The following is a 72,089-nucleotide window of genomic DNA, read 5'->3' on the forward strand; positions in this document are numbered from 1 at the left end:
GTACTTTTTCAGAAAATGTATATTAGCTACATATATTTAGAGATAACATATTTAGATATATATATTTGAATGGTAGTAGAAATGGGATTTAGGAGATTCTTCTTCAGCTTCCTAATCTGGAGAAGCAGGATAACAAAGGTTACCCTGTTTATCACAGCATTAAGCAGGGAACCCATATCATGCCACCCTGCAGATGATTTAGACATAAAAATAGCTTGTTTTATGTAAGGAATCTTCGCACAGCATTTCACTGTCAGATTATGGTACAGCCACAGCAATATCTTTCTGGATAGTCTAGGGCATAGACCTTGTTCTCCATTCCGTAGATATAGTAAAGATATGACTTTGCAGCATATTGGTAGTGGACTTCAGTCACAGGTATTAGCTCTATGGTCTGTCGCTGAGAAAAGAAAATATAATTGTAATCAGATATAATAGAGTCCTCATGCTGCGGCCTTACCTTCCATAAAAGAACTGCACTCTGCTATCTACTTGAAACTCTATCTCTTGTTTTATTAAAAGAAGTGCATACTTTGTCCGTGCTCAATTAGCAACTCATGAATATTATTGAAGTTGAGCTTTCTGAGATGCTAATGTGGACTCTGGAGTTATGTGCATGCTTTTTTTATAAGAATTTTATTAAGTTTCAAGCAAAGATAAAAGCTACAGAAAAACAAAAAAGTACAAAGAAAAAAAACTAAAAAAGTGTAGAAACACAAGAGAATTTTTTTTTCAAAATTACAAAAAGAGGTGACTTCTGACTTTTAACAGCAAGGATATACAACAATTTTTCATAATCAATCCCTTACTCTATATTAAACCAAAATCACGTTATTTCCATAAATCATTCCTTTGGCACATTGTAAAAATCACTAAATACAGTAGCTCCCTCCCCTTATATTAAGTGTGTGTGTGTGTGTGTGTGTCCTAATCAACTCCCCCCCTCAAAGATAACATTTAATTATTTCCTTCCTACTACTATTCTATACATTCCTGTCTACTATAATAAAGATCAAACTAAAAATACTTAACTTGTCTGTCATTGTACTTGAAAATACAACAATTTTAATAATCTTAATCATATTAAACCCAAAACCAGACATTTATTATTTTTTATTATACCTTAATAAACTTAATCCAAATCATTAAAGATAAATTAAATCAGCCAAACCCTAAAAGCAATCCAGATAAATATTCTTAAACCCTTATCCCACTTCAAAATAAACCAGAGCATGTACATATCCCCACAATGTGCAGAGCTCTTTTCTTAAAAAACTTGAACAGCCCAACTGCCCCCTCAAAAACTCTGACTTCTCTTCAGGAAACCTCCCATACATAATAACCACTTCTTTCCAATGGCATTCCACCAGAAGATCAATTTCACTTTTGGCTTGCAACGTGATCTCTCCTTTTAATTTCCTCAACTTGACTATCTGCTCTTCATCCAGCATTTCAACATCTCACTCTTAGAAGAGACATTTCTGTTGCTGTTAAATTCCTCAGTTTCACCCATGACATCCCCAATCAGATGACACATTTTAGACCTCATGTCTTCCACAATGTCCTGAATGCCTTGCATAAAAACTTGGTAGGAATCAGAAAGAATCTGTTTAAAATTTCAGTGGAAGTCAGAGAAAATCTGTTTAAAATCCTCCATGTCTCAAGCAGTAGATTATGGCGCCCCCAGGAGCTCAACCAGTGAAAGTCGAAGATATGAAGGAATTCCGGATTGTGTTTACACAAGTGAAATTGAGATATGCAGACAGTTCCCCAGGGAAAGTAGAAGCAGAAAACTGAAAGTTCAAAACAGCTGATTCAATGTGTAGGAAAATGCTAATATCTTCAAATTTAGTACAAAAATAATAACAGGGAGACAATTATTTACTCTCAATCTTCATTAATATTTGGATGGAAAACAAAGTCCAAAACTTTAAAAGTATTTTTTTTAAAAAACTTGATCCCAAAAATAACAATAAGCACCAAGAGAACCCACTTCTCCTTGCTGTAGAAAGCCTCTCTTAGGGTACACGTACTTAAAAGAAATATAAATTGTGTGATTTAGAAATGGGGTGGCCAGTCTTACTGTCCCTTTAAGGCTACAGCACAGCTTGGAAACCAGTGATGCCCCAGCCTCCTGGCTAGCTCTTACCAGTCAAACATGAATGCTGTTTGCGATCTTCTGGCTGCAAGCAGCTGTCTGGAGGACAGATGAGGTGATTCCAGGTGTTTTCCTTTTTCTGGAAAAACACTCCTGGGCTTCAGGAAAGACCTGCCTGAGCCCGAAAAAACTGCTGCGTTGTCAGTTCTGCCTGCTGAGTCAATGGGCACTGCTGTTCAGTCCACCATGTCCCCACTGGAAGTCCTAGAGTTCTGTGTATGCTTTAAACTCCTCTTAGCTTATAATAATATAGAATAAAAACAAGGAAATCTACTACATACAACAACTAAAGGCTGAAAATAAAATAGATAATGCTAGTGTTCTCTGTCTCTCTGTGTGTGTGTTTTGCATATATAGAAAATATATAGTAAGAAATAAGCGGATTGTGGAATGTGGAATTTTAATCTGCAGTTAATACAATGGGTATAATTTTGGGGGAGCACTGTACTTTGTATGGCATAAATGTATCAGGGGTCTTTCTATTAAACTGTGCCTATGTTTACTAAATGTGCCATTTGCCAGAGAAAAATTACCTGGAAGACCAAGTGTGGATTTGGGAACTCTGACTTCTAAAACCATCATAGCATGAAAGACTCAATCAAGTTTTTAGTGTTTAGGTGGGGCATATTATAAAATGCATATCATATATTTCAGTTTCCTGGGTTTTTGAAGCATAACACAAAACTGGAAATACTCAATAATTGTCACTTTAAACTGAGATTATTATTGAATGTGTTCCTATATATAAGCATGATGCATTTGACACCCCCTCCCACCCAATCTAATATACCACATAAGAGTGCTGAGTGTGTGACTGACATATAGAATTGGTTGAGTCTCTCAGCAAGTGGACAGCTAATACAATCAGAATGGCTATCCCACAAAATACTGCTTTATTCAGCTGGCTGCTATAGGTTACGGGCGACATCATCTACATGCACACACTTAATCTTTGCAAATATACTTTCATAAGTTCAGCAATAGGACTTGCATCTTTCCACCACAGGACAACAGATTTGTTGGTGTGATTCTTGTGCATGGAATAAATATGTTTTACAGAAGGCACATCTTTTGCAATGTTTTTGTGCCTTTACTACATAATTGTCTTATTCACAGGGATAAAAGAATCAAGAAAGATAAATATTTTCAAATATTTGAACAACTTACTGCCGTTGTTTAAGTGCCTAACCATTTGACTGTATGATATCTCCTAGTCCCACCCTGGTATGCCAGAAGTTCTATGTCAGATGGAAAAATGTAGCTTTCTCCCAAGCTACTGACATCTCTCTTTCTCCACAACGCCAGGCGACCCTGGCGCTGGCAAAGAGCTCCATCATGAGACGTGCCACCAATTTGAGCAGTATTGTCCCATCAGTCCTGGAAAGATATTGGCCAGGTTCAGATGTCACACTTAAGCCAGTATGCTTCTTTTTGGATTAGGCAAACCAAATATTGCTGGGCATCATCATTAGATACCAACAAACTTTGAGGTTCTTTGGCTCTCCCTTGACACCCTGTGGACACCCATTTAATATTCCATGGACTCCATGCAGACCCTAATCCTGCTCCTCAGATCCTGCTACTGACATTCAGCAGAAAAAAAGTGGAAGCTTCTTTGTGTCATTATTTGAGGAGGCTTGTTTGGTTTTTGCAATACTAAAGATAAGAATGGGAAAGGTAGGCTCTTCAAGATAAAATATTCTCTCTCACACACACACACACATACACACAAACCTGGGGGGAGGAGAAGTAGTGGTTGTTGTTTTGTAAAATTAGGGTGTTCAGATCTGATAAATTCAAAATTTCTAAATACTCAGGGAATCCTTTAGGTATTGCTCCAAGGGCTCCAGTCACAATTCGTATAACGGCAGATTTCTTTTTCCATAAGCATTCAACTTCGAACTGCAAGTCCTGGTATTTCATAATTTTTTCGGATTGCTTTTCCTCAATCCTAGCATCACTCAGTATAGCAGCATCAATGAACCAGACTTCCTTCTTTTCAGTGACTGTTATATTAGATATGCCTTGAACAAGTTGCCTGTCTCTTTGGGTTTTAAAGTCCCATAAGATCTTAACTCGCTCATTTTCCAAAACCTTCTCAATTTGATGGTCCCAGTGGTTCTTGTTACATTCAAATCCAAACCTCTGGCAAAGTTTCCAATGAATAATTTTGGCAATTACTCTGCTTAAAGTCAGTTTGTGAAATTTTGCTGCAGCCACTGATCAAAGGGTCAATTGTTTCATCCTTTTCACTACAAAGGCGACATTTAACTGTTGTTTGTTACATGATGAATTTTCACTTTCATGCAGTTAGTCAGCAAAGTTTGTTCTTGAGCTGCTAAAAGAAAGACTTCAGTTTCTTTCTTTAACGCTCCTGATCTTAACCAGCTCCATGTGGGGTTTTTATCAGCTTTTCCTTCTATATCCTTCAAGTATTGACCATGCATTGGCTTGTTCTTCCAATTAACAAATTGGTGTTTGAGTGTTTCTTTTCTATACTCAGCCTTCACCTTTGTGTTTTCAAAAGCTTTCCTTGATTGACTTCCTTCAATAAGGGTTCTTGGCTTTTCTTAATATAGTCATTCAAGTCATGTTTTTCTTCCTCCACATTTTGTTCTACCCATGGGAGTCCTCTGCCCCCTTCAGCTCTTGGCAAATACAGCCAATCAATATAGCTATTCAAGTGTAAAGCATGGTATATTCTTGTTAGTTTTCTTGTTTTCCAATCCAAGTGATCAAGTTTCATCTGGGTCCAGTCAACTATTTCTGCTGTATATCGTATAATGGGGACTGCCCAATTATTGATTACTTTGATGATGTTTCCACCATTTAGCTTTGATTTCAAAATTTTTCAAACTCATTTAATATAGTTGGCAGAAGTGCTTTCTTTAACTTGGTTCTGTAATAAATCAGAAGCTTCCAAAACTCCCAAATATTTGTAGCCTTCTTCTGTTGCTACTGTCTTTATCAGATCTTCATTGTTAAGCTGTACTCCATCATCTTCAACAATTTTGCCTGCCTTTATGGTTGTAGGTGCTCACTTGTTGATGCCAAATTGCATTCCAATATCTTTGCTGAATTATTTTGTGCTTTTTATGCAGTTCAGCCTTCATTTTTCCAAATAGTTTTAAGTTATCCATATAGAGTTAATGCAAATTTTTTACTCCTTTTTTAGCCAATTCATATCCATAGTTTGTACTGTTCAAAATTGTTGTCAATTGGACCATAGGTAGTATAAAAAGTAAAGGTGATAATGAGTCACCTTGGAAAATTCCATGTTTGATTTTGACTCCTCCTAACTCTTCCTCATTAGCCATCAGTTTTGTTTGCCAAAACTTCATTGAACTACTGTATTCATAAATTGCCAAATGTTTCTGCTGATTCCAAAAAAATTGAGACATTTTTCAATTCAGCTATGTGGAACAGAATCAAATGCCTTTTTATAGTCTACCCAAGCCATAAACAAATTGTTCTTTTTAAAAAATTCTTCAAAACCAACTTATCAATTTATTATTATTATTATTATTATTATTATTATTATTATTATTATTAACCACTGCAATCCATTCAGAGACACTCAGAGTTTCATAGATAAACAAACATACTATCTATGGCAAAAATTAAAAATCTATCATTTGCAGAACACATCCCCAAAAATCAACTGGTAGTCAGAAAACATGATGAAAATTCCTTAATCTCTCAACACATAGACAAATGCAACCAGAACTTCAGCCTACAATCCAGCCTAGCTAATAGGCATTCGTATACCACTACCTCAGAACCTATGGCAGATCAATGCCACCCCTTTTCCCTGGCCTGAGGTTGGTGCAAGACAGATTTCAGATAGGATGACATCACTGTCCTTGCCCAGCTGAGTCTCAGTTATATATGGGAGGTCTTCCTGTTCATCCATCAGCATGTCATGAATGGATGAAGTCTTATGACAGATAGACCTAGTGTTGACCAGCAGCACTTTGAAGCAAGAAATACTGACAATCTGATTACCTGGGTCCCAGGAAGGAGTTACCTGGTCAGAAGTGGAGATCACCACCAAACTGAAGATCTCCATTCACCTGGAACCATTCAACCATTAGTCCCCGATATACTCCCCTTGCCCAATACTACTAGGATAGAGTTGCTATGCTGCCTATGCTACATGTTCATATCTCTCCCTTCCAATGACCACAATGCCTTGCACTGCTCCTGCTAGCATTGTCAGGTCCACCTCTCAGCACAGCCTCTCTGACAGGACCAGGACCAGGACCAACAAGCCAGGAGCAAACCTAACTGAACACAGCAAAGCTTGGCTCTCCCATGTAGCTTTAATATTCTGTCCCTGTCTTGTTCACTTTTTTGCTATTCCTCCAATTCCAACCTCTGTTTCCAGACGTAACTCCAGCTTCCACAGCCTTCCAGTCCATCTCTGGCTGGGGGAGGGCAGTGATGTGTCCTTAGTTCCATGACCCATCCACTTTCCCCTCTGGCTGTAAGAAGCACTAATATCCCTCCAAGCCTCATTCGAATACTTCCCTGTATTAGAAGCAGTAATATTATTAGAAATATTTGCACCCTGACTTCATGTTGAGAAAAAAGGTTATGTGATGTTTACAAGAGAGAGTTGCATGGGTCGAGAGAGATGGAGAAATCAACAGTACATATTGTTGTTGGTTCAATTTTCTGCTTGGAAAACATTTTTTTCAGGGTTTTTTCACCTTTATATACATCCCCAAAAGACAGAAAGAACATTTTTTTTAAAAAGGAAGAGTACCTCTCACTTGAAAAGGCTGGTGTCAGAGACACTTTTAAAGCCACTTGCTTTTATTTATCCTATCTCTGACGTGAGCATACCCTTTCCACTAAGTGAAAAACAAGCTCAGTTTTTCTGCAATAGTATTCTCTGTCTCACAACAGAACAAAGTGAAGAAATAAAAGACTCAGCATGCCATAATTCCAAAGATATTCTGCCAGTAACATCAGTGCTAGCTAGCAGACTTCTTCTTCCCCTGGGTCCTACCCCTTTTAAGCAAAACACAGAAAGCATTTCCAAGCTGGGGGGGGGGGGCGGGTGTTCCCTTCCTCTCAGCAGTTTAAGGACTACAAAACCAGATTCTTTGGCTGTGTACCCTGAAGAAAGTTTAGAGAGTTCCACATAGGTTTCTTCCCAAATAAGGGTGAAAGGACTGGAGTTTTTGAAATTCAGATTTTCCTAGAGCCCCCAAATATGTCTATTTGCACTGGCACCAATAGAAGTGTTCAAAAAAGACAAGATGGTAGTGGCAGTAGTACAATGGAAGCTCCAATCCTTTGGTACAATGTCAATGTCATGTGCATATACAAAGGGCTTCAATGGTGCTACCACAACCACCCTCTTGCTTTTATCAACACCCTGCCCTGCCGATGCCAGAGTTACAGAAGTATTAAAGAGAACATTTAGCTATATTCTAGCTATAACCTCAAGATCACCATAAACTGCAGTAAGGAAAACAGAATTGTGGAATTTTGGCATAACCAGCCAAGTCTGGTTATGCATTTGGGCTGTATTAAGAAAAAGAAAGTTGCTTTCCTTTCTATTGACATTCCTACTTCCAATCTGAATTGATTCATATCAGCTAGAACTTAAGATGACCAGAATAAAAATATGAGTACACCTGCTCCTAACAGCATAAGAAAGTAGTAAGAATTGTAGCAGCATTAAAATGTCACATTGTCATGCTGCTATGATCTTTCAGCCCTACTCTTCAGCCTAATGTTAAAGTACAACTTAACACCATCAAGAAAACTACAGGGCCATGGGATAAGAAATCCACATAATCCTCTGGTTCTTGGGGCATTGGATCAGAGCTCTCTAAGGACAACTCTGAGAATTCTGTGGTCTATAGAATAGTCTTTCCATAGGACTGCCACCTACAGGTAATCCTCAATTTACAACAGTTCATTTAACGATGGTCCAAAGTTATGACGGCCTCAGAATGGGTGCTTTATGGCCTGTTAAGCACTTCTGAGCATTGCAAAACATCACACCCCCACACCCCGGTCACATGATTGCATTTCGGGCACTTGACAATCAGCATGCATTTATGACCGGTTGCAGCGGTCATTGGGGAAGCAGGATTCACTTAATAACCACTGTAAAAATAGTCATAAAATCGGGTCTGGTCACATGGTGACTCAACGTAGGACCGCAACAACTTACGATGGAAATTCCAGTCTCAATTGTGATCGTAAGTCAATGACTACCTGTATAGCTGTCATGAGTAAGGATGGCGAGCAGGGGGCTCCCACCCAGACTGTCAAGTGCATGCGTAGCACTGAGGAACTGTTCAGCCATTCAAAGAGACACTGTTCTGATTACCAGGAAACACACTGAGGCGAGGACATGGTCTCTAATATTTATTAGTAGTACTTAACAAGAATCCTAACAAACTGAGAAAGCGTGGGAAAACCCAGCCATATAAACCCCAAAGGTTAAGGCGGTCCCGATCTGTGTCTCTTTGAATGGCTGAACAGTTCCCCAGTGCTACGCATGCGCTTGACAGTCTGGGTGAGAGCCCCCTGCTCGCCATCCTTACTCATGACAGACACAGATCGGGACCGCCTTAACCTTTGGGGTTTATATGGCTGGGTTTTTCCCACGCTTCCTCAGTTTGTTAGGATTCTTGTTAAGTACTACTAATAAATATTAGAGACCAAGTCATTGTCTCAGTGTATTTCCTGGTAATCAGGACAATAGCTTTCCTCACATGGATTTACAGTTGGATCATAAGCAGTATCAGTTTAAATGAGAAAAGTTGCTTGGCATATCTTACATGGGATGATGGAGAGGGGAAAGCCACACAATTTTTTTCTAATCTTTAGGGTATTATTATTATTAAAACAGTGACATACAAAAGAAAAAAAGTCTACACTGAATTAATAATAATAATAATAATAATAAATTTAAAAATTAAATATACAATGGTTAAATGTACTATAAATAACAAAAGGAAAAATCAACAACAAAATGCACCTCAAAGGGTTGCTGTTGTGGGGAAAATAGGAGGAAAAAGAAGTATTAGGTATGTTCACCACCTTGAGTTATTTATAAAAATAATAAAGGCAGAATAGAAAATAAATAAAATAATCCATATAATAAGTATAAATACCTATATGGAATTCATTCAATCATTGACTTTAATCTGGATCATATAACAACTCCTCATTTTTAGAGCACAAAGATTTTTCAAAAGTAGATAAATCAACTCACCTCACAAGGTTTTTGTTGTGGGGAAAGGAGGAGGAGAAAGGAATATTAGTTATGTTCCCCACCTTGAGTTATTTATAAAAATAATAAAGGTGGGATTAAAAAAAATCTAAACGAAATGAACTCATAGCCTTAATCCATTCCTTAAAAGCAGAACTTTCTTTCCAGTCACATAGGGTTATCCTCTTTGCTGCTTCTCAGAGCTTCTCTAATCTTTAGTACCTCCATCAATCCTCTTGAGAAAGGGATGATAAATAGAAAAGGCTGCCAATCTATCTATCACATCCTTTAACCATTATAGTCAGAGAGAGGCTTTGTAGGTTTCTAAACATTTAACAGTAATTGATTATTGCAGCAAATACCTTGATGCTCATTCATGTCTCCTCCTGAGTAAATATGAATACCAGAACTGGGTAAACTGTGGCTAGGGATTACAGCAGCTATTTGTAAATATACTAGGCATTGTTTGTCCTAGTAAATGACTTCTATTCTGAAGCTGAATTACACATAAGGATCCTCTCTTAAGTCTAAGCTACTACAATACAAATAAAAATAAAATCTTCAAGTCCAGATTTATCACTGGTGATGTATTGTTATTTTTTAGAAATCATCCAGAAGTGGTTTGTCTCTGTAATACATACCTACTACATATATAGCTATCACACTATTCCCCCTCAGGGTAAGCAAGTTCATGGCCAGCACAGAAAAAAAGAAAAGAAATGGTAAATCAGAGAAATTAAAAGCATGAGATAAGGAAAAGAAATTCATTCATTATACTTCTACTTATCTTTCTATCCATGCAATCCGCCCAGAGTCCCCCAAAGGGAGGAGATGGGCAGGGACAAATTGGATAAATAAATAAATAAAATAAATAAAATCCATCCTAGCTTCCACCATGTCCATATGCTGTTCTTTAAAATTCTCATCTCCCTCTTTTTTAGGACCTCCACCCAACTATGAGTGCCCCATTTTTCCTCTTACCTATTCATTCTTCCTTCATATATTTGTTTTGCAATTTGATCTTCACTCATTTTCTCCCTATGGCCAAACCACCTCAACAAAGCTCTTTCATACCAGTCACTCACTTGTATATTCAGTCCCCATACATACATAATGCTGGTTTTTCAACTTCCCAGCCCCATCTTTCACCTAGGATCTAAGCCTGCTTAGCTACTGAGCAAGAATAAGGTCAGCCAGGTGCCATCATCTGCTGAGACATGAGAACACAAAGGGTAATTTTCATTTTTAATGTTATTAAAAACTAACAGGCAGTGTAATGTAGGATAACCCAGAGCTAACATGGTGACTCAGTACCACTCACAGTCATTCAGCCCAACTGCCTGTGTTGTTTTTGTGGGTATAAAATGAAAAGAGACCTGTGTGCACACTACATTGGGCTCAGAAGAAGAGATATAAGGGCAATATTAACTAAATAATAAAATATACAAGTCATACCACAGAATAAAATGCAACTGTGTCACCTCTCTGTGACAGAGAAATTAAATTTCTTGAACTGTAATATGTAACTAATTAAGAAATTAAATTACTTGAACTACAATAATGTAACTAATTCTTTAACTGATTAGCTTTCCAAATTAGCTTAATAACAACTTGTTCTAGTTTCATATATATTCACCACATTTCTGGTTTTATTCCAAATTAATTCGGAATCTTCTGATAGGTTGATGAGCCATCATTTCATGTTGCAGAAGATACAGTATCAGTGTCCAGATTCCTGAATTCCTCTTGTCCACATCACTGGGTTCTTACCCAGTGTATGAAGATAATGTACATCAGATTGTACAACTATGATTATACACTAAAGTAATAGGGATGATGACCATATTCTATGCAGTTGTGAGAGGGCTGGACATTTTAAAACACAAAGTATATTTTTAAACAAGTGTTCAATTAAAATATTTGGCAAGAAATATTTGGTTTTAACAGCAAGACTGAGTATGAATCCCTTATGAGGGAGAAAAAGCTCTCTGATCATGTAGTCACTCTGCCATCTGGTGCAGAAATGAAACACTGCAACATGTACAGTTCTCTTGATCTGGTATCCCCTGCCAAGATCCCAGCTCCACCTGATTTTTTATCTCTATCTCTATCTCTATCTCCATCATATCTATCTATCTATCTATCTATCTATCTATCTATCTATCTATCTATCTATCTATCTATCTATCTATCTATCTATCTATCTATCATCACTAGTGCAAAGGATTCATGAAGGATTAATGCCGAGCATTATTTTTATTTCCAGAGATCTCTCTGGTCTTCAGTACAGCTGTGCCTCTTTTTTGATTCAAAGGCAAAATGGTGCTTCAGAGCACTAACATCATTGTACCTGTCTGCAAAGTCTTAAGGTGAGTTTTCATGGAACTATGCTGTCTGTGGAGGACAGCTAAGCAAAAAAAATGAATATTTGGTTGTTTCGTTTAAAAATGTAAGCTCCTGCTCAGAGAAAATATAAACAGAAAGTGTCTGACAGGATGGTGGGCCAGAAGGGACAATGCACAGCATTTTGTACAAGTTCCTCTAACATGTCCTCAGAATTTTAAATGGTCCCATCAGCCCAAAATGGGGGCCTCTCATCTAGGCTCACTTTTACATCACACTAGTCTTTTTCTCTCTACACCACTATGAGTGATCTACTCTGCACAAATCTTTGTAATATTAAAGTATACAATAACTTGGGCTTATTTACAGTCATGGTGGTGGTGGTCTCCAAAGAGACAGAAAGTAGAGAGAAGAGGCTTGTTAGTTCTGCCTTTTTTAAAGGTCCACAGCAGTGTGTTTCTCAAGCTTGGCAACTTTAAGATGTGTGGACTTCAACTCCCAGAATTCCCCAACCAGCCATCTTAAAGTTGCCAAGGTTGAGAAACACTGGTTCACAGCAGACAAAGTCAGTACTTTGGAGATGACAAAGTGATTTATTCCATTTTAAGGTTGTTTTTACTCCTGGAGATCAAATCCCTCATGGTACTCTTTTTGTAAAAGAAGCAGCAACAGAAGGAGGACTGAACCAACAATGCCAGCAACATTTTGTCCATGGCCTAAGAATAGGATCTCTGGCCCTGCCTCAAACAGCTGTGGGATTTCCCCCTCAGTTTCATTTCTCAGTAAACAAAGTCCTAACAATGACAGGGTGGTAACATGCTGGGAATCATTTTGGTGTAATGCCCTCCTATTCTAATTCCAACTTCCCAGTCCTCTGGCAACCCTCGTTCCTTTAATTCTGAAGATCTTGCAGGATGTATTTCGTTAACTGAGCCCCATCACTGTAGGATAAGAATTCAGAAATGTAATTCATTATAGAGTTTTCTTCCCTCCCCCAAATCTACTTTGATAGCACAAAATTGCCTCTAGCCATCCTTCAACATCTCACATTTTCAGAGATATTTTACCATCCCCAAATAGGATTTCTAGTATGTTTTCATCTATATAGGCATTTTACGGATCCTGACGTTTTAGTTCCTATAGTTATCTATAGGAATATAAACAAACACTTTTGAAGTTTTCCCCATTAAGCATCTGATTAATTCACAGCTTACAACAGCTGTGTGAGACAGTAGTGATTTATTCAGCATTACCTAAAAAGGTTTAAACCTGACTTTTATTTCTGTCTTAATGTTCTGTACAATTAATATATATTTTAACTTGAAAACTGTATCAATTTAATTGGTGAATTAATCAACTTCTTGTAATGCCATTTATTACTCAAAGCCATCATATGTTCTGTTTGGTTTAAGCATAATGTATTGTATAAACAAGGCAATTATGGCTTATTCAGTAAATCATTGTTAAAGTCCCCTGTTTTAGTGAGATGTGTGTGCCCAGATTCAGCAAGTTTCCAGCCTCAGTCACTGCATGATGGGCTTTAAGTGTGCACATTGTAAGTATCTTTCATTTGAGCTATTATTGTAATTGATTATTGTTTATTGGTATTACTTTCTATAAACCGACATAGATTCCTTCCAGATTGAAATGGGGGGAAATCCCATAAATAAATTATAAAAATTTGATCTTCTACAGAAGCCAGACTGGGGAGACAATTTTCTCTTGGAAAATTATGCAGATAAAAATGATGTTCCCCATCTGCCAACACTACTTCTTAAATTAGCTACTTACAACTCAAACAAACAAACATTAAGATCTCCCAGTTCACAGCTTGGCTGGTTCTCAGCTCCTGCAACAGGCAATGCTTAGGAATCATGCATTACTTCCTTACAGACACATAGATTAAGTGATTAGCAGATACAGTGAAATATCACTACCAGTTATTTTAATTAGTTGATTATTTAACTGGTTGTTGTTTCTAACATGGTGTTGTGGTTTCCAAATTTCTCCAGTTTAAAGTTTTTCCAAGTTTAAAGTTATTGGTAGAATTCAAGTTTTGAAAGGCCTAATTTGGTATACCTGCCGTAGAATGCGAGATGTGCTGGTGAGTGTGCCATGATGCTCTGCAATAGCTCTTTGTGAAGCCAGTGAGATCTCAGGGTTAGGGGAATCAACAAGAGGATATACCTGAAACATAAAAGTGCCTTCAGTTCTGTTCCTCTGAGTTGCTGTTGTTTTTTATTTCCCTTCTCTCCTTTCTGATCATGTCCGCCCATCCATTCTTTTTATTAGCATACTAGGTACATGAGTTGAAATAATGGCATTACTTCAGGCATTGTGCATAATACATTGTCAAGCATGATAAAATCAGAACAAACATGTGGTTATTACAATCTCTTTCTCCTCCCAAGTCCACCCATCACTGTTACCAGTTTCAGGAAAATTGCTCAGTCCCTAAAGCTATAAAGCAGACTATTAGGAGCTGCAGAGTTTGAGTGAGTCTGTCTACTCCAATTGCTTAAAATGAGAATTATCTCAATATAAGTAATATGCATATGATGAATATGAAACTGCAGGACATGATGCATTTATTTTGAAATTCTGAAATTGTTAATCCCAGTAAGAAAAACTCTGAGTCATCATCAGTACCTTTTGAAGCACAAATGTAGAAATTGTAAGTGCATCATGTTTCTGGCGCTTATATCCTAATACATAATCTTATCATTATATTTTTTAGATTTAGCTGTACTGGCAAATATAACAGACATATCAGTTTAACAGATTAGAAGATAGCATTCTCTAAATGTTGATGAGATGCCAAACTACAAGTGTGGCGTGAATACTACCTATAGACTAAGACCAAATATACTGTAGTAAACTAGATACTAAACAAAGACTTAGAAAGATATTTGTGTCTTGCTACAAAAAGCAAAAGCAAATAGCTCAAGGAGTCCATTTTCTCCAATGTGTTGCCTTTCCATTGGGTCGATTAGAGCTCCAAAACCTAGAGGTTGGAAGGACCATTCTGGTAATTAGTGGCTAAGATATGGACCCAATCTAAGTATATAGTTGAAATTTCAATGCATGCCCAACTACATTTCTTAATATGTTAATATTAGATGAAGTTACATGAGGTAATAAATGAATTATAGCATTAAATAATTTGGTAGTTTTTATATTGCTGCTGGTGGTGGTGGTGGTGATGATAATTGGAAAGGAAATAACGATTTGGAGGCATCATTTGTAGATACCAGGAACCTTGCCTTAAGAAAATATTATTGTACTCACCAGAGTATTTTCATCTTTAAATATATTTTCACCCATAGCTTTACTGAGCAGTTCTCTTGGAAAGCTTAGCTGATGTTCAGAAATGAATTCATATACATTGTTTTTCCTGCAAGGTAAAAAGGATTAGACGGATGGATGATAGATAGATAGATAGATAGATAGATAGATAGATAGATAGATAGATAGATAGATAGATAGATAGATCTAATACAGGGTTTCCCAAACTATGAGGTGTAGCTCCCTTGGGGTGGTGCAGACAGAGTTCAGGGGAGGTATGAAGAACCGTTTAGTTACATTGTTACAATAAACCCACCTTTCCCAAAGTTTCCTTGTATTGTTTTCATTGTTCATTTGTGTTCATTTTGATGCTTGGATTTTTAGGGAAGGTGTACATTAAGATTATAGTAAAGAGATCTGTGATGGCAAAAAGCTTAGGAACCTCTGACACAAATCTAATAGCATACATACATACATACATACATACATACATACATACATACATACAGTACATACATATATAGAAAGGGCCAGTTTGGTGAAGTGATTAAGGCACCAGGCTAGAAACTGGGAGACTGTGAATTCTAATCCTGCCTTAGGTACAAAGCCAGCTGGATGACCTTGATCCAGTCACTCTCTCTCAGCCCTAGGAAGAAGGCAATGGCAAACCTCTTCCAAAAATGTTGGCAAGAAAACTGTAGGAACTAGTCCAGTCAGTTGCCAGAAGTCAAGACTGACTTGAAGGCAGAAAATAAGTACATAAATATATATAAAATATATATTTTAATATATAAAAATAAGTACAAACACACACACACACACCTAAGTATATACGTAGATATATGGCTACATTAATATCTATGACTAAAAATATATGAATGAGGTTGTACCTTGCTGAAAGACAGCTACAAAGCATTACTTAATTAGGCAAACTTAAGTAAAGTCTAAACGAGAATTTTTGGATTTTGTTTGAAAGAATTTGTTCTAAACCCATTATAATTCAGAATATAACTAAAGTCAGACAACCCCCCACTCTCCCGGCCCTCTGGAAAGGAGTGAAGACCTTGCTCTGCCAGCTTGCATGGGGTGTGAGGAGGAGCAAACAATCCTGGTGGTGGTGAGCACTCTGAAGTTGCTTCCGCAAATTAAGACCTTTTAACACCTCTATCTTGGATTGCACTTTTATGTACGAATATTGTTTTATTGTACTTTAATTATTATCTATTCTTGTTTTTATTGTAAACTGCCCAGAGTCGCTCTCTGAGTGAGATGGGTGGTGACTACATTTGAAGAAGGGAGGGAGGGAGGGAGGGAGGGAGGGAGGGAAGGAAGGAAGGAAAACTGACTATATTATGATTAATATATTCATTAGAGATATAGTCTGTATACAGTAAAAAAAACAACAACTTAACATTCTTCTACTGTCAGTGAAGATCTTTGTTTCTGCTTCTTGTTTTGGAAATTACAATTTCAGTATTCAGTTTTACAACTCAAATTTCTGCATTCTTACTCCAAATGAAGTCCCAGGAAATCCTTCTATGTCCATGAAGGTCACATTTAGAATTGAAGCCTTCATGTTTTAGGGTACCACTCACCTCTGTTATGGGAACCCTCCATGAATAGTAAACAGGATGTCCATCGATTTAATAATTTGTAAGTTTGTTACATGTATTTTTATTAACTGTTAGGGACAGGGCCGCAACTGGGGGGGGGGGCAAGCAGGGCATGTGCCCCGGGTGCTGTGCTGGGGGGGGTACCAAAATGAGCACTGGGGGGGTGCCAAAATGGGCGCGGAATCCATGTTTGCCCCAAGTGACACAGACCCTAGTTGCAGCCCTTGTTAGGGAAAGTTTTCTTTAGTTATATCTTGATGGAACAGCTGGTATGGCGTTTCTAATAGCTTTTCCTCAACCTGTTATTCACCAAGTATATTGTGACTGCAACTCCCAGAATTCTCAAAAGTTTTGAAGGAGTTATATCCTCCATCAGGAAGATAGCAGCCTGGGGAAGACTGGCACAAATTATGTCACTGGGTAATCCAGCAAATCCATCATCAGGTTGCTGTAAATCCTTGGTGGCTTCTACCAATAGCTCCAACCAAACACACAATCCCAAGACTGGAATAAAAATATTTGCTGCTCATCATGTAAATTTACTGCTATAGCTATCAACCCTTCATTATTCTGGCAAATCAGCCATGGGTTAAGTGATGTTGTAACAAGGGAAGCAGCTGAACCAGCCTCTCCACTGAGGTCCTTCAGTTCTGAGGTCACTCACCTCTGTGAGTGAATAGTGATTGGAAAATTAGGTCTCCTTCCTACCACCACCCCTTCACTATAAACTAGTTTTTTCCTTCCACACCAGCCATCTGGAAACCAGGAGAAGACTGAAGTGGAAATCCCTGGGTCTGGCTAAATACAGAAGGGAAAACCTAACAAAAACGTTGAGAGTCTGTAGCTCAGCCAAGCTGAGGTGGGTGATGGAAGGCCAATTCCAGGATTTAAACAAAAATCAACTTTATTAAAGGCACCAAAACACAGTAGAGTTCTACACACAACACATAGTTTAAAAAGATAAAATACAAAAATGTATATATTAATGGTTTGCTGTGTGTATAATGGATAACTGGAGAGGGAGCAAACTAATCAGTTTGTGAGAGCAAAGGTAAGAGGAGAGTTGCTTGTCAATGAAGAGAGAGGTCAGCTAAGATAGGCTAGTTCATAACAAAAGCCACAGTCAAAATGAGATTCAGAGGAACCAAAAATGATGAGTGTGGATTTAAAGGTGAAAGAAAGTCATTCAAAGGACAAGTTCTTTGTTTGCTACCAAGATAGAAGGATCCTTTCTATGTAAATGCCATCAGTGTAAGTTGTTTTGTTTTCTGATCAGCATGTTTTTTTCCTATTAAAAATAAGATGGATGGAGTGGTTGGAAAATATGCAAAATTTACAATTGAAAGGTGAAATTGTCTCGAAACCTGTAGGGAGAGGGAGAGAGAAAGAGAAAGAGATGGCAAAAGGCTCATTTGAAAACAAATAATATCTTCTTGACATTCTCATTTAATTTTGGAAATACAAACCAATCCTACCAGAATGCTTCTGAAGGCAAAACATCATAGTTATTATTCTGCTAAAGAAGTGACAAGAAAGTATGGCGAGAATGTCATTTTGAATAAAGGCAATGGTCATCTTGTCAGAAATCATGCCATTTATTATAATTTAGTATTTGTCACATACTGTTTTAGTCAAGTGACAAAGGCTTTATTTCTCAGTCAGTCTAAAAACAAAGTATATCCTAGAGCTAAGCCTCACCAGAGAGATAAGTTTTCCTATCAGTTCCAATTCATTTTAAAAACAGAGGCAAACTGCCAAATTATTACAGGATATCAGTGCTAGGAGAGGAAGGACCGTTGCCCTCATCTACACCATTTTTCCTGTAAAAATGTCATATCCTTCTATCTGCTGATTGCCCTGTTAGGGAAAACATGCATGTTTATCAATAAACGGCACATTTTCTGAAATACCCATTTTGCATTTTATAAGCAACTCATACTGTGCCAATGTAATGTGAGAATTGTCTTCTCTGTGGGATTATTGCTAATATAAGTTCAGGAGGAATGGCCAAGAAGTAGAGCAGAAGTTTCCACTGGCCATTTTGATTCTAAGACCACTGCAAGACACTCTGCTGAACAGGGGCATTCACAGGGAGGATAAAAAAACTGCAAAATTGTGGCGACAACATGAGATCAAAGCTATCTTGGGCCTTCAGTCATGTAGTCATGGCTGTTATCTTGGTTTTTTTGACACCCACCCCCTCCAGGGATGCTCCTGCTGCTGAACATGGGGCTTTGTCATCAGGCCCTCCCTGCTCCTGTTTATGGAACCCAAGAGAACTGCAAAAGAATCAGATAGAAAGGACCTATCTCAAGAAGAAAAGACAATTACTATACTACAAGTGCAGAATCCTATGGCACACTAGTAATGCAACTACTTTAAGGAGACATTACTCTTTAATGTCACATGAAATTATAGAATTGTGTTTTTAAAATGCCATCTTCACACCAAGTAGCTCAAGTCACAACCATTAATGTAGGCTGTATTAATGCTGACTTTATGCTGGCACCTGAAGGTACAGTCCTATATAAACTTTTCATAACTAAATCTCATTGAGTTTAACATGACATTATTAGATAAGAATGTGTACAGTTGGAGCCTTAATCTAGGCCAGTTCATTTTGATACAGCCAAAATCTTTTAGAATGTTAGTTTTTTATTCAAAGCCTTTCAGAATGTTCAAGCTTCACACGTAATCAGCAGTCATTTGAATTCAGATTTAGACCTCTGTACATACATTAATCAAGATGAGCCAAAGGCTATAATGGGAATGATAAACAATTCAAAACAGGAAGATCCTGTCAAGGAATATTTTACTATGCTCCCATTTTTGGCATAGTTCTTCTCAATTCCTGAAGCTTCTTTAAAAACTCTTCCATCGTTTTAGTAACACCAAGATTTTACTTTAACTGTGATTTAGATTGCTAGCGTAGGTTTTAAGCACGGAGATAGGTACATCCATCCACACATTTGTTTTCCCCCTTCTTCTCTTGAGCCTACATTCATAACCTGCCAAATGTGTAATAAAGAAAATAGCCACAATTCTGCTCTCTTTCACATATTGGATGAACATGTAATATATGAAATGTGATCAGTCACATTTTGCCAAAAAAAAAAAAAAAACCCCACAAATCACCCCCAAGTTTAAATGTGGTATGCATTCAGAATACAACAACATACTTATGAGTTAATCATGATGATGTCTATGTACACATATTTTGGAAAAATACATTAGTGAAACAGATATATTCTCACTGTAACTTAATCTATGCTGAATGAGTATGTCTGCAAAACCATGCAAATACTTACACAGCTTCAGCACAATTAAATCAGATAATAACATCATGTAAATTCTGCTATAAAAAGAGCACAACAGAGAACTGTGGTGTTTATATTAGAAAACTGAAGCGCTGTAATGGTCCGTCTGTTGTATCTGTATTTGTAGGTTGTGTTCATTTCTGGCAATTAGAGCCCAGTGTTTTCTATATGGTTTCACCACATTACCATCCCCATTTGTATGTTGGCTTTCAAAAAAGAAGGTATGAACCATGCAAAAGGAGGTCAAAAGAAGAGCAGATTTAGGAAGTATTTTGAAGAGGATGGTAGAGGTTTTGGGGTACCAAAGTCAGAACTTTTATATGCCATCATGAGTATGTGTGGATTTTGTGGCATATGACTTTAATAAATAAAAATAATTATATATAAATTTCTCCCTCCAGCCTCAGAGAGAGGTATCTGATTAGTATTATGGCCACCAAGGTACAGACTGTATTCTAAATTACATTTTTTTTAAAAATAAAACCCAACAAATCAATATTTGCCCAACAAATCAAAAAGGTCATTCTCCCCACCCACCTTTTGACATTTAATGAGACAATCAGAGAAGGAGAAGAAGAAGGAATAATATGGATCTCCCTTCTGTTGCTTAGCTTGACCCTAAGATGAGCCATGCTTCTCAGATAATTTGAACTACCTAACCTATCCCATCCTTTTGTGAAGCACCAAATATATCAACACCACAACAACCATTGAAATATCAGGCTGAGTAGTGGAAAAGACCACTAGAGTAGAGTACAGCTGGATAATGAAAACGAGGATTTATACCATAACCATAAAAAATGCAGACAGACAGGAAAAGGATGTGAAATTAAGAGCTACTGAAAATTCATCATATAGATTTGGCTCTTTGAAGAGCCTTTAGCAATTGCAGCAATTGATTTTTCATGCTAACATCAACCATAACAACACTAACAACAACAGGATCACATACCAAGTTATTATCAATCGGATGAAATGTAGCAACTTTTTCTCTCCTTGGCAGGTTGAACAGGTTTTGTTGCCTCTTCCAGAACAAGTGCTGCACCTTTTAGATGTAAAAATAGAGCTTGCTTATTTATTGGTTTATTTTAAATGCTAAATATTAAGCTAAATATAAAATGCCTATTTCTACACACACACACATGCTTAAAAAAGTGACCTCTATTGTTAGCAGATTCCACTGAAAGTAAAAAATCTGTTTGCTTAAAATATCTAAGGGATATCTAGGAACACCAGAAAAAAGACTAAAGATGCTGGAGATTTGAGATGAAATGGCATACCCCTATTTGATATCAACCAAGCAGTAGTGAGAGTGGATCTTTAATTGGAACAGATATTGATACTAGCAAGGAGAATTTGTATATTAATTCTTGAGTAGCATTTTTCCAGTCTTACTCCCAGTGTTTGCTAATTGGTTCAGTGGAGTAAGTATTTAATTTAGGCCAGGAAGACAAAAGGGTAGAAAAAGGTCATTCTCCCCACCCACCTTTTGACATTTAACGAGACAATCAGAGAAGGAGAAGAAGAAGGAATAATATGGATCTCCCTTCTGTTGCTTAGCTTGGCCCTAAGATGAGCCATGCTTCTCAGATAATTTGAACTACCTAACCTACCAGTGCATGTTGTTACCCAAGCTGTTCTAAGGATATTTGTAAAATCTGACACTATCATGGTTTTTACAACTTTATTAACTCTGTAATTATGGGAAATGGGGAAGGAGAGGAAGAATTAAATGTAGCATGGTTGATATAGGTCCACTGTGTGACATTGCTATTCTGACTACTAAGATAAAAGTTTAGGAGCTAAAGAGATAAAATCCTGTTTGCTTCTTAATTAATTCTGACTCAACAGCTAATTGACTAAACTGTGATTTATGGCAGCAGTACTGAGATCATTTAAAAACAAAGATGGAAGCACAGGAAATTAATATGAATATCTGCACATCATGGCTATTTCCAGATTCAACTGTAGAAGATTAGTGGCCCTTTCAAGGAATGTATTATCCTGTCTATAAGAATTCCAGATGGCATATGTTTATTGTTGGCAAATTTATAACACATCAATGTGATGCAGATTAGCAGTGATTACCTGCTGATTTATTAAAGCATTTTAAGGCGTTGTTAGTCCCCAAAGATCCCCATTTTCAAATTATTGCCTCAATTATCTGTTCTTTGTTATTTTAAGCTTAATGGAGCCTTATAAAACAGTTTAGAAGAACAGAGAGGTATTTTGCATTCCTTAAAGATCATGGCAACACCAAGTATTTTAGCAGCTGGAGAAACTAAAAGATAACAGTTTTGTGAGCTGCATATAACCTCAGGTTAAAATAAATGGTAGAAAAATGAGAAATCTAAAATCAGTAGGGAAAAAAAAAGGTTCACCTATCATGCTAAGATTTGGCTCTCTCCCCACAAGATAATTATTACTGAACATGATATCTTGATCTCTCCTGATATGATTTAAGAAGTTATACCCATTTTCAATTGAGTTCTACTATTTGCACTGGAAAAAAATAATTCAATTCCTCATGTTTTATGGAGGCAGCATCGCATTATTATTAGGGAATCAACTGATAAAATAGGAGAAAAAAGTAATAGCATTTTGAAGAGAACTGGTGTTTGTACATCTTTTCTTAGCTATTTTCTTCTTATTTGTCTTTTTTCTCTACCTGCACATGCAGGGGAATTCTACTGGGTTCTCCTCCTCCTCCTCCTCTGCTTTATTTGTCAATAGAAATGTAGGGAAAAGTGGGGCTGCTAGATTCCCTGCTTTGGATGTGTTGCGATACATCTCATGGGAAATGAAATTGAAGAAAACTTCTAGACACCACTAAATCTTCAACCTTGCACAAAACACATGACAAATGTGTAGCCCATTCAATATTTCTGGATTTTCCCTCAGGGATGGGGCAATATCTTTCCTTCATGACTGACTCCTCTTCTGGTCTCAGCTGAAGAGACAGGAGTCTTTCTTTTTGCCTCCATGTTGTGATTTTTCTTTTCTCCAATCTCATTTGAAATACATGAGGTTGAATCTTCCTAGCTAAAGCCTAGATAGTTTATGAGCAATAGTGATGCTTCACTGAGTGCACTTTTGGACAAAAACCAAATCTCATCTGACCTACTTGATCATAGGGTACAGTCCTTCAGCCATCCTTTTGATACAGCTTGTTGTTTTGGAGTATGTTTTCTAAAACTGCAGGTTGATGCAGTAACTAGGAAGAAAGTCTTATGAACATTTCAAAACTCTCAGAATAGAATCTTTCCAATCCTAATGAAAAGCCATCTATATTATCCATACTCCACCTCCACAGTCTGGTCTGGAAGAAAACATTTCCATCACTGCTTTAGTGGAGCTAAAACTCTCTGTCATCTCTCTCTCTCCCTCTCAGCTAGATGATGGCTGTAGTAATAAGGTAATTGCCACTGAGAAATCCTTGAAGAGCAGCTACAAGGAAAGAGAAGAAAAAACTGATGTATATGTGTGCATCTTCTATTCTGGGAAAGGGCCAATGGACAATGAAGCACTATTATTTTAAAGTATGACTCTTCAGGCGTAAAGACATACTTTTCTTATTGCCAGAAATAATCTCCGATTTTTTAATTAAAATAATGTCTATGTTCCTTTCTTATGTGGAAATGAGAGCTAGGCACATCACAAGAAACATAAAAGGATGCAGAATGCAGTAAAGTGAGTGGGGTAGTATAAGAAGAGACGGTTGGTCCAAGAATGAATGGGTGATTGAACACTAAGCAGAATCAAAGAATTACATTTTAAGGGGTATAAAGCAATCCTGAACTGCAGCCTAAGCTGCTTGTCTCCCAGGTTTTCCGTAAGCCAAACTCAGAAATTTCAGTCTGGATTGCTATGAGTTGGAATTGTGGCTGGACTGGTGCTCAGTCTAGACTACGGCCAACATTCTGCTGCTTTTTGCCTGCATGTGGGAATGTATGTGGGAACATAATGAATAGTATGTGGGAACGACCCTGGGAGACAGGAGGAAGATCTGCAGTCTAGGCAACAGTCTGATAAGAGGCAGATCAGTCCACAGGTGGGGGGAAAGCATGAGAAGCATTTCAGAAGGGACCCTCCCTACTTTTCCGGAGACTAAAAAGAGAGGAGGGGAAAAATACTTTCAGTCTTGCAAGATTCTGTTAATGTAACCTTACAATAAAGTAGGATTAGTTCATCTGGGTGTGCTTCTTGTCTGGACTACCTCACAAAGATGACATCAATCGAGTATATCTCCCCTCCTCTCTCCTCACTGCACTCAACCATCCACTCTGCAGGGTTTAAGATGGCTTGGGTCAGAAAACAACAGTTTTGAATGGAAGCTAAGGTGCATTTGCAATGGGCTCGGAGTGGGAGGACAACTCCATTATCTGTTCCTGAACTTGGAAAGCAGTGAGTGGCCTGTGCAAGCAATGGGCTAAGCAGAAGCTAAAGATCTGTCCATAGAGAGGCTAAATGGGGCTTTAATTCCAAAACAAGTATACAAATGGATCAAGAGGAAGAGGATGACGAAGGAAGCTGAGGTTGGATGAGCTGATCAGATCCTCAAGAAGAGAGAGGTGAGAATTTTAAAGAATAAAAGCAGTATATGGATGTTTTGGAAGCAACAGTGGTTAAGAGGGATAGAAAGGTGTGAAGGGATATAATGAATGATGCTGGTCCAAATTAGATTTTGTTTGTTTTCCTTTTCTTTTCTTTTTTTTACTTCTTTCCTTTATTTTGCTTAGTATTTCTTTCTTTTTTTCTTCACTTGGTATAATATTGCTAACCCTGAAAGGGAATAGTATGCTGGATTCATGTATAGGAATGTGTGTATAAAATGAGTGCAACCACCATTGTCATCATTATCATTATCTTCATCATTATCACTTTGTCAAAATCCTTACCTTTTGCGACCTGTACCTGAGCACATCTGGCACCGTTTCTGATATTTTAGATGTTTGGCTTTGGCTTTTCTGGCTCCATTACATGTGACACACCTCATCTATGGAGACACAAAATAGCTAACCCAACATCAGGATGAAGAAAGCGGGAACAACAAAATAGTTAAGGCACGTTTTTATTTGATCTGTGGTGAAGCCCTTTTAGCTTAGTCTGTAATTCTTTTCAGGCAGAAATCTGGATGTACAAGATGATGCTCCTAGTTTGAACCACCTCTCTCTTTTTTTTTCCTTAGGTAGTTTTTACCTGGAACTGTACACTTCATTATTAGCTTTTAAATAAAAGGTGATATTAGCATTTTAGCACAGCATCCATGCCTTCTTTTGAACTTCTTTTCCTTTTATCCAAAACCATTTCTTTCTTTTACGTGCCAAAACTAGCCTTTTCAGAACTAAACAATAGAGAGCATATTCTGAAAGTCCTTGAATACACTTGCAAGTTTTAAGATGATACAAACCCGGCTGGGAAACCCATAAATTTGGCACTTGTGGAATCTGTAATCAATGTTTTCTATTGTTCAATTCTCACATATAATCAATCTCTTTTATTGTTTGATTAGTTGCTTTCTGACATACCACAAATACCAAATGTATCTATCATTTGTTTCTGTACCCTATAAAAAGACTTGACCCATTTAATAAATGCTTTTTTTGCTTTGCCTGAAGCATTCGTGATTTGTGCTGTTGGGAGGAGCGAAAAAGCCATTTTGCAAAGTTAGTCTCTCTCCCAAATTCAGGGCCTAAGTTTTTATCAGCTCTACGCCAAACCCGGGGTGCCTGAGTTTCTAGGCGACATAGTGTTTTTCTATGTGAAATATTTGTGTACAGAAAGGAAATTAATATGAGTTCATACAGCTTGGAGAAAACAATGTGTTACATGCAACTGGCCTGTTTTATATAGATAAGCATGAACTTGCTCAGCAATGCTGTTGAACAGTAAGCATGTGTAGTACCTCTTTTAGCACCAAAGAGTAATAAAAACACCATCAGTACTCACCCTGCCTCCACCGTGGCATCCATTACATTTGTATCGGCCCCAGCCATGGCATTTATGACATTCCTGAAATAGAAATGACCGACCTACATACAATCACTTAAAACAGACTGGATATGGTGATACCTGAATTAGGCAAGGATAACTGTCAACCTAGTTATTCTTACCTAATTCAGGCATTAGAACATCTGTTTTATTAATTATGGCAAAGGAAAGAAAAGACTTTCCTTGTGAATAATTAATTAAAAAAAAAACTAGCAGCTATGGGGATTTTTAATAACATAGTATAGGGAGATGTGGACTGAAAGGCCATATTTTACTGACTATTTTTAAAATTAGGGAAGTACAGTGGAAATTTTATTTTGCTCCATAATGGCAGATTCTATTCATGTTTTGAAATCATTGTTAATCGAGAAGAAGACCAGTCACGATCAGCCCCACTTCAGGTCTTCATTGAGGCAGAGCAACACACCTCCACCAGGCCCTTCATTTCATCAAGGGGAAGCAACACACCTCCACAAGATGAAATGCATCACTAAGGCAATTCACACTCCCAATGTCTTTATTATTATTAGCAATTTTGAAATGTGGCAACTGGTAATCTAGTCCATACCTTCTCTATATTATTAAAAGGCATTATGTGAAACCCTCAACTGACCAAAACTATGATGAGCAGCTATGAAAGGTCTGGAAATCAAACCCTATGAGGAATGGTTAAAGGATCTGGTATCGATCCTTTAGTCTACAGAAAAGACTACTAAAGGGAAATACAATAGTCTTCAAATATATGATGGGCTGTCACACAGAACAGGAAGTGTATTTTCTATTGCCCCAGAGGGCAGGACCAGGACAAATGAGCTAATTCCACAAGGAAGTGGGACAAGTCCACAAGGAATGTGAAGAGGGACTCCCTGACTTTGTTAGCAGTTAGCCATGGAACAGGCTGCCACAGGAAGTGGTGAGTTTTCCTTTGCTGGAGGTCATCAAACAAAAACTGGATGGTCATCATCAGAAATGTTTTAGTGGATCTTGCACCAAGCAGGCAATTGTATTAAATGACCCCTACAGTCCCTTCCAGCTGGATGATGCTTTGATTCTATGAAATAAATCTAAAAACAGGTTTTCTTTATTTATGATAAATAATTTAGTTAAATAATCAAGGATACAAGAGTAGTGTAGAAGAAGACCTGTATAGGAAGGATAACAATAGCAGGGATAGCTTTGACGGTGTGGTCAGTGAGCTAGAGCCAGACATCCTGAAGAGTGAGGTTGAATGGGCCTTAAGAAGCATTGCTAATAACAAGGCAGAAGGAGATGACGGCATCCCAGCTGAACTGTTCAAAGTCTTGCGAGATGATGCTGTCAAGGTAATGCATGCTATATGCCAGCAAATTTGGAAAACACAAGAATGGCCATCAGATTGGAAAAAATCAACTTATATCCCCATACCAAAACAGGGAAACACTAAAGAATGTTCAAACTATCGAACAGTGGCACTCATTTCACATGCCAGTAAGGTAATGCTAAAGATCCTGCAAGGTAGACTTCAGCAGTTCATGGAGCGAGAATTGCCAGATGTACAAGCTGGGTTTAGAAAAGGCAGAGGAACTAGGGACCAAATTGCCAATATCTGCTGGATAATGGAAAAAGCCAGGGAGCTTCAGAAAAACATCTATTTTGGTTTTATTGACTATTCTAAAGCCTTTGACTGTGTGGACCATAACAAATTGTGGCAAGTTCTTAGTGGTATGGGGATACCAAGTCATCTTGTCTGCCTCCTGAAGAATCTGTATAACGACCAAGTAGCAGCAGTAAGAACAGACCACGGAACAACGGACTGGTTTAAGATTGGGAAAGGAGTATGGCAGGGCTGTATACTCTCACCCTACCTTTTCAACTTGTATGCAGAACACATCATGCAACCAGCTGGGCTTGAGGAATCCAAGGCTGGAGTTAAAATCTCTGGAAGAAACATTAACAATCTCAGATATGGCTGAAAGAGAAGAGGAACTGAGGAGCCTTATGATGAAGGTGAAAGAAGAAAGTGCAAAAGCTGGCTTGCAGCTAAACCTCAAAAAAACCAAGATTATGGCAACCAGCTTGATTGATAACTGGCAAATAGAGGGAGAAAATGTAGAGGCAGTGAAAGACTTTGTATTCCTAGGTGCAAAGATTACTGCAGATGCTGACTGCAGTCAGGAAATCAGAAGACGTTTAATCCTTGGGAGAAGAGCAATGACAAATCTTGATAAAATAGTTAAGAGCAGAGACATCACACTGACAAGAAAGGTCTGCATAGTTAAAGCAACGGTGTTCCCCATAGTAACATATGGATGCGAGAGCTGGACCATAAGGAAGGCTGAGAGAAGGAAGATCGATGCTTTGGAACTGTGGTGTTGGAGGAAAATTCTGAGAGTGCCTTGGACTGCAAGAAGATCCAACCAGTCCATCCTCCAGGATATAAAGCCAGACTGCTCACTTGAGGGAATGATATTAAAGGCAAAACTGAAATACTTTGGCCACATAATGAGAAGGCAGGACCCCCTGGAGGAGATGCTGATGCTAGGGAGAGTGGAGGGCAAAAGGAAGAGGGGCCGACCAAGGGCAAGATGGATGGATGATATTCTAGAGGTGACGGACTCGTCCCTGGGGGAGCTGGGGGTGTTGACAACCGACAGGAAGCTCTGGCGTGGGCTGGTCCACGAAGTCACGAAGAGTCGGAAGCGACTAAACGAATAAACAACAACAAGAGCAGTGAGAGTTTCTGAATGTGGAATAGTTTATTTTGGTAGAATGGGTCTGGGGGGAAATGGACAAGGAAGAAGAAAGAAGATAAAGGAACTAGAGTGAATGTGGAGGGATACAGGAAGAGAACATACCAGTCCTGCATGAAAAAGTAATAGAAGATAGATTACTCTCCCAACAGAATGAATATGAGTGCAAGGTAAGAAGAAGTGAAATCTGCTTAGAAAACAGTGAAAATTATTATGTTATAGAGTGCTAAAGGGAACAAAGAATGGTTAAGATTAAACAAGGCAGAGAAAACAGTGATTGTGAAGAAAACAAAAAATGTGTTGAAAATGGGTGAATTGGGAGCCCCCAGCAGAGTGAATGGAATTAAAAATAAAAATTTTAAATGATTTAGGGTGAAACAGAAATGAGGGATTGCTGGAAAGAGCATTTTAAATATTGGTATGGAAATTATCATGATTTATAAAAGATTGGAACTGAAACTAATGCTGTAAATATTAGTACTCAAGAAAAAATGATCGAAATGGGTGAGAAGTCATAAATGGGTGAGAATGTTGAGAAATGGTAAGCAATGGGAGAAATGTTAAAATATGCTTGTGGTTTGTTTATTGAATGGAGCTGACATTTAATGTTTGTGTGAGAAAACTTTTTCTGCCTGACAATTGGAAGAACGCCAATTTTATACCCCTATACAAAGGGAAAGGTAGCAAGAATGAATACAAACGCCACAGCCCAATTAGTTTGTTAATTGTTCCTAAGAAGGTATTTGGCAGAATTCTGACTGAAAGTACATGAGAGGTGGCAATTAGTAAAGTGTTAAAAGTACAAGGTGGCTTTATGCTGGGCAGTTATATAATCCAGATTTTTATTTATTTATTTATCAAACTTTATCACCACCCATCTCCCTCCCAAGGAGGGACTTTTTGTTCTCTAGGTGGTCACTTTTGTTGATTTAGAGGAAGTGTGTAATACAGATGGTCCTTGTTCAACAATCACTTGTTCAGCAACCATTCAAACTTACAATGGTGCTGAAAGAGTGGTAGTTGTGACCAGTCCTCAGAGTTCCAGCCATCAAGGCAAGTCATGATCGTGTAATTGCGATTTCACATGCAAAGTCAACAGGGAAGTCAGCACGAAGTCAGAAGTCACGGTCATGTGAGGTCCTCGCTTAACGACCCGCACAGTCCTCGCCTAATAATGACAACTAGGACTACTGGAACTGCCATTGCTAAGGAGCACAGTCACATGACATCACGCTTTAAGACTGCATCACTTAGCAATGGCAATTTCAGTTCCTATTGCTGTCATAAACCAAGGACAGCCTGTAAAGTGAATAGGTTTGAGCTATGGAGTGTTTTGCACAAATAAGCAGTTGAAGGATGGACTCTTAGAGCTGTAGGAGCAGTTTATGATGGAGTAAAGCATGTGTGAGAACAAAATGGAATGCTTAGCAAATGACTCAACACTGAGCAGCACTGATTTTCTAGTGATCTAGAGGAAAGAGTGGGAGGGAATGCAAAATATCCCAGATAGAAGGCAGAGCTTACCAGAGGGATAGGGAACTCTTCCTGTTGAAGGACCTGATGGCTTCCCAGGACGCAGATTACATCAACGGGCAGGACTTTCCTTCTGTAAAACCCTGCCCAAAGCTTAGCCCCCTCAGGAAAATCCAATGCCTTAGACCAGGGTACTGATTTTCTCCATTGAGGAGGAGGAAAAGAGGGAAGTCCTTTTCCTCATAATGAAGGTGAAAAGTGATGGCTCCCTTCTTTTCACTCCACCAAAGAACTTTCCTCATGAAAAAAGGGTCATTTTACCCAGTGGCCTTCTGCAATGGCATGTTTGGTTATGGGCAGGATTTGAGGCTAGGGCCAAGGATTCTGCTTCACATTAATGTTACTGAATGACATCCAGCTACAACATACACTTTTCCATCACTGTTTTAAAGGCAAGAGGCAAGAAGGTTAACCAGTGTTTCATTACTTGTGTCACATTTGCAACTAGTTTAAATCTCCTTGGCATTAGTCAACATTTGCTCTTAACAAACGGGGGGGGGGATGTTTTGTTTTGCCATGTTGTTTTGATTACCTTGAGTAAAGAAGAATGGGGAACACGAAACTTTTTTGTGTCTTCCTGAAACATCTGTGGAACTTGGACTTTAATATCCCAAGGTCGAGGAGATACGCCATTTTGTGGACCGTCTACCGAAGCATCTGATAAGATAAAACAGATAGATGCTATCTTTACTGTATGGAGGCTATAATCCAATGTAAGATTAAGTACATTTAAATCCATTGCAATCAATTAAACTAACATTTTAGAAGTGTATCTTTGAATTATTTTTATTCCGATCAGACATTCCTATCAAGTTTCATATCCATTGTGGCTGATCCATAGAACTGCATTTATTTTAATACATCATTACATTCTTTTAATAATGCATTAAAATACTTTTATTGTGTTGAGAGTACAGATAATAGAATCTTGCAATCTATTCAGCCGGCTTACGTCATTTTAGCCTGGATATGGGACTATTAGGGAGCCAGCTTGGTGTAGTGGTTAAGACACCAGACTAGAAACTGGGAGACCGGGAGTTCTAGTCCTGCCTTAGGCACAAAGCCAGCTGGGTGACCTTGGGCCAGTCACTCTCTCAGCCCCAGGAAGCAGGCAATGGCAAACCACTTCTGAAATCTTGCCAAGAAAACTGCAGGGACTTGTCTAGCCAGTCGCCAGGAGTCAAGACTGACTCAAAGGCACACACACACACACCCCTAAGCGGGGGACTATTAGGCTTAAAGTCTGGGTATATATTTATTGTTAGTGATTGTCAGAAAAGCGTGCCTGGAATTTTCCTGTCTTTGAGTACAACACATGTTGACTAGGAGGGAAGGGGGAAGGTTCATTTGTTGCTCTGTCTCAGGCAGCAAAATGATTTGTGCCAGCTGTCATTTATATTGCTTTCTCCTTTTCCCACTTCCCAATTACTTGCCAGGCTGTTGCCATCAGCCACTGAAGAGAAGAAGAAAGAGAGAAATAAAGGCAGAAACAAAAGAGTGGATAAATCCCCTCATTTCTGTGCTGTTTATATCTTTTCTTACAGATATAGATCAGAGAGAGAGAACAAGATTTCTGATAACAGGTAGAGTCAGAGATTGATTACAGATGGAAAATCTGTCTCTGTGGAAAATATTTCACAAAGAATTCATCACAAGTTCCAACCTGGATTCAAAGGCTGCGAGTTAAACCATTTCTTTTTATTGCATCACATCAATTACAACCATTAAAAATATTTCACAAACAGTATATTCCCACTTCGTTTAGAATCAAGGGAACCACTCCAATATTATATTAAATTTTTATATCAGATATTGACAGGCTTTCTTGAAAGCCTTTTTAAAAGATAGGAAAAGAATTTGTGATCTGAATTTGATGAATCAGCTGGGAAGTCGTTATGGCATAAAATTCTCTCCACATCCATTTCAGTGAGTCATCTTGAATTGGCCATAAAAATAATTCATAGATTGCACTATACTGCACAAAATTACATTTTATTGATCAAAACTTTTCTTGATTGTATTGCAGGAGTTACAAGCAAACTGATACATATTTCAGCCTCTCCTAGCCCTTTTAGATATTCATTTGGGTTAAAGCGTTTTAAGGAAACTGGAAAAAAGTACTGAACAAACTTTAGTAATTAATCTTCCTACAGGTATGATTTCCATGTTTCTCCAAACTTATAAATCAGTGCAACAGAAGAGACTGAATCAGTTTTTGTTTTTTTTCTGTTAGCTCCCAGATTTATGACTGGAAAATACTGCAATATTTTCTTTGGATCAATGGCATTTTACAGTGGGAAATTGTATTGGCTGCAAAAATAACACAATAACGAACAGTCTTGAAGAACTCTCCCATTAAGAATTGTTTTATTCAGTTTTTCATTTGATTTTTCACTCCATTTTTAGCTCTAATATTAGAATATTTTCTAAAAGATTATGTTCAGCTACAGAATTGTTCAGGATAGAACTACTGAATGGAGAAGTTTAACAAGTTTAATTTCTTCTTAAAATCACATCCATAATTGCATAACTGTGTTTTAATGCTCCCAAGTGTTGTAGGTGTGAATTTCTTTTCTGTTGATGTTTTCTTTTTCCCTCCTCATTTTAATCATTTTAAAAACTATTTTTGTTGTGTTTCTAGTTCACTTTTCTAGAAAGATAGGAAAAACAACCTGTTTTTTTATATAGAAAACAACCAGTTTTAATTTAAAAAAAAAAAACACCAACTCACTTGTGAGAGAAAAGTAAGAGGGGAAGAGGATGAAATTTTGCCTGCAGGTGATACCTGAGGAACAGAAGAAAATGGCCCTGTTTGGTCATTTTCTGTTTCTTCCTCTTTCTATTGTGGGAGGGACAACAAGCCTTATTGACTGGCAGTGCTTATAGTGCCTGCCTTTTCCTTTTAGAGATAATTCCCTCCTCCCTAGCCCCATTCTTTTTCTTTGCTTTCCTGGATGTTTGGACATGTGGATGCTTCCACATGTTGCTTGCTTGTTTTTTCTGTTGCTCTATAGGTCCATTAAAACTTGGTAGCAAGGAAGACCTGATACCTTCACTTCATAGAAGCAAAGTAGCATTCGATGAAACTTTGTAGCTTCATTCCAATATGTCCAGGCTGCTACTTAAAGATTTAAAAAAGAAAAAAGAAAAAGGGAAGGGAAGCTTTGTAGTACTGTGGGAAAGAGTGGGAAAGCAAGGAGAACATGCATCAATTACCAGACCAGAAACTCACTGGGAGATGTAAGAGCTGAATGGATTAATGAGCTTCTAAAGGGGGTGGGAAAACATAGGGCAAGGACAGTCCATTGACTTAAAAGACCATTGTTGGATCAACTGCAATTTAATAATTTTAAAAAGCAGCTGCTGGCCAGGGAGAACATAGGGATCCAAGATTCATTCATTGGGAGCTGGAATGGGCTGGATGGGCTGGAAGTAGGTAGAAGATTACACCATCCATTCATATACTGAAGGAGCAGTGAATGGCCCAAGCAGAAAAAGTAGATCTGCCTTCCATCTCCTTCTCCAGGATTCATACGAGATAGCTGGGAAAAGACTCCTTTGTTTCAGGGTGAGAGAGATTCCCTGAATCTCAAGAAGGGGGATTCTGCCAAAATTCAAATTCTGAAGGAGAGCCCATATGGAGACCACATATGCTTGTCTATCATTTATTCATGTTTTGCTCCTTTTTGAGGGACAATGTTTAAAGGGAATGTTCTTCTGCATTTTTTAATCTCCCTGAATATGAGAAAACCTGGTCTGCCTAGGGATTTCCCTGTTTTGTTTCTAAATAGTTAGCACAAAATCTCTGAACTCTATTAGAAAGGCTTATGTTTGTTGTTTATTCGTTTAGTCGCTTCCGACTCTTTGTGACTTCATGGACCAGCCCACGCCAGAACTTCCTGTTGGTCGTCACCACTCCCAGCTCCCCCAAAGACAAATTTGTCACCTCTAGAATATCATTCATCCATCTTGCCCTTGGTCAGCCCCTCTTCCTTTTCCCTTCCACTTTCCATAGCATCATCATCTTCTCCAGGGTGTCCTGTCTTCTCATTATGTGGCCAAAGTATTTCAGTTTTGCCTTTAACATCATTCCCTCAAGTGAGCAGTCTGGCTTTTTTTTCCTGGAGTATGGACTGGTTTGATCTTCTTGCAGTCCAAGGCACTCTCAGAATTTTCCTCCAACACTACAGTACAAAAGCATCTATCTTCCTTCTCTCAGCCTTCCTTATGGTCCAGCTCTCGCAGCCATATGTTCCTACGGGGAACACCATTGCTTTAACGATGCGGACCTTTGTTGTCAGTGTGATGTTTCTGCTCTTAACTATTTTATCGAGATTTGTCATTGCTCTTCTCCCAAGGATTAAGTGTCTTCTGATTTCCTGACTGCAGTAAGCATCTGCAGTAATCTTTGCACCTAGGAATACAAAGTCTTTCACTGCTTCTACATTTTCTCCCTCTATTTGCCAGTTATCAATCAAGCTGGTTGCCATAATCTTTTTGAGGTTTAGCTTCAAGCCAGCTTTTGCACTTTCTTCTTTCACCTTCATCATAAGGCTCCTCAGTTCCTCTTCGCTTTCAGCCATCAAAGTGGTATCATCTGCATATCTGAGATTGTTCATGTTTCTTCCAGTGATTTAATCCCCAGCCTTGGATTCCTCAAGCCCAGCACATTGCTTGATGTATTCTGCATACAAGTTGAATAGGTAGGGTGAGAGTATACAGCCCTGCCGTACTCCTTTCCCAATCTAAAACCAGTCCATTCTTCCATGGTCTGTTCTTACCATTGCTACTTGGTCATTATACAGATTCCTCAGGAGGCATACAAGATGATTTGGTATCCCCATACCATTAAGAATTTGCCACAATTTGTTATGGTCCACACAGTCAAAGGCTTTAGAATAGTCAATAAAACAGAAATAGATGTTTTTCTGAAACTCCCTGGCTTTTTCCATTATCCAGCGGATATTGGCAATTTGGTCTCTAGTGCTTTTTCTAAACCCAGCTTGTACATCTGGTAAGTCTCGCTCCATGAATTGCTGAAGTCTACCTTGCAGGATCTTGAGCATTACCTTACTGGCATGTGAAATGAGTGCCACTGTTCGATAGTTTGAACATTCTTTAGTGTTTCCCTTTTTTGGTATGGGGATATAAGTCGATTGTTTCCAATCTGATGGCCATTCTTGTGTTTTCCAAATTTGCTGGCATATAGCATGCATTACCTTGACAGCATCATCTTGCAAGATTTTGAACAGTTCAGCTGGGATGCTGTCATCTCCTGTGCCTTGTTATTAGCAATGCTTCTTAAGGCCCATTCAACCTCACTCTTCAGGATGTCTGGCTCTAGCTCACTGACCACACCATCAAAGCTATCCCCGATATTGTTATCTTTCCTATACAGGTCTTCTGTATATTCTTGCCACCTTTTCTTGATCTCTTCTTCTTCTGTTAGGTCCTTGCCATCTTTGTTTTTGATCATACCCATTTTGCCTGGAATTTACCTCCGATGTTTCTAATTTTCTGGAAGAGGTCTCTTGTCCTTCCTATTCTATTGTCTTCTTCCACTTCTGTGCATTGCTTGTTTAAAAATAATTCTTTGTCTCTTCTGGCTAACATCTGGAATTTTGCATTTAATTGGGCATATCTCCCCTTATCGCTGTTGCCTTTTGCTTTCCTTCTTTCTTGGGCTACTTCTAGTGTCTCAGCAGACAGCCATTTTGCCTTCTTGGTTTTCTCTTTCTTTGGGATGTAGTTTGTTGCCGCCTCCTGAACAATGTTGCACACTTCTGTCCATAGTTCTTCCAGGACCCTATCTACTAAGTCCAGTCCCTTAAATCTATTCTTCACCTCCACTACATATTCCTTAGGAATATCAGTGAGCTCATATCTAGCTGATCTGTGGGTCTTCCCTAATCTCTTTAGTCTGATCCTAAATTATGCAAGAAGAAGTTCATGATCCGAACTACAGTCAGCTCCAGGTCTTGTTTTTACCGACTGTATAGATGTCCGCCACCTTTGGCTGCAAAGGATGTAGTCAATCTGATTTCGGTGTTGTTCATCTGGTGAAGTCCATGTCTAAAGCCATCTCTTAGGTTGTTGCAAGAGAGTGTTTGTTATGCAGAGTGAGTTGTCTTGGCAAAATTCTATCAGCCTATGTCCTGCTTCATTTTGTTCTCCCAGGCCATGCTTACCTGTAATTCTAGGTGTCATTTGACTGCCCACCTTAGCATTCCAGTTTCCTTTGATGAAAATAACATCACTTTCAGGTGTATTGTCCAGTAGTTGCTGCAGATCCTCATAGAACTGCTCTACTTCAGCTTCTTCAGCATCTGTGCTTGGGGCATATATTTGGATCACTGTGATGTTAGATGGCTCGCCCTGAATTCAAATTGAGATCATTCTGTCGTTTTTTGAATTGTATCCAAGCACTGCTTTAGCCACTTTACTATTAATTATGAAGGCTACTCCATTTCTTCTGTGGTCCTCTTGTCCACAGTAGTAGATCTGGTGGTCATTTGATGTGAAGTGGCCCATTCCAGTCCATTTCAGTTCACTGACGCCCAAAATGTCTACCTTGAATCTTGACATCTCACCAATAACCACATCCAATTTGCCCTGGCTCATAGATCTTACATTCCAGGTTCCAATGGTGTGTTGATCCTTAGAACATCGGATTCGCCGTTCACCACCAGTACCGTCGGCCGGTAGCCGTCCTTTCGGCTTTGAGCTAGCTGCGTCATCACGTCTGGGGCTAGTTGAACTCATCCTCTGTTCCTCCCCAGTAGCATTTTGACCATCTTCCAACCTGGGGGTCTCATCTTCCGATGGTATACCGACATATCTCTGGTTGTACTGATCCATTTAGTTTTCATGGCAAGAATACTGGGGTGGGTTGCCATTACCTTCCCCAGGGATCGCATTTAGTCTGACCTCTCTGTCATGACCTTCCCATCTTGGGTGGCCCTTCACGGTTTAGCTCATGGCATCATTGAGGTGCTCAAGCTCCAGCACCACGACAAGGTAACAATCCTTTGCTGAAGAGAAAGGCTTATAGGTCATGCCAATCCCTTTAGCAAGAGGCTATTACTTTTCTGGAAAAACTATTCCACTTCACATTAACAAAACTATCAGTTCAAGCAAGTCTGTATATGTAAGATGTTCAGGGTCCTTTTGTGTTATGCCAAGAGTAAGTTGATAGAAAGGCCTTGTTTTTCCTCCCCTAAAGTACCTAAGAATATTTTTTCTATTGACTCAAGGCGCAAGCACACACTGACCATTTTTAGCATCTGAAAGAACGCAGAAGTGCTGCAGCATGGTAACTTTGCCTTTGCTAGAGGTCTTCAAACAGAGTGGGGATGGTCATTGGTCAGAAAGGCTCTAGTGCAGTGTTTTTCAACCTTCACAACTTGAAGATGTGTGGACTTCAATTCCCAGAATTCTCTAGCAAGCAAGGAGACACATCTTCAAGTTGCCAAGGTTGAGAAACACTGCTCTAGTGGATCCTGCAGTTGGTAGGGGACTGGACTAAATGATCTCTAGGATTATTTCCAACCCCATGATTCTATAATATACAGAAACAAATTGTTTATACTATGTTAAATGTTTACATGTCATTAACATTTAATAATCGATTTCAGGAGTCAAGTTCTTGTTTTTAATATTTAGATGCATTTTTTTTTTCTATTTGGCTGGCTGGCCTGCTATCTAAACATTTCCCTGCCTTGTGGCTGGAAGTGTGTAGCATATAAATGAACAAAATACATGCATTTATATCCTGCTGAAGGCAGAAGGCATGCTCTTGCCTCATTTTTTTTACACCAACAGCAACCATTTGAGAAGGTGGGTTGAATTAAGAGAAGGTGACCAGCCCAAAGTCACACAGTGGCCAAAGGAGAACTGGAAACTCAAGTTTCCTTGAACTCAGGGCAGGCCACCTTAACAGCTAACACTGGTTATGCATGTGGCAATATGGATATCCTTGTCTCTTCTCTTAAGATTGTAGAGGTGCTGCAACTTTGGCTCTGTCTATTGTTCTTCAGGATTAAATAAAGAAAAAGAACTGATTCCTATTATAAGAACAGAGGGAATGCGAATGGAGCAACTAACTCTAGTTAGTTAAAATTCTGGGATGAAAATGCTTCCTCATATCTCTACAAAGATTATTGTTCAAAGAAGACATACTCTTCCCTTACTTTCCTGGATTGGTGAAAAGTGTTAGCTGTGACTTACATCTAACCTGGCCACCACCTCATTTACCAGCACACAATGGAGAATTCAGAAAGAAAGAAAGACAGCTCCTCTGGATGTAATTAATGAGCACTGCCAGTTTTAAAAGTGTTCAATCAACCCACATATCAGGGGTCCTGTTCCTTGATCTTCCTTTGCATAATGGTATGATGGTGAAAATTGTATCACCATTTCTACTGTATCATAGCCACAACCTGATTATGCATTTAACAAGATAGAGTCAAGAAATATTGAAAATTCTATTACACTGCTGTGGCCTTCCGGATGTTGTTGAACTGGAAGCACCCTTCACCTTTGGCCAGATGAGTATTTGAAGGACACAGTTTCCCATCTACAAATGTTATCTTTGAACAGATCTATCCAGGCTATGTTGTATGACAGTTGTCTGTTTTAATGGCATTTATTCTAAATACCAGAGGAGTTGAAACCAAAACACTTAAAATCTGTTGACAAGTGGCTTAATTAGATGCTGTCAAATTTGGCCTGACCTCAGCTAATTGTACAGACAAATGTTGGCCATCTCAGCCTAACACTAGTGATAATTCCAGGACATCCCTGTGATCTTTTTGTTCCTGTCCATTCACCTTTTATCTTGCCAACCGTAGTCATGTTTTTCTAATGTATCATCTGCTCACACCACATGTGCTTAGGATATGAGTTTCTGCATACATAGCATCACCTCAAGGGAACAGTCCATTTTGACTTAGGACAGGAGAGACTGATTGGTTGTTCCTGCAGTTCATAGCGCGCTTGCAGTCCATAATTTGATGGCATCTATCTTCCTTCTTTTAACCTTTTTCAGCATTTAGCTTTCAACAACCATAGATTACTACTTGAAAAATGCTTTAGCTGTCCTGATAGAACTGTTTATAGAGCTATCTTTGTTTTTCATGATCTTGTCATTGTTTTCTTTCCTAGGATTAATAACTTCTTTGCTTCTCCATCATTCTGTCCATTTCTATCTATTTAGTTTAGTTTAGTACCACCTTCACTGCTGGGTGAAATTGGCTTTGGCTTCTTCATATTTAATATTAATTCAGATTTTTCACTTTCCACTTTTACTTACATAATGAGTTCTTCTAAATAATCTTTACTTTCAGCTAACAAAATCATGTCAACAGTGTATCTCAAATAGTGGTTCAACTTCCAGTTTTGATTCCAGCGATTATCCCTTCTAATTCTGCCATTTGCTCTATAAATTAAATGTATATGGGGACAATATGTATCTATATCTCATTGCTTTTCTCATTCTGAATCATGAGTTTCACCAAAGTCAGTTCTCAGAATAGCTTATTGTGCATGTAGGGAATAGTCAGGCACACCCATTAGCCTTAGTATATTCTACGTTCTGGCATTGGCTACACAATCAAATACTTTGTAGTCAATAAAACAAAGATAAATTGTCCTATATTCTTTTGATCGCTCCATTCTCCACCTTATATTAGCTAACTGGACATGTATCCCTTTGCTGTTTCTGAAACCTGCCTGTTCATTTTCATTTCCCTCTCCACATAAAACTCTATCCTTCCTTGTAAGATCTTAAGCTAAACTTTAATTGTGTGAGGAATAAAGGTAAGTGGCTTAATAATTTGTACATTCTCTTGTATATACTTATCTTTTTTTTTAATCTCTAGAGCAGAGTTCCTCAACCTTGGCAACTCTAAACTGTGCAGACTTCAACTCCCAGAATTCCCCAGCCAGTTTTGCTGGGAGTTGAAGTCCGCACAGCTTGGAGTTGCCAAGGTTGAGGAACCCTGTTCTAGAGCACACATTTTGTTGACAAAGCACTGTTGGGGGCAGTTATTAACTGTCTCTTCTCCTGCAGTTTTAAAGAGTTCAACAGGTGTCAGATCCCCCCGATCAAAGGTTTCACAAAACCCCTTATCAGAGCATCTCTCATCATTTCCTTCTCCAAGGAATGGAATCTGTGTTGCTGAATGGGAGGGGGTGTGAAGTTGGAGTGTGAAGTGGTTTATTATGGCTATGGAGGACATCAAGGACGCAGGGTTGAGATATGCCAGGAATACCATCTGGATGGGAGGGGGAGTGACATGGTTTCATGGGAAAGGGGACTAACTAAGTGAATGTAGTTTTTAAGTTAGCTTTGAGTGGGAAATCTTTATTTGCAGCTTGCCTTCTGTACCATTCATTATGCTTCATTAAAACAGTTAAAGGAATCCCAGCCTCCTGACTGTGGTTGCATGAATGCTCGAATGATCAGGTGCTGACAACAGGTATTTCACTTGTGCATGGTATTTTACTATTTGACAGCTGATCTATTACTGGTCATATATCTCCACCTAGTGGAGTCAGTTCCTGGATATATTTTCTCTCTACAAATATTTCTCTCATTCTATATAAAGATTCAATATAGTCTTTTAACCTAATTTGCTTCTGTTAAGATGTCTTCTATTATTATTCTTTAGTAATCTTAGATTAGATGTGAATTTTCCTTTGCTTTCCTCTATTTGTTGACAATCATAACGAAGATATTGTTCCTTGTCCTTTGTTATTTGATGTTGTAAATATACATTCAGTCATCATACATTGTTACTGTTGCCCAAAGCTTTTATCCTTTGTCTTTCTTTGACTATATTGATCATTTGTTCTGAAACTTGGAACTTAGATCTCTTTGAAATAAAGGGGAACATTTTTTTTCTCATTCTGTTTTCACAAAATCTATTATTTCTCTCCACAGGTCCTTGAGTTCTCTTTTGCCTAAGGTAAGCACACTGAATCTGTTCCTTATATTGACCTTACAGTCTCACTAGATAGCCTTCAAGTCATTTCTTGCCAGCACACCTAGTTCCTTTAATCTTCTTCTAACATCAGGTTTCTCCGTTTTTCCATTTAGGTATTCTAATCACCCCATTAGTAGTATTTTGTCCTTTCCAAATGCTGCATTTATCAAATCTTGATTTTTTTTTATCTCAGTGTCTTCCACCACTTTGTCTCTAGTAAGTGCATAAATCTGTAAAATATTAATGTTCCCTGGATATCCACCAATTCTAATAAATAATGTTCCTATCATTTATTGGCTTATTACTGAGCACATACCATAATAGCTCATTCCAATTCCCCTAAGTTCACTTTTCCCTAAAATATGCAGTTGAGTACACAACATTTCCACTTTCACAACTTAATATTTTTCTTGGTTCTTTGTACCATATATATATATATATATATATATATATATATATATATATATATATATATATATATATATCTCCTTGTAAGACAAGAAATTTCTCTTTCAGGACTGCGCAATCAGTAGCCAGAGTTCCCTGTGGCTTTGCTCTGACCATGTCATCCCCTCCAGATCTACTCATGAAAGCCTGATGCTGTTCCCCAGGAACTAGAGGAGTATCATCTGTCCTGGGAGGTTCTCATCATCTGGCACCCAAACTCAGCTAAACGTTACAGCCAGATCCAAACATGTTTCTCGTCAATAAAACCAAAGTGGTTTGCCAGTGCCTTCTTTCAGGTTTGTTTTTGAAATGTGTTCTCTTAGGTGGATTGATTTCCCTCATGCCTGCAGAACCCTACCTGTCCTTACTTCATTTGTGAATTACCCTTCCACTTTTCACCATACCAGGTAGGATGATCCTACCAAGAGCTCATATTCCCACTGTTGCATCTCTTTGAGTCATTGAAACTACTGGGAAGGATCCATTAAAGAAATGGCTGTTTTTTAAAAAACAATCCCTCATGGGTCAAAATTTTCTCAGCAATATGTAGGCATGTGTGTGTGGGGGAGAGAGAGAGAGAGAGAGAGAGATTTGTAGAAACAGCCTTTTTTTTTACTAGAAGAGATCAGAGGTTTCTTAGCATGCAGCTGGACAATCAAAATATCTTCCATACAATATTACAACACTGTGGCAATGAATTACATCTGTTATGTACACAGAGTAAATTACTTTGATTCAAACATTCATTGTTCAATTCCACTGAATGTTTATCATTTGTTTGGTATTTGTTCATGGGAGATTTAGAGATTTGGTTTTGTTTTATGAATACATTTTTTCTAATTTTATGGACAGATGCTACCGAGAATTAGCTCCTTGTGTGGCTGAATATTGTCTCTCATAAGTGTTCATGATAAATTATTTCCTAATGTGAAAGCTATAAGGGACGCGGTGGCGCTGCGGGTTAAACCGCTGAGCTGTTGATCGGAAGGTCGGCGGTTCGAAACCACGCAGCGGGGTGAGCTCCCGTTGCTCGTCCCAGCTCCTGCACACCAAGCAGTTCGAAAACATGCAAATGTGAGTAGATTAATTGGTACCGCTTTGGCGGGAAGGTAACGGCATTCCGTGAGTCATGCTGGCCACATGACCCGGAAGTGTCTATGACAACGCCGGCTCCAAGGCTTAGAAACGGAGATGAGCACCGCCCCCTAGAGTCGGACACGACTGGACTTTACGTCAAGGGAAACCTTTACCTTTACCTTTAATGTGAAAGCTAGGATTTTCAGGGGTTTGTATCAAATGTCACACGTATGGAATGTTACATCAAATTTGTCCATGTGTGACACATATGTACATATGTGGAAACTATGAGTCCTAAACACACTTGTAGGTTCAGTTTAATACAAATGATGGTTTACCAGTGGTGTATACAGGTTGTTTGTATTTGATTACTGGGCCCTTCTCTGCCAAGAACTCTTTATAGTGATTCATCTGGAATTAAAACTAATATGTCTTCAAACACTTACTGGTAAAAGGCTCAAATGTCCATTCACATGATCTTGTTTCATTAAAGGTTTCCAGTCGATACTGGGGAGAAACACATCTTGTCATCAAATGCTGATTCTAGAATCCTTAGTCTGAGAAAAAGAATTATTTTTCCACTTTGGATCTTTTGAGACATCAGTTTAACTCACTCATGAATCACCCATCTACCATCGTCAAAGAGGTTTTTGATAAAATGTTATGGAAGCCACTGAAACATTTTGTTTACCCCTATAGGGCTTCAAGAGTCAGTCCAACTTCTGAACAAACATCACCTTTTTCTAGTTTCTAACACTTGCAGAAGTCTCACTTACGCAAGTCTACTAATGTCCACCCCACCTAGCTTTGTTCAGTTGGCACCCACTGGTAACCTGTCCAAAGACGCTCACTCTGTAAAATGTCCGTGGCTTCAGTTCCTGAATGAGGAGCTCCCCTGCAGCTCTGTTGCCATAGCAACACTTGGAATTCACGAAGCTGAGCAGTGCACTCCTGGCCATGTCATCTGTCATTCTTGGGATCCTGGGGATTAACAAGACAGAAAGCACACTTTCATTTCTAAAGCATAGATGCATCCAGTCTGTGACATCTCCAGTTAATCAGACTAAGTGTCCTAACAGTCAGGAATCACGCTGAGATGAGGAGTAGGTCTCTAGTGTTTATTACTGCTACAAAAGACAGAAAATCCTAACAAACTGAAGAAGCGTGGGAAAACCCAGACTTATAAACCCCAAAAGTTAAAGTGGGTCTGATCTGTGTCTCTTTGAATGGCTGCTTAATTCCTCAGTACTACGCATGCATTTTCCCCCTGGATAGGGGCCCCCTCCTGCTCACCATCAGTACTCATGACACTAAGTTGAAGCTGATTACCAAGCCTTGCAGCTCAGATGGTACAGAACCATTATCAACTACAAAGAATCACATTGGCTAGCGTTTTTTGTCATGTTTCTTTAATAAATGCCATGCTTTTTAAATAAACTTCACACTTCATTAATAACAAGACTTTCACACTCTTGTTCAGAGTTGGCTGCAATAACAAAGACCTCTTCATGAAAGTTTTGTATCCCAGAATTTCTACATCCAGAGTATATCCACTTAGTTTCAATACATATAATATAGATGAAAGGACAAATGATTTTCAATGTTCTTTGAATCTATATTCTTTTCTACCCTCTGGTGCCTGGATGGCATAGTCAAGAAATTATGTTGTAGAACCTGATAGACTCCTATGAGGGCAAGGATTTTAACTTGGCCCAATCTTGTGTTGTCTTGCTTGGAGACAGCAGCTCATTGAATCTGTGGGTTTAATTTAGCTTTTCCTAAATTGAGCAGGGAAGCAACTCATTATACTGCAAGGGCAAGGGCAAGGAAATTTCCCACGATAAAAAGCAAACAAAAATGTCTTACCTATACTCTAGAAACACAGGGTTGCTCCTCTGTGTGCTAACCTTTTGCATCATCTCTGGAGGTGGAAACAACTTTTTCCTGCCTGGGTGGAGGGTTCAAGGAGGAATGAATAATATGAATAAATACATACAATGATGGGAACAACATGAAAACTAGGAAAAACCATTCATAGTACTGATGTCATGTTCAATCAGACACCTTTCATGTGCTCATGTGGCTGCCTCTGCAGACGATTTATGATGCTTGAGTATTCTCACCAGCTGCTATGTATATGTCTATGTACTCTCTGAATCATATTTATCCTTCCTTCATTCCTTCATTCCTTCATTCATTCTATTTGTATAGCTGCCCATGTCATATTTGTGACTCTTGGTTGCTCATATTCTGTTATATGGCATTTGCCAACTAAGTGCCTGAGGAAGATTAACATGGTAGATATCTCTGTGCTATTAATCACAAGAGTCACATGAAAACAGCTCTATTTTTAGGTAGAGTATTTTTTCCTCTCTTTTTTTTTTGCTAATAGCAACTCATACATTGATGAATACAAAAAAGAATGTTAGTAACCTTTACAAGAATTAATACAAATACTTTATCATGGATAGGACAACTTATGGATAAGGTAATACCTTCTGCTATTTCTATATTCTGCTTTTAATCCTAGCCAAGCTACAAAAAACAGATCTACACAGAAGGATATAGGTATCATTTTAATGTGGAACTGAGCAAAGATCTTTTACACTTTACAAGACTGATGGTGATGCCTCAAGTAAAAAATTTTAGTTATTTTTAAAGCACATTTACCAGTTTATTATTCTACTTCCATTCTATTAATTTCAATTGCATAGCACTCCTTCAGGATGCAGGGACCTAACAATATGGCACTAGTCTTCCTTTAATCCACTAATTTCTATTATATTCCAGTGATGTCATATTATAAACAAATATATTAGCTATACTTAAAATAGACTATAGTGGCATTCTCTACTTTTGACAGATTTCCACTAAAGTCCTAACTGTTTCACAAGCAAAATAGCCTATATTATTATAATTCCAACATTTTCTTCTCCAACATTTCACAGGGCGTGATTTGCAGATTATTCATAGAGCACACATTTTTGTCTCAGTTATAGTGTTGCTCTGAACAATCCAGTCTATATTTGAAAGAGCACTCATTTGCCAATTTTTTTAAAGCTAGGAATCCTAATTCACGAGCAAAGATTGCATTAAGAACATTATGATTTAGTGTCCTGTTATTCGTTACTGTTTTACATTTTCTATAAACATCTTTCAGTTTAAACTGGATTGTGTCATCTGGAGGTTATTTCCAGAAGAGATTGACTTTTTAAAAAATGCTGCTTTTTATACATCACTGGCCAACAAAGATCATAGGACAGTTCAGGTGAAAGATCTTTAGAGATAACCATGACTAAGGGAGCATCTGTATGGTACTGGTTCAAGATGTTCTGCATTCTCATTAATGCATACATTTTTCTCCTAAAAATTAATTAGGACTGTCTATGGTTTCATTTGAAGGCATGGAGGCAATCTTGATTATTAGCAATAACATTGTTAGCCCTAAACTATAGAAAAGAGAGGGAAAATCCAGCATAACTAGGCAGAAGAGAAATGAATGGAGCATGCCACTAGAAGTGAGTTTATGAAAGACAATGAGGTCTTTCAAACATATAGATGTTCAGAATATTTGGTTTATATAGAACTGAAAGGTGCTCCTCATTTTTATCACTGCATTGAGAAGAAACCCTCAGTACAGTATTTATTTATTTATTTATATGATGCCAATCAAGCAAATTATTTGCAGGTAGGGTACAACATAAAATATATAGAGTATAATACAAAATACAACAAAATGTAGCATTGAAGATAAAAAGATATACATGTGACCACTGCCCTTGTATGGTGGCACAGTACCATCAGGATATGCGAGAATTAATAAGATCTATCTATCTATCTATCTATCTATCTATCTATCTATCTATCTATCTATCTATCTATCTGCAGACCCTTCGCATCCTGGACATAAACTGTTTCAACTTCTACCATCAGGACGGCGCTACAGAGTACCGTATGTCAAAACGTCTGGACATCGAAACAGTTGTTTCCCTCGTGCCATTGCTCTGTTGAACTCCTAATTAATGTAGCCTGATATAATGATTGACAATGTATGGTAAGACATGACTGCTAAGATGCGACCGGTAATGCTCTGTTGGATGTGAACGTATGTTAGACAACCGATGCAGTATATTGTCCCTTAATTCTCCCTTTAAATATGAGTGTGTGTTAGTTAATAGCCGTAGTATTATTTCCTTCCATTTTTTTTCTTTCTTGATTGTATAGTTTTAGTAAATAACATTATTGCTTTACTCTTGTGTATTTTTGATGTTATGTAAATATATTGAGAGCTCTTCCACCGAAGTCAAATTCCTTGTATGTCCAATCATACTTGGCCAATAAAGTATTCTATTCTATTCTATTCTATTCTATTCTATTCTATTCTATTCTATTCTATTCTATTCTATTCTATTCTATCTATCATCTAACTATCCAGGCTATACTTACAAGTAGTTCTACACAGAATGCATCATAATAAATGAGAATGAGTTTCCCATTGTCTGGGTCTTTGCTGTCTAGTCCAGGAATAGCTATAGCTGGCAAAGCACTCCATGGTTGTAAAAATCTGTCTTCTGAAGAGCTGTTTGTCCTGTTCATTCACAGCCAATTTGGCTTCAGAAATACAAGCCAGATGGGAATGGCACCGAAGACCTCCTCAGGGAATTGCAGCAGTATTTCTTCAGGGGGAGACAATGGGTTTCATGGGCAGATCAGGTTTCCAGTATATGCATATCACTGGGTAGTAATATGGTAGAAAAACAGTTAGGAAGATGAAAGGAAGGTGAAAAGTAGCATATTTATCTTTGTGTGTGGAATTTAGATTAGTTTAGATTAGTTTAGATTAGATTAGATTAGATTAGATTAGATTAGATTAGATTAGATGGTGTTATACATTTCCTAATCTCTAGGCTGAGAATCTGTGAAATCTATTCTGTTAATGCATATGTAACCCTCAGTTTCAGTTATTGTTATACCAAACTAAACAAGCCTAACTTTTGTCCAGTAGAGGCCACCATCCTTTATCATATAAAGGAACGTGATTCTTTATCAACAGGAGTCATCTACAACATACAGTGTAAGGACTCTAACAGCTACTATGTAGGTCAGACAGGAAGAAGACTAGCAGAGTGCTTCCATGAACACCAACTAGCAGTCAGAAGACACAATGAAAACTCCATAATCTCATAACACATGGACAAACTCAACCATAGTTTCAACTGGGAAACTGGGAGCATCCTAGACCAAGCTAAATCCAAAAATGCTAGGGAATTCCTAGAAGCTTGGCATTCGGACAAATCAGCCATCAATAAACTCATAGAAATAAACCATATTTACACACCATTCAAAAGAGACAACAAAAAGCTAAGAAGGAAATAAAGACCAGAACACATCCCCTAAATGATACCCTAATCAAGGAACTACCAAGGAGAAAACCACACCTCCACCAAAACTGGCAGGGCATGCTACCATATATAAACAGGGACCAAACCCCATACTCACTCAAATTGATGATGTTACCTAGTTGGGTAATGAAATGTCTGCAAGCAAACAGCCAAGCTCAGAAAGCACCAAGGACTCCACATAATCTTTTGTCAATATAAAGGACAAAAAGCACAATCCCTCTGCAGTGCAGATCAGGAACTTGAAGGGACTAGACTTGCCTCATATTAGCACTGAAAGATTACTGTTTTAAATTCCCCAAACCCTATGTTTCTGCAAGGATGTTTTGAGAACCTGTATGTTTCTAGTTTGGACTTCAAGCAAAGGTTCTTTGAAGACCCTACCTGAAATTGTTTCAAAGACAGAAGGCAATCTACTCAAAGGAATGCCCTTCTGTTCAAGACTAAACTATTAGGATATCTCTGCACAGACAAGAGTACATTGTCTGACATATTGTAGAAATGTTTTTTTTAAAAAGATATGCATATATTAAAATACAAGATAAGAAACACTGCCCTGATGAAGAACTTGTGTTCCTGTAGTTATATAAATGCAACAACCACTAAAGTACAATGGGTTTTGCATACATACCATGATCGCGAAAATTCCATGCATAGAGACCAATTGGTGTTAACAGATCCATAGGGGGCACTGAAGAACTTTCAGGCTCTGATTCCAGTTCCAGCATAGCTATTTTAAATGTAAACAATGAATGATATATTTAGTCAAGCCATTTGATTTTTGTGCATAACCTATTTCATGGAATGTGTTTATGTACAATATCAGACACAATGCCAGTAGTGGTTTACTAAAAGTCAGAAAGGATTGTCCTGGTGGCATGATGCATTTTGTTTCTGAAACTTATTCTTATTCTGAGGTAAATGCCGAATTAACCAATTCATGTGTGGAAAGAAAGACATGTTTGCCAGCATTTAGTCAGATAAGATTTCAAGCAATTTATGATACAATTCTACAAACTGGAATGACAGTTATTAGAAATGAAGCTTTTGATGAATTATTGATTTTTTTTCTTCAACAAATGTAAATGCTTTAAAAAATAAATTATTTTTAGTAACTTCTATTGTGTGTGAAAAATGTGTTTCTTCTTAAGTACTATGGTAGAGTATTTTGTACCCTTTTAAAAATCCGTACAAGAAACAATATATACCCATGGATGCTACAGTAAATATTTTTTGCTAACGATGTACATTTCTAACAGTAAAGAAGTGACATGATGCTAGCATTCATCACTTTGATTAAATAGCGCTTTCTGCTAAAAGCATTCATAATTCTTCACAAGGCAAAAAATAATCTCTCTATTTTCTTACCCATGAAAAAGAATGGAAGAAATAAGCAAACTGCAGTAGATTTCATATGAAGGTTGCCTTAATTTAATTTAATTTAATATAGAGGCTAAAGAGAATTCTTTGCTCCATGACACAAGCAAATATGCAGTAACTTTTATTCTGAATTCTCTCCCCAGTCTATAGTAAAATACATAAGTAGATTGCACTGCTTGAGATTCTTATGGGTACACCTCTTTCCTCAGACGATCATGAAGGACGTTTCTAGAAAAAGAAGAGTCAGAACTGGGTCCAAAGTTTTGGGAAGATGGTTGGGCAAGAACTTTTACTGAATAAGCCCGAATGTGTAAAAAAAAAAAACCTAGGAACTGAGATATTATGTCAGCACACTACCCTATAAATAAAAAATTACTGTTTGTCCTGATAACGTTAATCCTCTTTGGTATACAAGTCAAGTCATTCCCTGCCGCAAAATTCTACTTATTTTCTTCCTAAGTAACTTATCCTATTCCAAATATTGTTTGGATGTCCAGACATTTTGCAACACTTATCCAGGGGTACAGTGCTTCTGCAATGCTTCTCTATGGGGAGGGCTTTCTCATCACACACCCCACCCTCCAACTCCCTGGGGTTTCTCTGCTTCCATATATCCTTTCCAAATAATTTCCACTATGAACGGAATCTAGCGAAGGGTTCTGCTGCGGCACAATCTCAATCAAATCTCCCTGTCTTCTTTCCTACCAACATTCTGGCCCAATGCTCAGCAAACAGCTTTAAAATTCCTTGTTCATCCTTTTCTAAAATGCTTCTCTTTTATTTATACAGCAGTCTTCCTTCTATTTACATCTTCATATGAGATAAGTGGACAAGGAATGATTCAAGAGGGAGAAGGAGAAACAATCCACTAGCAAGTTCCTTCCTTATCTTTCTGTGGAGAAGAAATGAAGGAGTTTTAATGCAATGGGGTTGATTTAGATAGTTAAGAACAATCACTGATTGGCCAGCTTTATAACCATAAACATCCGGACGTACCGTATCTCACCCATTGAAGTAGAGAATTCAGGATAGAAGTGAAGAGAAGATACAGTCATTCCAGGGCTAATCTGAGACTGTGGTTTTCCCAAATGAACTGCAGGGTCTCTATATCAATATGAAATGCTCAAATTTCTCAATATTTGCCTACTCCGACATATCCGAGTCTTACTGAAATTACCTGTGATTATACCAGGTGGGAGATTTTAGGGCAAATGCTAATCTTCCTAAGCATCACTTCCAATTTAATATAAAATATATGGCATGCTAATTGTGGTAAGGGATTCCAGCAGAGAAGATCCATGATCTCTGAGAACTGGTGAATGCTTAGCATTGCCAAGGGTTGTACAGGGACTCTTTATGAGCCTGTCTCCAATTGTTTTTGCCTGTCTGGTACAATCGGGCAAAATAGGTGCGCTCCACATCCCTTCATTTAAACATTGTCTTTGAGCTTAATACTTAATACTAAGGCCTCCACTCTAACCCTAACCCTTTTTCATATTTTAAAATAATTCAATGCATTTTGCAAGTGTTTATCAAGATCATACTTAGCATTAATTATACAATTTAAGCAACCTTATCTTCATCAACATTTTAGAAATTATATTTAACATTGATATAAACATTTTCCCCTCATCTTTAAAAGTTTCACTTATCTAAATCATTGCAGTGTTAACATTTTCTAGTTTCTATTGTATAATTACCACTGTACTATAATGTATTATTTGTTTCTTATAATGCAGCAGAACAATTAACATGGAAAAAAAATTAAACACTGTAATCTTGTGGGACTGAGGAAGTGTACCTTCTCTGCCACTGCCCCTATCCCCTGGAAGAGTATCCCGCCAGATAGACACATTGTGCCCACTGTCATGGGGGTTCTGGAAGGCCCTTTGCTCTGTTCCCAGGCCTGAGAGGAGTGTGTTTGTGCAGGCCCTGTCATGTTTTTATTATTATGGTTGTTTTTAGTCCAGGCTGCCATGTTTTGCTTTATAGTATATTTTGTTATACATGTTTGCCCAGAGAATATCTTAGGCAAATATCTCAAGAGACATCCAGGGATGACAAAGAAGAAAAGGAAAAAGAGGGGGACCTCACCTCACACCCCGGTTTAATTAGGGGTTCCAACATGGCCCCCATGTAATGGTCAGATGTTTTGTTTAATTGTGAACTTGGATATTGTAAGCCACCCACAGATTTCTGAAGTGGGCAGCATATAATAAATTTAATTCAATAAATAATTGATACAAACCATGTGCAGATTCTACTGTGACCATCTAAACCACTGGAAAGGATCTTAATTGTAGCTTATTTTCTACTTTACTTAGCATTTTTGTTGTCAAAAAAACTATATCTACAGACAACAACCTCATGCATCACTGGTACACAAGATCATTAGCACATCAACAAAAGTTACCTTTCAGATCCTCTAGGTGCACACATAGTATGCATTTAGATCACAGATATTATGGTAGTAATCATGTTATTGTGATCTATTGTTTTCAGTATTTTTTTAGACCAGTCTTCCCCAACCTTGTATCCCCTAGGTATGTTAACTTTTATCTTTCCTAGCCAGCATGAAATCATAGGAATGGTGTGAGTTAAAGTCTAACATACAAAGGGCATCAGGCTGGACATGACATTTAAACACAAGAGTCTATTGATAATAATGTGTGAATAGGCCCATAACTACAGTTGAAGATTCCTGGAAGCTTCTTTCCATGCAGTTTCCATTTATCTATCTATCTATCAAATTTTGCCACTGCCCATCTCCCCCCAGAAGAGGGACTCTGAGCAGTTTACAATAAAGCTAACAAGTTAAAAACAATAAAACCATAAATAGTATATAAAATGTAAATACAAATACAAAATATAAATATTTTAAAAATTACAATTACAATTACAATTGCTATCAAGAGCATATTATGTATATGTTTCATGATGAGAATCAATACAATTCTCCTACCGAAGAAAATACAAATACAAATACATATCTTAATTTGAAGTTTTCAGAATGATATATAAGGTCCACCTTCCCTTAAGCTCTCAGGGCAGAGAGATACAGATTTTACCTTATGTCATACGCCTATGTACACATAGACCTCACTTAGTAACCACAACTGGGACCAACAACTCTGTCAATAAGGGCCACGGTTGCTAAGTGGAAAATCACCTCACTGCGATGGGCTTACAAATTCACTTCCTGTTTGGTCGTTAAGCAAAGTGCCACAGTCGTTAAGCGAAACATCACATGACCATGACTTACAATTTTACTTCTGCCTTCTCTGTTAACTCTGCTTGTTGCAAGCCAGTTGCAAAGCACACAAATGGCAATCGTGTGACTGCAGGACACTGCAATGGTTGTAAAAGCATGCCAGTTGCAAAGTGCCTGAATGGCAATCACATGATTCAGGGATGCTTTGATGGTCGCAAATGCAAGGATTAGTTGCAAAACTATTTCTTTACACTGTCATAACTTCAAATGGTTGCTAAACAAGCAGTCAGTAAGCAAGGACCACCTGTATGGGATTTTACTTAACTTCCACCACTCCCCTTGGAGGGAGGGAAAATTTCTCTATTCATTCACAGTATATCTCCTATATGATGTTTTCAGTTACACACTATGTGACTTGTTTCCTCCTGTTTGAGATGCATCAGACATAGGTGGCCTGATGATATTCTGAGTGAATTGGCTGCATATATGATTCTAAAGTGCAAAGATCCATGAGTTCAATTCCTAGCAGAGAAGTTGAACCCTATAGAATAACATCTGGCTACCTATGTAGTAGATGAAATGGATGAAAGCAGTCCCCATCCTGGGAAGTGGTGAAAGATTTTCCTTGCAGAGGTAAAAATTGCTTCTGTGCTGCGAACATTATAGAACAAGGCAAATTTATGGATTCTTATATCAGTGTATTTTCCATTTCTTCCCCCAGCTAGGCTATTCAATAAATGACCAAATCCAGCAGTCTTGGAGGATGATTGCAACATTCTTGGCTAACAGATGTGCACGTTTTTATTTCTCCCCTGAGCTGTTCTCTTTTTTTTCCCCTTCAACAACAAGCTGATTTTTAAAATAGCAAGAGTGTAATAGTAGCTTGGGGATTTGGCAGGAAGAAAAAAAAATAGTGTGCTGACATAGCTTATGTGTGTTGCTGGAACTACAGACAATGTGCTTGAAATACTGAATGTTTACAGGAAGAACACTTGCCTGATATCAGTTTGTTCCTCCCTCCCCTCCCAAATGTGCCCCATGAATGGGGAGGTGGGAATTCAGAAGCGAGGTCTCAGGGGCAAACAGATTTGTGATGAGTAGCAGCAGATTGGCAAATAGGTCCAACTCTGCTCAGTTGTTTAACAACAGCATTTTCAAGATCTTGGTTAACTCAGATGCAGTTTTCATTCCTTGTCTCCAGCTGATTCCAGTGTTTGATTAAGGGGTGCTGCAGTTAATTGATCTGCCTTCTAAGTATGTTTTATATCTTGGAATTCTAATTAAAAACAAGAAGTTTTCTCTCTTGTTCTAGAGCAGTGTTTCACAAGCTCAGCAACTTTTAAGAAGGTGGACTTCAACTCCCAGAATTCCCCCAGCCAGCATTTCCTGCATGGTTTATCTTGTTCAACTCAAAGTCAAGTCCCAGAATAGAAAACTTCATATTTCTGCAGTATAAGCTGGTATAGCTGGGGGTGTCAGAAATTTACCCAGTAACTTCAGAAGACCTACCAATACAGTGGTTAGCATTTACATTCCACTGAATTCATTATAATAGAAAATATGGGTAAATTAGTGCTATATGTTGTACAGGTTCCATAAAAATATTCATGAGTGGTTGGCATACATATCTGTAAAATAAAATAAATGAGTTGCAAATCATTATAGTGTGAGGAATGGTGGGATTTTATTAGTTATATAAGTGATAAGCAGGCATATCTGGCAACAGTCTGTACCAGAAATTATGGGGAAATTAAAAAGTAACAGCATCATGTGAGATTTATATTTAATTAATAAAATAAAATAATAACATGAAATAAATAAACTTAAATAAATAAGTAGAGACTTTCATTCTGAGTCCCTTAACTTGCTGGCCATAGTGTGCCCATAGATACTCTCTTGGCACTTGTCACATTCTGTGCCTCTTCTGACTTCTTATGAAATTTATTTAAGTTATTTTAAGAAATTAACCAGTAGACCAGCCTGCTGTAAAGTGTCAGCTTACAGCATCACCTTTATGTCCAAGAATACTGTTGAACCACTTTATTCTTTTCTCCTGGATGTTGGAACAGCTGCTCCTGTGTTTTTAAATGGGAGGTGCCACTTCTGCTTTGCCCTTAGATTTGTCCACACAAATTATTTTTCTTTGGTCTAACCAGTTTCCCCTCTGGAAAATGAGCATCTACAACTGGCCATACCTCCCACAGAAGTCCTTTTATAAATGAAGAAGTCCTTTTACATGAGGCATTTTGCAAGAATACTCACAAATTTCACTGCTCTGAAAAAAGGTTGGAGACCCCAATCCTTCCTTCAATGCCTGTGGCTATTTTTACATGTTACTCCTAATCACAAAGAACAGCTTTGCTTTTTTTTGGCTATGGACATTTTACTATGCAGAAGGATATCTTAAAAAATTAATTCCACAACTATAGTGACTCCAAAAACTTTATTGTTTCTATTCATTTTCCCCAAAATGACTAGAAGTGGTCTCTTGACTTCAAAGGAGAGTAGTTAAAAACTGCAACTTTATACATTGTAGAAATATATGTGAGGGCACATGAATACTTTCTGGCTGGATTTCAACACTGTATTGTATTTTCCCAGCTGGATTGCTATAGCAACAGGTCTGCTCTGCAAAGTATACTCTCCAAACAGAACTATTTATAACTTTGTTCTTTATTAGAGAAATTATTTTTGGAGTGGCTTGACTCACATACACAGACTCTTCCCTTTTTAATTAACCTTATCTATGGCATCTACAAAAACCAAAGGGAAGCTTTAAATAAACCTGAAAAGGTTTTCTGATGACTGTTTTATAGTCACAGTGAACTAGCATGTAAGTGAATTGCTGAATTAAAAAAACGTGGGTAAAACAAAATCTAGAATTTATTCTCTTCTGCTGAAATATCAGAGCTAGCAAAATTAAAACTGGAGATATGAGAAATTTGCACAACATCAATAGTTTCTTCATACTGAAGTAGGGCTGCACACATAAGTCTCCATTGTGGGACCTGGGTGTTCAAGAGAAGCAACATGAGAGCCAGTTTGGTCTAGTGGTTAAGGTGCTGGGCTAGAAACCAGGAGTTTGTGAGTTCTAGTCCTGCCTTAGGCCTGAAAGCCGGCTGGGTGACCCTGGGCCAGTCACTCTCTCTCAGCCCAACTCACCTCACAGGGTGGTTGTTGTGGGGAAAATCAGAGGAGGAAGGAGTATTAGGTATGTTCACTGCCTTGAGTTATTTATAAAAATAATAAAGGCGGGATGTAAATAAACAAAAAATATATAATATATATAACATGCTTTGGGAAGTCACAACACAAATGCTGCCTCTCACATACTTACATCATAATGAATGTTGCACCATTTGTGGTCTTTGTGGCTAGTTATAGATCTCTATCGCTGCATGGTTTGGTCTTTAAAACGGTTCAGAGAACTATTAAGGAAGTGGCTTGTTTATCTTGTATTATTATAACTGCTAACCATTCTGGGAATAGGGACTAAATTTATGTATAAAAAATTTTCCACTAACCCACTCCTTGATAGAATTTTTTTGTTTGAGGCTTTATTGAGGCCTTGCTCATCCAAACTGCCTGACATATATTGCTACTTATAGTTGGAGTGATATGGCACAAGTTGGGCAGAGTTCTCCTACACATTTTCTGAAACATTCCCCACATGACAATCTTTTGTTGCTTTCTTGGTGGGATATGGCAAATTGTTGCACACATAGGGAAGGAAAGCCACCTTCCCAGTCTTCATTCACCAAGTACCCTTTGAATGTTTTGGACTGCAATTTCCAGAGTTCCCATCTAATGCAACTGTTGGTAAGTTGGAGAAGTCTGGGCAAATGACCTGGAGCTTTAAGAAGAACCTCAGCTTGGTGTGAATCAGCATAAGCCAATTTCTATGCAGCTTATTGATACACACAGAGAACAAATGAGTGCACTTAGGTTCTCTCCAATTCCAACTTCTTCATGCGAAGAAGAAGAAAATTCAGGCAGCAACAAGTGGGACCTTAAATAGCTCTTTTGAATAGCTATTTAAAAGAAACATCTATTAAACAAGGAGAAACAGGCCTAAATTTAAAAAGTTGTCTATTGGAGTTAAAGATCCTGCATCTGAAGAAGTTATATGGTACATTGGAAGTTACTTGATTTGTAAATCAAGTAAACTTACATCTGAAAACTGCAGGGAAAAGTGTTCTATGGAAGTGCAGAAAAACATGTCCTGAGGTAACTTTAAAGGTAAGTGGGAGATTAAAATAGGGTGATGTTATTTGATTCTGCCCTCCTAAAACAGTTGCTTGTCCATTCTGGTGAAGGGGTGACTGGACGGTGCTGATAAGCTGTAAGCCACAGAAACCCCTGGGAGTTGAAGCCCATGCATCTTAAAGTTGCCAAGGTTGAGAAACACTGCCCTAGAGTAATATGGTGGCTTTATTAATATGACTGAATTATGCTGGCTTTATTGTCTGTGTCCCTCAATTTGTTCAGAAGTCTTTTATTTAAAAATAATAATAAAAGTTGGCACTATTAATTGGTAAAAGCAAAGTGTCATCCAATGATACCAACTTTATTAGGATGAAAGTTGGGTAGCAGCAATAAGTGATCTGGCATTTGGAGTTTAGAACACACATTTGCTTTGAACTCTGTTTTTTTGCCAAGATATCTGTCTTTGATTCACTTTGTGAAATAGGAATTGGAGCAGAAAATTTTCTTTTTAAGGGACGGTCTTGGATCTTACGTATTTTATCACCTCCACAGCAACTATTTAGTGAATGAGAAAATATTGCTTCACGTCACAGCACATACTGTACATGTTAAGAATCAACTCCAAATCCTCTGAGAAACTAAATAAGACTTGGAGATTGGTAAGTTTAATTAGGAAAAATAAGAAAGCAGGCTTCTAATATCTGTCATGATGCAGAAAATGGGCCACAATTCTTCACTGCTTGAAATATCATAACTAGAACCACCAAGTGGACATTGTAGAGAAGCAGATTCAGTTAAATATTTGGAAAAAATACTAAATAAGTGCTTTTGCCAGGGGATACCCCTTTGTTACCTGGTGAGATCCCAGTAAGTTACCCTTTAACATTAATATGCTTACAGAACCACTCTTGGCACCTGACAAGATGCCTGGCTTTCTGATACCTACTTTTAAAATAATTTTCAAATATAAAAGGTAACTAGCCTGCCCAGATCCAAGGTTCCAACTTTCAATGTCATCTTTATTTCCAAAAATGCAAAATAGGTGTTGGAGCTAAAACCTGTGGGTTCAAATGTAGGTTTCAAGCTTTTGGACCCAGACTTCCCTGCTTTGTACTTGGGCAAATTTCAGCTTTACCAGTTTGCCCTTTGGAAAATGAGCATTTGCATAGTCGTGCATATAATTGCATTCATTTGATGAATGGGGAACCCTCTCACAGCAGCCATTTTATGGGAGTGTGCAAAATACATTCTTAAAGTTCCAAGGTACTCACTGACCCCTAAAATTTGAAGATTCCAGACTTGGACTATATAAATAAAGAATGGACAATATTCAACAATGCAATCATTTGATTTAGTTGGACAGGATCAATTACATTTCCAACTTTTTCAGGCTTTGTGAAGAGGAGTCTTTACCATTTTATAAGAGTCAAGGAGTATGAACCAGAATGAGAGCAGAATAGTGTCTCCAAGAATTAGAATTTTCTGGAACGTACTGTATGGTCTTTTATGTGGCTGGAGTTGTTTAAGTAGCTCAAGCCGCACCACTTGATTTCGCTAGCCAATGGTAAATTGAACAGACTGAAGCATTTTGTACTACCTTTGATGCTGCAAAAATTGCTTTTTTTTCAAACAAAATCTCAGCTACTGTAAAAAAAAAAAAAGCTTTCAACCTAATTCTCCCTATGGTGAAACTTTTGAATACTTCTGTCCCGGGTGGGATAGAGATTAATATCAACTTGACATCTTTAATTTTGTTTTAAAAAATGAAATATTCATTAATCAGCAACATGATTTTATATGCAAATATCTAGGAGCAAAATCTCATTAAACTAGATAAATGTATCAAATGAGCATAAAATTAAATTGTCCATCTTCCAATCTGCTTGTAAATAATAATTTGATTGCTTTCTGAAAAATGTTTATGAATACAATGCCTTCAAATAGCTCAGTGCTATATAACTGGTTTTTTTATGACCAAGCTGTTAAGTGCACATTTTCCTTATGAGTTGGATAAGAAATGATCACTAAGCTTTCTGATCACTAAGACTAGCAAAAAATGCAAACCAAGCATAATCCCAAATTACAAGTGAAAGCCAAAAGAGACTAAAGGAATTCTGCACTGGACTTCCAATAAATATTTTGATTTGTCCTCCAGTTTCTGAGAGCAATGCATTGGTATGTGCCAAATTTCCATCACAGTCTAAAACAAATCACAAAGTACATGTTGTATCTCAGTGCTAAATCAGCATTCTAAAATATGAGTTATAAGTCATTGGTTAAAACAGTACAGAAAATTCTGCTTTCTGAGATATTCCTTTCTTTTTTACTTACTGTCTTCGTCCCCGTTGTGCTCTTGATCCATTCTCATGATGTAGAGGATGCAAGGAATGCAGGCAAGGCAAGGTCCCACTGCAACTGTTTGGATTTGTATTGTTTACTAAAAGTTCTGTATTAGCAGCAGTTCAAAATTCCAGGCCAGCTCTTGCAACCGCTCCCAACTCATAAAACAATTTGGAAGCTCGTGATTAATCACCAGTCGCTACGGAAATGAGGTCTAAGCTTTGTGATCCCAGTAAGAGTTGCACTGATCATTACTCGGAAAGACATCCGGTCATCCTCTATGTATGACTGTGACTTTAATCTCTGTGCTTTACTTCTATTCATTCAATTTACAGAAAAGTTTTAGGAAAAATATCACTGCTGCATAAGCAAAATGTACTGTACTCCCCAAACTCATTGCATAGAGATGTTGCAGTTAGACTTTATCTGTTTGACACCTTCTAGATCTTGGACTTAAAAACTACTAATTCCTATTCATCTAGATATTGTGGGAATTAAACTGCAATATATCCACTCGGTCAGGGAGGAGAAGACTGTCTTTACTGAAATCAAGAACATACATACATAATCAGTCTAACATATGATGACAACATAGAGTTTCTAAGTGTGTTCCTCCTCAAGTTGTCCTGGGACAAATGATAAATTGCTAATTGTTTTTCTTCTTTCTTAGCTGAGTTTTTATTTTTTGAAAGCTCAGCATAAATTTTTAAAGCTCAGCATTGAAAGAGAGCCAGCTTGGTCTAGTGGTTAAGGTGCTGGGCTAGAAACCAGGAGACTGAGAGTTCTAGTCCCGCCTTGGGCACGAAAGCTGGCTGGGTGACCTTAGGCCAGTCACTCTCTCTCAGCCCAACTCACCTCACAGGGTTGTTGTTGTGGGGAAAACAGGAGGAGGAAGGAGTATTAGGTATGTTTGCCACCTTGAGTTATTTATAAAAATAATAAAGGCGGGATAAAATAAAAATTAAAATAAAATAAAATAATAAAATAAAATAAATTTGATGCAGACAGTGCCAAGGTAACAGTATCACAGCCAGTGATCTGGTTGACTAAGGTACTGTATTTCTGATGGATCCAATCTCTGGTGATGAAAAAGACACATTCACAGAGATTGGAAAATCAATTTTTATTCTGGATTTAAGCTAATAGGAATATTCAGAATGTGGATAAAGTCTCACAATGTCTAAAACCCATTCACTCCAATTTTTTTAAAGCTTCTGGAGGTCACTCCCACAGGGTTTCTTCAGTAGCCCTCATATGTTGGGGTCTCATTAGTAGGTGACATGATCTCCACTCTGAATCTCTTTGGTGAGCCTTGGCAACTTCCCAACTTACTGCCACAGACCTCTTTGGTGGCATCCCTCACTGATATTCTAGGCCAGTGTTTCTCAACCTTAGCAACTTTAAGATGGGTGGACCTCAGCTCCCAGAATTCCCCAGCCAGCCAGATTCAACTCCAATTCTGGGAGTTGAAGTTCACCCACTTTAAAGTTGCCAAGGTTGAGAAACACTGTTCTAGGCTCTACCTTTGCCTCTACTATGTCTGCCACTGAAGCTGCAGGCACTGAAGCTCCTTGCTCTCTGGCTCTCGCTTTGCTCTTCAGCTGCTCAGCCTTCAGCCCAGTTGAGATTTTTCAGTTCTGTTTAGCTCCTCAACTCAGTGGAAGACTTTCCCCTTCCAAAAGGAAGAAACAGTCTCATTCGTATCAGCTGCCAATGAAGGAAAAAAACATTTCTTCTCTCTCTACTTAACTTCCAACTATTCCTTTTATTGTGCTATCCTTAGAAAGTGAGTTCGTTTGAAAGGAAAGGGGAAAGGAAGTCTACTGGGCATTGTTTTCTCCACACCACACGGGCACTTGTACAGCCCTGGGCAATGTCTTCACCTTTATTTTTTTTTTACCTGTGTTGATGTCTCTGCAGTGAAATCCCTTGTGTCTCCTTCTACATCACACTTTGTCCATCCATCCCATGTTTTGCCTTTTGCTCCTTCTGTGATTTCCAAGTCATTGATCTGGTGACTTCCTTTGAAGCACTTCTTCTGTTTCATCTTCTTGCATTTCTGTCTGCTTTCCAGATTCTTCACTTACCACCATCAGTCGATTCCCTTCATCAGGTCTTGATAAGTTTCACTTTTAATTCTCCAGCATTCAGTATATTTGCTCATGTAGCTCTAAAAGTAATGATATAAATTCATGTTTTCTACCTGATGGGGAAAGCGGGCGCAAAGGATGGCGGATGATAAACGATGCGTAATGACATTATTGTGCAAATGTCACAACTTACCTATTTGCATCAGACATAGACAAGTATATAATTGCAGGATTTGTGATGATGTCATTACATGTGTGTCAACATTCTGGCATCATCACAGTTTGCTGATCTGCAAGATTAAATAGCAGTGTTATATCATTTTGATCCATGTAGGCCCAAGAAAGCTTCAGCACCTATTCTCTATCTTCTTCTCCCACTTCTTCTCTTTACTTCTTCTCCATGCGATTTCCTTCCATCATGAGGGCTCCATCAAGTTCATTTCTCTCTCTCCTGATTTCTTCTCTACTGTGTTCAAACATGCAGCATTACCCCAGCCTCAAGAACTATGTTTGTCCCATTTTCCCTCTCCAGCTAGTATTCAGTTTCCTTTTGCTTCCAAACTTCTGATGCCTGTTACGAAGATAGCCATGCTATCTCAACTATTTAACCTCCAGGTCCTCTTATGATCCTATACAATGGCATTTCCACCCCCCTAAATTCTTCTTAATCGGCCCCCACAACTCACTGAGTGAACAGTCTCACTACAGCTAAGAAACCCTACTTTTTCTTGACAAAATTACATTTGATTTCCCCTTCTGCTAATCATTCTTGTTATGCCCTAAGTTTCTACGCTCATATCCTAAGCCAGTTCTTCTACCTAGCTGACTGAACATTCAAAGCTCTTTCTCTGCTCCAATTCTTTGAGCTATGGGTTTATTTGTCATGGCTTCACTCTTGGCTTTCTGCACTGTTCTTTTTACCTTCTGTCCTTATCAATATATTAGTCCCCTTCTATATAATTATTTTTTGGTCTGTCCTTCTAAATTCCACTTCTATACCTCCAGCTGCTTTCTTGGTGTTTCTGTAGCATGCTTCATGGTCTTCAGAATAGTAATGAGGAAACTTTGAATCTTTCCACCTCTTCCCATACCCTCTGATTATCTATTGATGACATCATTAGTAATCCATGTATTCAAGTTTTTCTCTCCCTTAATCTACACATTCAATTTGTAGCCAACTTGTAATGCTGTTCCCTTAACTTCATAGAAATAGTATGGGCATTTGTCTTAAGAATATGAAAACCCATGCTTTTCGAAGGAGCTAAAAGGAGTGAACGAGCATTTTCTCCTGCTTGTGTTCCCTAACTACTGGTATTTAGGTCATACAGATTCTGATAACAGAGGTAGCATCTCACAGCTACTACTCACAGACAGTCTTATTCTCCTTAAAGCGGTTGATTCTTCTTTTTTAAGCCAGTAGCATCATCACTATATTATTTGTTAGCAAATTTTATAGGACAGTTATGCATGAGACAAAAAACACTACACTAAATCTCATCGCAATCTACTTCATTGGCTTATCTCAAAAATACAGGAGAACTTTGTTTTCTCTGTGCAGATCAAAAAGCAGGTAGTACTCATTTGGGGCAGTTGAAAAATGTGAAGCTTCTGTTGTAGAAATGACTTTTGAGTCATATGAGTAGTATCTGCTGTATGTATACCCCTGGTTGCATTACACTTTTACTATACTGGCCAATATAAAGATGAGACAGGGAAAATACATGCCCATCATCCAGCCTGTACATTGCATTTGCTCAAGAAAGATGCCATTTGCTATGTTTTAATCCTAAATGTGGATATTTAGAATTTTTGTTGCTGCTACTGCTGCAATCAGTGTTTGCATTATGTATCTATGCATACCCATCATGCTCTTCCTTTTGGGATAATCAATTTTATGCAAGGCACAGAAAAAGAGTTACATGTAGGGGGGAAAACAAAAGAGATTAATGACAGAGAGAGAAGAGGAGAGAAGACAAAAGGAAATCTAACTAAATCCAATTATGGGTTTGGAATTTATTTTTTTCTTTTAAAAGACAAGAAAGTCATCTGGTAAAATTTATGAAATAAATTTTTCATTGCAAGAATCAGTAAATTGTTCAAACCTCACTGCCAAGGTGTATAAAATGAGGGGAAATTACAAACTTTAGTTTGTCAATGGCAGTAATTTTGTTGCAGTTTCTCATGTTGGGAAATTAGAGTGGCCTCCCGCATCCCAACAGCATTTTAGTAAATAGTAGCATCTGGTCCTCCTAGAGGTAATGCCTTCATTAATGCACCCTGTACTATTTGTCACCATTAATATGTATGACTAATACAATACTCTTAGGAGGCCAATTTGACACCGCACTTCATCTTGGTGTTTATCATTTTTTGTAGGTCCCCTCCCCCTAGGACTGTGATTAACATCTGTTGGAAAGGAGAACATTTATGCAAAATTAGCAGACTTTGGAGTTATGCATTAACATGACTTAGCACATCATTCATTGAAACCCCTTTTTGATGCTGTGGCAATGGAAAATCACCACAAAAGTTAGTTCAAGTGCTACATAGACACCTAGAGGTGAACAGCATTTACATACCATTCAAAAGAGACAATAGAAAAGCCAAAAGACCAGAACACCTCCTCACCAGCAATCAACACCCAGATATGCAAAAATCAACACTAGGATTAACACCAGATGAACCATCAAACAACACAAAACACCTTAATCATGGAACTATTAACTCAGTCAATCAACCAAGCAGCAAACAACAGCCCAATCAAGGAACTCCTAAGGAGAGAACAACACCTCCACCAACACAAGCTGGACAAGCCACGGTATATAAGCTGAGAGCAAGGCCCTCTCCCCCTTTGCACTGAAGATGTTGCCTAGCCTAGCAGTGAAATGTCTGCAAGAAAACAACAAGGCTCAGGGAGAACCAAGGACTCCACAGTGCTACTTTTGCAAGGAATATTGTAAAGGCTATTGTACAATCAAATGTAGTCCAACTATTGGACAAGCTGAATCCATTGCTCTGAGCCTGAATGACAAGAGTAGAACCATTACCTTGACTGAGATGGAATAAGCAAATATCAAACAGTTGCACTGGTTGATTGATCAGATTTTTTAGTCCACCTTTGTTTTTTGCTGAACTCAAGGCAGTGTACATGTCTCATGCCCCTACCTCTTATTTTCCCCACATCAACAACCCTGAAAGGTGATGAGAAAAAATGACTGGCCCAAAATCATCCAGCTGTAAGGGTTGCCTATCCTAAATTACACTCAGACTCACAAGCAAGAGCTTGAATCAAATCTGGTTTATTTAAGAATAGTGTGCAAGTACAAAGAAAGCTGAGAATGAGCAAAAGCATGCCAATTACAAACTAAAAACCCTCGGTGCGAATGTAAGCCCTCCCCCCGTACAACCATTTCAAATTCCCCATCCCAGGTGCTCCTAATGAGTTCTGCTAATCAACGGGTAAAAAGACCTTGAACACAAACAATAACCCAAACACATTCCATCCCTGTGAAAACAGATAGACAGCCTGGTACAAGGTCTCCCAGCAGCTCCCTCCCAACCGGAACATGCGTCAGCACCATGGCATGCAAAATGTTACGATGTACATCAAACATTGCAATGGCAAACATGACATACCATCGCCCCCCAAAAAAAAACAAAGCTAAAATGAGGAATGGTGAAAGGAACAGTCAAGCCGCAGGCTTCAAAGGATAAGCGAGGTGAAAGCAGAGAATTAAATCAGGAGCATTGACGTGGCGAGCAGGCACCCACTCAGGGTGGGGGAAGTGCTTCCAGTGAATTAGGTATTGCAGGGAGTTGCGAAGCTTGTGGGAGTCGACAACCTCTTTAATTTCAAAGTGTTGCTGGCCATCAATCATGATCGGAGCAGGCGGAGGAGGTTGGGGGTGCCAGTGAGCGGAGGGTTGCGCAGGTTTGAGCAAGCTGCAATGGAAAACAGGGTGCAAACATTTTAAATTGTGAGGCAATTCGAGTTTGACAGTAACAGTGTTGATAAGAGCCACAATGGGAAATGGTCCGATGAATTTAGGGGCAAGCTTCTTTGAAGGTTGAGGGGATTTTATGAACTTAGTGGAGAGATAAACCTGATCCCCAATCTTGAAGGTGTGTTGGGGAGAATGGTGTTTGTCAGTGTGGCGTTTGTAGGCAGCCTGGGCATCGCTCAGAGCCTGCTGAATGACCGGCCAGGAGTCAGCCAGCTGTACAGTCCAATCAGAAGCTGAGCAGGAGGTAGACGGGGCCTGGGGCAATTCAGGGATGGGGACGAAGTCCTGGCCAAAAACAACCCGGAAAGGGGTCTGCCCAGTACTCTGGTGAACGGCATTGTTGTAAGCCACTTCTGCAAAGGGCAGGAGTTTGACCCAATTGTCCTGATGGTAGTTGGTGTAGGAGTGAAGAAATTGCTCCAGGGTGGAGTTAAGAATCTCAGTAGATCCGTCCGTCTCCGGATGCGACGCCGTGGACAACGCCTGCTCGGTGCCAATCAGTTTTAAAAAAGACCGCCAAAACTGGGAGGTAAATTGTGTCCCGCGGTCAGTGACCAAACGGGAGGGGCAGCCGTGGAGACGGTAGATGTGGCATAGAAAGAGCCAAGCCAGCTGCTGAGCAGACAGCAAGGAGGCACAGGGAATAAAATGTGCTTGTTTGGAGAAGAAGTCCTTTACAACCCAAATGACAGTTTTCTTTTGACTTTATCATTGGGAGGTCAACGATAAAGTCCATAGAAATCTCGGCCCAGGGACGAGATGGGTTGGCAACAGGTTGGAGAAGCCCTTGTGGTTTCCCCACTTTTCGTTTTGACATGGCACAGACAGGGCAAGAGGCAACATAGTCTTTGACATCCCACCGCAGCGAGGGCCACCAAAATTGGTGGTGCACCAAATGCAGAGTTTTGATGAAACTGAAATGGCCCACCAATTTATTGTCATGGGAGCGGTGCAACACCGAAGCATGCAAAGTTTCCGGCACATAAAGGCGGTGGCCGACCCATGCGAGATCATCTTTAAAGGAAACTTTGTCTCAATTAGCCAGCAACCAAGTGTCAGATTTCACTGCCTGTAGAACGTCGGATTGTAACTGACAAGGGAGCGGCTGTCTGTGGGTTGGGGGTGGGGTGGTGCTCTGCGCTGGTGGAGCACGGGTTTGGCTTTGGGTGACAGCAGTCAGTCCCAATTGTGGTAAAGAGAGGACAGTACCAACCACTTGAGGGGTTTGGTCAAAGTCCTGCAGCAAACAGGACAAAGCGTCCGCGAGAAAGTTTTTCCTGCCCAGTATGAACTTCAGTTGGAAGTTAAACCGACTGAAAAATTGAGCCCAGCAAATTTGTTTGGGGCTGAGCCAGTGGGGGTGCGGAGAGCCTCCAAATTCCTGTGGTCTGTCCAAACCTCAAACGGGTAGGTAGCGCAGGGTTTCAGGATGTTGTCAGAGTCCTTTTGCAGCAATATAGCCCCAATAGAAAAGTCAGAGGCGTCTACTTGGACAACAAAGGGGAGCTCAGGATCAGGGTGCCACAGGATGGGCTCCGCAGTAAAGAAAGTCTTTAGTTTCTCGAATGCAGCTTGGCATTCTGGAGTCCAATTCAACACTGCCCCGGGGTGTTTTACCTTGCGTGTTTCCCCCAACCCTTTCGTGCGAAGCAGGTCGGTGAGGGGCAAGGCAATTTCTGCGAACCCCTGGATGAACTGGCGGTAATAGTTGCTGAACCCCAGAAAACTTTGCAGCTGCCGTCGGGTGCGGGGGCGTTTCCAATTCCAGATGGCCCTAATTTTTTCAGGGTCCATCTCGATTCCCTTGTCAGAGACTCGATAGCCCAAATAGTCCAGTTGGGTTTTGTGAAATTCACATTTGGACAGGTTGGTGTACAGCTTGGCTGCCCTTAGTTTTTCTAACACCTGCCTAAGAAGGCGTTCATGCTCCTCCTCGGTTTCAGAGTAGATAAGTACATCGTCCAAATAGACCAGAACCCCCTTAAATAAATGATCATGTAACACTTCATTAATCAATTGCATGAATACTCCAGGCGCACTGGCTAAGCCGAATGGGAGGAGCCCAAGGGGCAATTAAAAGTACTGGAAGGAGCCCAAGGGGCAATTAAAAGCGGTTTTCCACTCGTCTCCAGCCCGTATGCATATGCGAAAGTAGGCTTCATGGAGGTCGAGTTTAGAGAAAAGTTTCCCTTTTGATAGGTGGGCTAACATGTCTTTCATTAGAGGCAAAGGATATTTGTTAGATAGGGAGACTGAATTTAACCCCCGATAGTCCGTACAGAGTCTGAGGGTGCCATCTTTATTTTCCCGGAAGAGCACAGGAGCACCAATTGGGGAATTGGCAGTTTCAATGAGCCCCCATGCCAGGTTTTTGTCAATGAACTCAGGCAATGCCTCTAGTTCTTTCTTAGTCATTGGGTAAATTTTTGGTTTAGGCAGTTGCGTGTTGGGGAGCAACTCAATTGCACAGTCAGTTTTGCAATGGGGTGGCAGCTGGTCTGCCTCCATTTCCCCAAAAACATCTGCAAAGTCTCAGTAGCGGTCTGGCAGCCCTTCAAGCTGCGGTAAGTTGGGGTGCGGTGCTAAAATTGCAGCCCCCCCCCAATTAAGGGTCTCCCCACTGGAGGGGCTTGGTAAAACCCATCGCTAAAGGTAAGGGTTCGGTGCTGCCAGTTTATGTAGGGGTTTCGCCAAGTTAACCAAGGGATCCCTAGAACTACCATGGGATCGCCAACAGGAGCAATGATGAATTTCAAAGCCTCTTTGTGGCTGCCCATTTGCATTGCTACAGTCCCAGTGAAATGAGTTGCTGGACCCCCACCCCCTGTTGACCCATCTAGCTGGGTAAAGATTAAAGACTACTGGAGAGGGAAACTGGGCAGGTCTAGTGCAGTCACTAGATCCGGGTAGATGAGGCATCTTGAATACCCAGAGTCAACCAAAGCCCAAACTTCTGTAGTTCGGCTGCGGGAGCCCAGCTTCACTTTCACTGCCAGGATGGGGCAATCAGCATTCACCATAGTGTCCTCACGCCCATCTTCCTCCACCTGCCCCAGGGCGCAGTTCAGGGCAGGTGGCTGGTGTTTCCTGCTGGCTCTTTTGCATCCTCCTCAACCTCTGCGTAGAGATACAGGGCTTCTTCCAGGTCAGTGGCACCTTTGGCTGCGGTCGTTCGACGTGACGGCTGGGGCGATTTAGCCGGGGCTTTCGTTGCTCGCTCTCCAGACTTGAGTTTCGGGCAGTCAGCGGCGCGATGGCCTCCTTTCCCACAATGGAGGCACTGCCCTCGTGCATAGCGGCGATCCTTCTCCTCGTCTCCGGCTCAGTGGCTCGGTAGGGCAGCTGTTGCTCCGCTCCGGGGTCCCCGCAACAGGGTTGTGGTTTTCTCGGTTCACTGGGTCTGCATGTAGGTGCGCTGGGCGTGCTCAGCCTTACTGGCCAAACAGATCCACTCGTACAGTGACTCCGGGTCATCTCTGCCCAGCGCCCACCTGAGGACGTCTTGGTTAAGTCCTTTGAATCTCTCGATGAGTGTTGATTGGGACCAGTCGGGAACCTTGCCCGCCAAAGCTTTAAATTCTAGGGCATAGTCGGCCACCGACCTGGGTCCTTGGGTGAGTTCCTTGAGTGCCTCCTTAGCCCTGGCTTTGGCTAGGGGGTCCTCGAAAAACAGCTTCAAGGCGAACATGAAGTCGTCGAACGACCCGAGCTCAGGAGCGTCAGCTTCCATCAGTTGGACATACCAGTCCGCTGCTCTGCCTTTCAGCTTAGGGGTAATGGCCGATATCTTTGCCTCTTCAGAGGTGAAGCACGACTCGTATTGTTTCATGTAGTTTTTCACGTTGGTTATGAAAAAGGAAAGTTTGGTGGGGTCCCCATCGAATTTGACAGCAAAGTCCTTTGCCACCTTCCCGGTTGGAGGGGACCCAGCTGCGGGTTGAGTGGTAGGGCCCCAGGACACCCCAGAAGACCCTCTTCATGGTGAGGCTCCGTCGCAATGTCTTCTCCGGCCTCAAACCAGCTGCAGTCCGCTAGGACGAGGGGGGGAGGGCAGCAGGGAGCGAGGACTCTCGTCGCGGCTTCCCTGGTCACCCATCGCGATTGACAGGGTTTTCAACAGGTCTTCCATCGACTCCACCTGCGCCTCCAACCTTCTCATCCTTTCAGGGGTCACTGATTCTTCCCCTCATCGGGTGTCAGGTCATTTCTCCGGGGCCACTTTGGTCAATTCCCCCTCAGGAGTCAAGGGGAACCGATACTTCCAGGAAGTCCCAGCCGCCTCTTCCTTGGGTTGTCTCTCATCGCTGGATCCCCCCAGCTCAGGGCTTGAGCTGGAGCCCCTCAGGTAGAACAAAAGGTCAGGAGGAAGGGGGCTCTTCGGCGCTGGACCAGCTTGCAGCTCCAGCCCTTCGGATGTTGGTCTTGATTCAGTCATCATTAACTAATTTCCTCACAAGGAATAGACTTGGAAGGAGTTAATGGGATTTACAAAGATTCTCAGCTTTATGTAAGGGTTGCCTATCCTAAATTACACTCAGACTCACAAGCAAGAGCTTGAATCAAATCTGGTTTATTTAAGAATAGTGTGCAAGTACAAAGAAAGCTGAGAATGAGCAAAAGCACGCCAATTACAAACTAAAAACCCTCGGTGTGAATGTAAGCCCTCCCCCCATACAACTGTTTCAAATTCCCCATCCCAGGTGCTCCTAACGAGTTCTGCTAATCAACGGGTAAAAAGACCTTGAACACAAACAATAACCCAAACACATTCCATCCCCATGAAAACAGATAGACAGCCTGGTACAAGGTCTCCCAGCAGCTCCCTCCCAACCGGAACGCGCGTCAGCACCATGGCATGCGAAACGTTACGATGTACATCAAACATTGCAATGGCGAACATGACACCAGCCATCTTTCATGGCCAAGTGAAAACTAGAGCTCATTGTCTTCCAGTTTCTAGCCCAGACCCATAGCCATTACAGGTAGTCCTCACTTAGCAACTGCCTTGTTTAGCGACTGTTTGCAGTTATGACAGTGATGAAAAGGTAACTTTATGACCAATACTCACATTTACGACCTTTGCAGGTCTGTAAAGCAAAGGAAAGCTGAAGTAAGGTCATAAGCACAGTTGCAGTTTCACTTAGCAACCGCTTTGCTTAATGACCAAGCTGCTGGCCCCAGTTGTGGTTTACCTGTATACAAGGATTACCTGTATACCAAATGGAGTCTCAATATATTTGAGTCAATATTATTTATTTATTTATTAAATTTGTCCCTGCCCATCTCCTCCCATTGGGGGACTCTGGGAGGTTTGTTTGTTTGTTCCACTTATATGGCTACCCAATCTCCATGCAACTCTAGATGGTAACATCCAATTAAAAGCAACAAAAAAGTTACAAAGACAAAAACATCTATCTTGCAAAGTACCTTGAAGGAAAAGTGATGACCATGTATAATTGGGACTAGGAAGAAAAAGCAAAGCACTGGTCACTGAAAAACATCTGGGGAACCTACTGCAGAGGTTAGTCTCCTACAGTTCACAGATGGCATGAGGCCCTCCCAACCCTCCTAATATTTGATATCCCAATTGCTGTCCTCAGCAGCATAATTTTATATTTTTTCCTTAAAGATGCAAAATAATGCGTTAAGCCTCTGGAAAACTAAATGTGTCTATTTCCTGTTTTAAATTTTCTCAAAAACAAAAATAAAAGGAAATCCCCAAAATGTGAGGCTTCCAGCTTCAGGTGATTAAAGAAAAAGCATATGCAAATTTCTCTAGTTATCATTACTGCTTAAACAATAACCTGTAATCCCACAATTCCTTTATGGAGAATACGGTAGTATAAAGAAAATGCATGTTGCCATCAGTTGTTTTAAAAATGGCAGAGTCTAAATCCCCTTCAGATTCCTGAAAGGAAAAAAAATAGTTTAAAAATGGATAGTGAACAGGGGACATCTGTTAAGTGAGTCTCTTTTTTATAGCAAGACTTTTTAATCTTCCTAGTACTTTTAACTTAATTACCTATCTTTTGTACTTGTTGCTTCTATGTAAGTTTTTGAAAGTTAATCCCACTGCTGCTGTATACCTCCTGCTGTTTTGCAGTCCTTTATTACAGTTATTTCTAAGTGCTACAACCTGAAAAAAACAAAGATTATGGCAACCAGCTTGATCGATAACTGGCAAATAGAGGGAGAAAATGTAGAAGCAGTGAAAGACTTTGTATTCCTAGGTGCAAAGATTACTGCAGATGCTGACTGCAGTCAGGAAATCAGAAGACGCTTAATTCTTGGGAGAAGATCAATGACCAATCTCGATAAAACAGTTAAGAGCAGAGACATCACACTGACAACAAAGGTCCGCATAGTTAAAGCAATGGTGTTCCCCGTAGTAACATATGGCTGCGAGAGCTGGACCATAAGGAAGGTTGAGTGAAGGAAGATCGATGCTTTTGAACTGTGGTGTTGGAGGAAAATTCTGAGAGTGCCTTGGACTGCAAGAAGATCAAACCAGTCCATCCTCCAGGAAATAAAGCCAGACTGCTCACTTGAGGGAATGATATTAAAGGCAAAACTGAAATACTTTGGCCACATAATGAGAAGACAGGACCCTCTGGAGAAGATGCTGATGCTAGGGAGAGTGGAAGTCAAAAGGAAGAGGGGCCGACCAAGGGCAAGATGGATAGATGGTATTCTAGAGGTGATGGATTTGTCCCTGGGGGAGCTGGGAGTGTTGACGACCGA

At 39.2% G+C, this 72,089-nt stretch overlaps 1 protein-coding gene across 1 annotated transcript; it reads right to left on the reverse strand.

The window, feature by feature from the left end:
- Positions 1-223: 223 nt before the first annotated feature.
- On the reverse strand, positions 224-44,666 carry SSUH2 (ssu-2 homolog). The gene is made up of 10 exons (XM_063296421.1): positions 44,585-44,666; positions 43,570-43,699; positions 43,165-43,225; positions 30,742-30,866; positions 25,906-25,968; positions 24,855-24,952; positions 20,909-21,001; positions 15,030-15,135; positions 13,821-13,928; positions 224-400 (listed from the first exon to the last, which is right to left on the reverse strand). Exons 1-10 carry the CDS (start codon positions 44,635-44,637, stop codon positions 254-256), a joined length of 984 nt encoding a protein of 327 aa, XP_063152491.1. The 5' UTR covers positions 44,638-44,666; the 3' UTR covers positions 224-253.
- Positions 44,667-72,089: the final 27,423 nt, after the last annotated feature.

This window comes from Candoia aspera, chromosome 2 (assembly GCF_035149785.1).
Source record: "Candoia aspera isolate rCanAsp1 chromosome 2, rCanAsp1.hap2, whole genome shotgun sequence".
Taxonomy (NCBI): Eukaryota; Metazoa; Chordata; class Lepidosauria; order Squamata; family Boidae; genus Candoia; species Candoia aspera.

Bases quoted from the DNA above. Each gene is read 5' to 3' on its own strand.
- SSUH2 (XM_063296421.1), bottom strand. From the start codon at position 44,637: ATGATGCAAAAGGTTAGCACACAGAGGAGCAACCCTGTGTTTCTAGAG. The intron at 43,700-44,584 runs GTAAGACATTTT...GTTAATCCCCAG, and splicing joins CCTGTGTTTCTAGAGTATAG to GATCCCAAGAATGACAGATG. The intron at 13,929-15,029 runs GTGAGTACAATA...TTTATGTTTCAG, and splicing joins TTAAAGATGAAAATACTCTG to GTATATCCTCTTGTTGATTC.